Genomic DNA, 54,119 nt, shown 5'->3' on the forward strand with positions numbered 1-54,119 from the left:
GTGTTTTCTTTGACTGTTGAATTTATTTCCTCTACCATATCGTCAACACTAGAGATCTGCTCTTCCATTGCTTGCATTGTGTTGGTTATGCTTGCATCTGTGGTTCCTGTTCGTTTACTCATATTTTCCACTTCCAGCATTACCTCAGTTTGTGTTTTCTTTATTGTCTCGATTTCGATTTCAGATTTCAAATCTTGAGCTGTTTATCTCAATTGTTTAATTGCTTTCTCTTGCTTTTCAAGGGTTTTACTGATTGCTTCCCATTTTTTGTTTGACTTTTCCTTGATTTCTTTAGGGATTTTTTCATTTCCTCTTTTAAGATCTCTATCATCTCCTTAAGGTCATTTTTAAAGTTGATTTCTTCTGTTTCTTCTGTGTTGGGATGTTCAGGTCTTGCTGATATAGGTTCTGATGGAGCCATGGTGGGTTCTTTTGTTGTTGATTGTATTTTTGCACTAGCATCTGCCCATCTCTTTCTCCACTTGGTATAAGCGGTGTCTGTGTCTGAGGGAGGCTCCCTTGGTCTGATGGATACTCTTGGTCCAGTGGGAGCTCTTGATCTAGTCAGTGCTGATGGAGTGTTTGTCTCAGGGAGAAGCTCTTAGTCCAATTGGCCCTTGTGGGCTCTGTCTCAGGGAGTAGTTGTAATCTTGGCACATGGGTGGTTTGGGAGGGGTGGGGTTTGTGGGTTACAAGGTCTGGTGGTGGGGGATGGTGGTAGTCTGACCTGTCTGCAGTAGGTCTGCCTGAAATTGGCCTGAAACTGGGACTGCAATGGGTAGTGGTGTAAGTGTGAAGGGTTGTGCCTCTGGGCCCAAAGCTTAGGGGCTCGAGTGTTCAGGTTTGAGGATAAAGATTTACCTCTTAGTCCAATCAGGTGCTGGAGGTCTCTGTCTCAGGGAACAGTTGCAGTCTCAGAGGGTGGGTATAATTTGGGGGAGGTGGGGTTTGGGTTGCAGGGTCTGATGCAGGGGATGGTGGTAGTCATTTTCCAAATGCTCAACAATTATACATATCTGATGAAATGTATAATTTCATTTTAGACAGGTAATTTGGTCTTAACTAAAATGATTTACATGTAGCACAAATACTCTAAAATAGCATGCTTCATCATTGGGGTAACACATTTTGACAATTACTCATTTATTGACTTACTTCCACACTTCTCTCTCTCTCTCTCTCTCTCTCTCTCTCTCTCTCTCTCTCTCTCTCCCTCCCTCTGTCCCTAGCTCTCTCTCGCTCTTCCTCCTCTCTCTCTCTCCACTGTTGTATCAGTTTCAATATATATATATATATATATATATATATATATATATATCACCATAAATTCATAATATTTACCTTAAAAACAATGAAATTTTTATTTATAGTATGCTACATGTGTTTAATGGGAGGATTTTCACTGCCTCCATGTTGTGAATCACTGCAGTTTTTGCAACTTGCATTAAACTCTTTGTGTCTAAAATGTATCTGATTTTCCTCAGAGTCCATCCTCCATATGCAATAGACCCTGCAAGCCTCAACCCAGAAAATCCCCTCAGGAGGGAGAGGCTGTCTGCTGTTTTGACTGAAATCTCTGTTCAGAAAATGAAATTTCCAACATGATGAGTTAGGATGTGATTCACCAAAATAATCAACAGATTGTTTATTTTCTCTCATATTTAAATAGTTCCCAATTAGTCCTTTGGGGAAATGAAAAGATGAGTTTCATTATGAGTTTGAAACCATCAGTAACAGTACTATTTGAAATACTACATTCTCTTTTTAGTTATTTTTTATTATGAAATTTTTTATTCATTTTACACACCAAAGATCCCCTCTTCCCTCTTTCTGCCACCTCACAGCCACTCCCTCCCAACTCCCAAGCCACCCAACAAAAAGACATGCCTCCCATGGGGAGGCACATCCAGTAGAGGCAAGTCCAAGCTCCTCCCCCAGCTTCAAAGCTTCATGAGGTGTCCCATCATAGGTAGTGTGCTCCAAAAGGCCTGCTCATGAACCAAGGATGGATTCTGATTCTATTGCCAGGGGACCCAACAAGAAGATCAAGCTACACAGCTGTCTCAACATGCAGAGGGCCTAGTCCAGTCTCATGCAGGCTGCACTGCCATTGATCCAAATTTCATGAGTTCCCACTAGTGTGGTTTGTTTGTCTTTCCAGGTTTCCCCATCATGATCCTGATGAATTTGCTCATAGAATCTCTCTTCTCTCTCTTTGACTGGACTCCTGGAGCTAAGCCTGGTGTTTGCCTATGCATCTCTGCTTCTGCTTCCATGAATCACTGGAGAAAAGTTCTGTGATGATAGTTAGGATATTCACCAATCTGATGACTGGGGTAAACCAGTTCAGTTCAGGCACCCTCTCCACTATTTCCAGTAGTCTAAGCTGGGGTCATCCTTGGGGATTCCTGGCAACTTCCCTAGCACCAGGTTTCTCTCTATCCCCTTGAAATCTCCCTCTATCTTTGTATCTCTTTCAGTGCTTTCCTATTCCATCCCTGTCCTAGCTCAACCATCCCATTCCCTTATGTTTCATCCCCTATCACCTACCCTCCATTGCCCACCCCTCATCTTGTTTATTTATGGAGATCTCATCTATTTCCCCTTCCCAGGGCCAACCATGCATCCCTCTTCCGGTCTTCCTTGTTAGCTAGCTTCTTGGAGTTGAGGATTGTTGTATGATTATCCTTTGCTTTGCATCTAGTATCTACCTATGAGTAGGTGCATACCATATGTGTTCTTCTGCATCCGGGTTACCCCACTCAGGATGATATTTTACTAGTTCCATCCATTTGCCTGCAAGTTTCAAGATGTCTTTGTTTTTCTCTGCTGAGTAGTACTCCACTGTGTATATGTCCCATGGCTACACCACTCTTGGGTTTATTCCCAAGAAATGCTCAATCATACCACAGGAACACATGCTCAACTATGTTCATAGCAGCATTATTCATAATAGCCAGAACATGGAAACAATCTAGATGCCCCTCAACTGAAGAATGGATTAAGAAAATGTGGTACACTCTCTGTCTTTTTAACTACATAATGTTGGAACAACCTAGACCCAAGAACATAACATTTTCTCCTGGATATTTTATGAGAGTACTAAACATTACTACTGCAACTCATTTCATCATAACATTCAGTATTTTTAATAAGTTGTATCTACTTTGCAGTTTATTTAAGGCTTATATGCTATGCATCCTAATATTCTCTGTACCACCCAATGTCTCGAAAAAAAGGAAAAATATTCAGTGATGTTCTAACATTTTTTAGAAATGCTCATTTTTGTACTGTGTGCTATGTTAGATTAATGCTATCATTGGTAATTTATATTTCCAGTCCTACTCTATATTTCACAGGTTAGTTTAGATACCATCATATTGAATTCTGAATTAAAGATTTTTCTTATATTGATAAAAAGTAATTCACAGAGAGTTTTTTAATTAAGTAGGTGGTGGACTCAACATTGATATAGAGAAATTTTGGAAACTATATTTTATATAATATACCGGGTTCTGAAGGATGGGATTAATTACTGTCGGAGTGAAGATAAATAGCTAAATAATTAACTGGCAGTTTCATTTAGAACCAGACCAGCATTTAAATATAATTCTATTTAATTTGTCCACTAGGAATGTGAAGAAATAGTATAGATATTTAAAAAGTTACACTAAAATCATAACCATATTTGACTATAAAACCAGAAACTAATGCAAGAAAATTAAACACTTGAATAGACTAATGTATTGATTCAATGATACAATCACATATATAGCAAATCCAAAAGACAAATGTATTGACTTTTGTGTTGGTTGATCACAAGGATACAACACTCAAGTTTACTTAATTACCCTGTTCCTAATTTAAAAGTATGGGTGTGGCCATCTGGACAAGAGGTGAGTGCCTGGGGTCATACCCAGAGAGGCCTGCCCCAAGGTCCCATCCCTGGGCACCAGTCATTCTGGGGAAGACCTGCCCAACTTGGCCCCAGATTCTGGCCATCTGGCAGGACCCCACACACACACCGGGAAGGTTCTCCTTCTCCTAGACCCCCAGCAGACCCTGCAATCTCCATGACCTGCCCCCACACCCATCTGCCCAAGAACCCAGCCACTTCCTGAGACTTAAAGACCAGCCCCCAGCTCCCATCCATCCTTGAACTCCCATCTGGATCAGAAGTGAGTGGCTGGGGTCATACCCAGAGAGGTCTGCCCCTAGGTCCCATCCCAGGCCACCAGCCATTCCGGGGAAGACCTGCCCAACTTGGCCCCAGTTTCTGGCCATTAGGTGGGCAGTGCAGGAAGGTTCCCCCTTTCCAAGTCTCCAGGCAGACATTGCAATCTCCACACCCTGCCTCCACACCCATATTCCAAAAACTCAGCCACTTCCTTAGACTCAGAGTCTAGCCCCCAGATCTCATCCAGCTTGGAACTCCCATCTGTACCAGAGAGCTTCCATCTGGACCAGAGAGAGTCTTCTTGAATCTGTCAGGTCTATCGGGACAAAGAGGACTGATAAGACGAAGAACGAATCCACAAGGAGATGGGTAAACATCAAGGCAGAAGTACATACAACAAAATAAAGAGAAATACAGCATCAACAGGGCCTAGCCCTACTCCAACAGCTGAACCTGAACATCACAATATGAAAGAAGCAGAAGAAAGTCACCTTATGAATAACATCATGAAGATGCTAGAGGCTTATAAATAAGAAATCAAAAATGAAATGAAGGAGCAGACAAACAAAAAATGGGAAGAACGCTATAAAAACCTAGAGGAAAGGACAAATAAAGCAGAAGAAAACAATAAATCCCTGAAAGAAAATCATGAAAAAGCAATGAAAGAGATGAGGGAAACAGTCCAAGACCTGAAAAGGGAAATAGAAAAAATGAAGAAGACACAAACAGAGGGAATGCTGGAAATAGAAAATCTGAATAAATGAATAGGAACTTCAGATGCAAGTATAACAAACAGAATGCAAGAGATGGAAGAGAGGATCTCTGGCATTGAAGATACGGTAGAAGAAATAGATACATCAGTCAAAGAAAACACTAAAGCCAACAAAGTCATGACCCAAAATGTCCAAGAATTTAGAGACACCATGAAAAGACCAAACCTTTGAATAAAAGAGAAAGAGGAAGGAGAAGAATACCAACTCAAAGGCACAGAAAATATATTCAACAAGATCATAGAAGAAAACTTTTCCACTTAAAGAAGGAAATGCCTATGATGATACAAGAAGCCTATAGAACACCAAACAGACTAGACCCCCCCAAAAAAAATCCCCTCGCCACATAATAATTAAACAACTAAACGTACAGAATAAAGAAAGAATATTAGGAGCAGCAAAGGAAAAAGGCCAAGTAACTTATAAAGGCAAACCCATCAGAATAACACCCAATTTCTCAATGGAGACTTTGAAAGCCAGGAGGACCCGGACAGATGTAATGCAGACACTAAGAGACCATGGATGCCAGCCTAGACTAATATACCCAGTAAAACTTTCAGTCATCATAGACGGAGTAAACAAGACATTCCAAGACAAAACCAGATTTAAACAATACTTATCCACAAACCCAGCCCTACAGAAAGCACTAGAAGGAAAATTCTAACCTGAAGAAGTCAGATACACCCTCAAAAACACTGGCAATAGATAACACCACAGCAGTAAACCCCAAAGAAAAAAAAACAAGTACACATACGGTACTGGTCATTAATATTAATATCCCTTAATATCAATGGACATAATTCACCTATAAAAAGACACAGGCTTACAGAATGGATATGAAAGCAGGACCCATCTTTCTGCTGCATACAAGAAAAACACCTCAAATTCAAAGATAGACACTACCTAAGAATAAAAGGCTGGGAAAAGACTTTCCATTCAAATGATATAAGAATAATGCTCAACTGAATCACCAATGGGTTAAGGAAGAAATAAAGAAAGAGATTAAAGACTTCCTAGAGATCAATGAAAATGAGTACAACACATACCCAAACTTATGGAACACTATGAAAGCAATGTTAGGAGGAAAATTCATAGCACTAAATGCCCACATAAAGAAGTTGGAGAAATCTCACACTAGTGACTTAACAGCATGCCTGAAAGCTCTAGAACAAGAAGAAGCAAAGTCTCCCAGGAAGAATAGATGCCAGGAAATTATCGAATTGAGAGCTGAAATCAATAAAATAGAAACAAAGAGAACAATACAAAAAATTAATGAAACAAAAAGTTGATTCTTTGAGAAAATCAACAAGATAGACAAGCCCTTATCCAAACTAACCAAACACATACTGAGAGAGAGTATCTAAATTAACAAAATCAGAAATGAAAAGGGGACATAACAACAGACATTGAGGAAATCCAGAGAATCATCAGGTCATACTTCAAAAACCTCTACTCCACAAAACTGGAAAATCTAAAAGAAATGGATAATTTTCTGGATAGGAATTACATACCTGAGTTAAATCAAGACCAGATAAACTATTTAAATAGTCCAATAACCTCTAAGGAAATAGAATCAGTCATTAAAAGTCTCCCAACCAAAAAAAGCCCAGGACCAGATGGTTTCAGCGCAAAATTTTACCAGATATTCAAAGAAGAGTTAATACCAATACTCTTTAAATTGTTCTACACAATAGGAGCAGAATCAACATTACCAAACTCCTTACCCTGATTCCTAAACCAAACAAAGAACTCATCTTCATATACGATACAATAATTACATTCTTGGTATTTTTCCAAAGTGAAATTAAAATGGAAAACATGAGTGTTCATTGCAGTTGTATTTATTAGTCTCTTAATGAAAACAACTAAGATGGCTGTCCATAGATAGATGGAAGAACTGTTGTGACATAATAACCCGCAGTTCCAGGGAACATCCTACTGTGATATGTGATAGCAGATGGATCTCAAGAACATTCCATGTTAAAAAAGACTAAACACTATGTGACTCATTTATAAGAAATTCTAGAAAACATAGAACTTGCCCATGGCAATAGAGTATCAGTGATTGCTTGGGGAGGAGAGTACTCAGCTCAAAATGTATTTATTTCAAAGGAGTATAGAATCCCAGGGTGCTGGAACATTCTATGTCTTAAAAAGAGTAGTTACTACACAGAGAATCCAATTAAAAAACAAAATGCCCCCCAACTCAGAGGAATAGAAAAGAAAAACAGTTGCATCGCTGAATAAGCATTGACTCAGAGCAAGTGAGAAGCAAAGAAGGGGAGAAGTCCAGGTCTTGTACAAGTCCATCAGATGCAGCCCATTGTGTGTGTTCTCAACATCAACAGTCCCCAGTCACTAAAGAGAGAGGTGCTGCATTTGTCTCACAGGGTTTATCCCAGGTTCCAGGTTCTATTGGTAATTGAGGTGGCCATCTGCATTTGCTAATTGGTTCCATCAAAGGCAAAACAAACATCTCACATGACCATGACAGGAGGCAGTTTTGTAACTTAGAGCTAGGTGATAGATGTGACTTGGATTTGGGTTCTTGCTCTCCTACAGGTAGTGGGAGGTAAGATTGCTGGCTTCCCCTTGTGACCGTGTTTCAAACAGATGGCTCTCATGTCTGTCAGGGACAAGGATGGAATCTCTAATTAGTGGAAAAATACAGACCCCCGATAAGACAGGGAACTAGATCATCTTATAGTCAGGTTGCCTAGCAACAGGACATTGAGTCAGAGCCCTTGACCCTTTCATCCTGTAAACATCTTATAGAAACACCCTGTTAGCTTGCCCCACCCTATGCAGATAACAGCTTTTTGCTCCCCCTACCCTGTAGGAACTATATAAACCCTCCTGGAGAAAAATAAAGTTGCACCTTGATCAGAATATTGACTTGGTGTATTTCCTTTGTATCTCCTCTCCCTATCATTCCATTCTTAGGGTGGTCGAGAACCCGTTGAAGCCCTGCTGGCCGGGGCAATGTCTCAGGGAAAACATCATATGGCAAAGGAGTAGTCAGTTTTTTTTAAGATATACATATATTTCAAAGAGATAGGAAGGACTGAAGATTAGTTGGTCCTCTGTGTCTGCATGTTTCATGTCTACAAATTTAACCAACCATATGGAAAATATTTGGAAAGAAGGTACCTGAATATATACACATTTTTTCTTGCTATGATTCTTTAAATAGTAATGTAGACAGCACTTTGGCAACATGATCATTTAGAAAAATAGCAATATCAAGTTTATCCTAGGGCCCATGGCCTCTCTAGTCAAGGCCTTTCACCAGAATTACAGTACCAGGAGTGAAATTCCTTACTGTGGAGCACAAGTCAAATCCTATCAGAAATCAGTTAGTTACCTATGACAGTCATGCCAGTATTGCACTAGTGAACCAGCTTGTCTGAAAAATTGGTATTGAAGCAATTGAGGGACTAACGATGGATAAGACCATGGATGTCTTCATTCTCTCAGAAGTCCATATTGCACTTCCTGGCACTACAAAAGCATGTAGTTATGATGGGTAACCAAGGGCAACAGGGTAGATAATCTTCACACCTACTGCTTCCTGAGGATCTATTGGTAGTTGATAGTTCCTGGGAAAGGAGAATCTTTCTTTTTTGACGGATGTAGCCAATAATAGGACTCCCATGCTCCAGTGGATGGCTCCACCCCCTTGGACATATGGGTGGCAGTACCTGGGCTTCAGCATGGAGTGTGAAGCTTCTTATTTTTTGTTTGTGATTGCCTTCATAGAAGTTCATATATGAACTCCAAGTTTCTCTGTGCCTCTTCATATATGGATATTATGCCTGAGAAACAGGAGAAGGATGCAAGCAACTTTCAGGAGTCTTGTGAGAGTAGACAGAGACAGCTGGCAGCCTGGACAGTCATCCAAATTTCCTCTGTAAAGTTGGGGCATCTGTCTTCAGCCCACAGGCCTAGAGTTCCTCAATCACTTTTCTCTGTGTCCTGTAGAATGTCTGGTATTTATTCTGCAAAGCAGGAACCTGAAGGATCATTTTGCCAAGCAAAGTTCAGTGATTACCTTCCTATGGGTCCTGCATGTCTAGTCAATACATTTTCTCAAGAAGTCCAGATGAGAACAGTTTCTTCTCCAAATGTATATTTTGCCAAGGAGAAGATAAAGTCCATATGAAGAGTCTTTAGTGCCCATCCTTCTCTCTGAAATAAATCAGTGCTGCCAGGAGCAGACATGTCTCACTGTCCAGAAAGTCTCTTAGTCCAATCAGGTGCTGGTGGGCTCTGCTCAGGGAACAGTTGCAGTCTCCAACAATACTCTTTAAATTGTTCCACACAGTAGAAACAGAAGGAACATTACCAAACTCATTTTATGAGGCTACAGTTACTCTGCTTCCCAAGCCAAACAAAGATGTAACAAAGAAAGAGAATTACAGACCAATCTCCCTCATGAATGTTGATACAAAAATACTCAATAATATATTGGCAAACAGACTCCAAGATCACATCAAAAATATCCACCATGATCAAGTAGGCTTCATCCCAGATATGCAAGGGCATTTCAACGTACAAAAATCTGTCAATGTAATACACCATATAAACAAACTGAAAGAAGAAAAACCACATGATCATCTCACTAGATGCTGAAAATGCCTTTGACAAAATCCAACACCCCTTCATGATAAAAGTCTTGGAGATATCAGGAATACAGGGAACATACCTAAACATAATAAAGGCAATTTACAGCAAGCCAACAGCCACAATCAAATTAAATGCACAGAAACTCAAAGCGATCCCACTAAAATCAGGAACAAGTCAAGGCTGTCTACTCTCCCCACATTTATTCAATATAGTACGTGAAGTTCTAACTAGAGCAATAAGAAAACAAAAGGAAATTAAGGGGATACAAATTGGAAAAGAAGAAATCAAACTTTCACTATTTGCAAGTAATATGATAGTACATATAAGTGACCCCAAAAATTTGACCATGGAACTCTTACAGCTGATAAACACCTTCAGTAATGTGGCATGATACAAGATTAACTCAAAAAAATCAGTAGCCCTCCTGTATACAAATGACTAACAGGCTGAGAAAGAAATAAGAGAAACATCACTCTTTACACTAGCCACAAATGATATAAAACACCTTAGAGTAACTCTAACTAAGCAAGTGAAGGACCTGTATAACAAGTGTTTAAATTTCTGAAGAAAGAAATTGAAGAAGGTATCAGTAAATGAAAAGATCTCCCATGGTCATGGATAGGTAGGATTAACATAATAAAAATGGCAATCTTACCAAAAACAATCTACAAGTTCAGTGCAATCACCATCAAAATCCCAAAGCAGTTTTTCACAGACCTGGTAAGAACAATACTCAACTTCATATGGAAAAACAAAAAACCCAGGATACCTAAAAGAATCTTATACTATACAGCAACCTCTGAAGGCATCACAATCCCTGACTTCAAGCTTTACTATAGAGCTACAGTAATAAAAACAGCTTGGTACTGGCAAAAAGACATGTGGACCAATGGACTCGAATTGAAGACCCTGACATTAATCCACACATGTATGAAAACCTAATTTTTGACAAAGAAGCCAAAATTATACAATAGAAAAAAGAATGCATCTTCAACAAATGGTGCTGGCATAACTGGATGTCAATGTGTAGAATATTGTAAATAGATCCATAGCTGTCACTGTGCACCAAACTGAAATGCAAATGGATAAAAGACCTCAACATAAACCCAGTTACTCTAAACTTGATAGAAGAAAAAGTAGGAAGTAGTCTTGAATACATTGGCACCAGAGCTCACTTCCTAAATATAACACCAGTAGCACAGACACTGAAAGCAACAATTAATAAATGGGACCTCTTGAAACTGAGAAGCTTTTGTAAAGGACATGGTCAATAATACAAAATGACAGCCTACAGAATGCAAAAAGATCCTTACCAGCCCCATATCTGACAGTGGACTGATATCCAGAATACATAAAGAACTCAAGAAACTAGACATCAAAATGCTTAACAGTCCAATTAAAAAATGAGATATAGAGCTAAAAGGAGAATCTTCAACAGAAGAATCTCAAATGGCTGAAAGACATTTAAGGAATTGCTTAAAACTTTAGTCATCAGGGAAATGCAAATCAAAACGACTCTGAGATACCATCTTACAGTTGTCAGAATGGCTAAGATCAAAAACACTGATGACAGCTTATGTTGGAGAGGATGTTGAGCAAGGGGAACATTCCTACACTGTTGGTGGGAATGCAAACTTATACAGCCACTTTGGAAATCAGTATGGCAGTTTCTCAGAAATTTGGGAATCAATCTTATTCAAGACCCAGCTATACCACTCTTGGGCATATACCCAAGGAATCTCAATCATACCACAAGGATACATGCTCTACTTTGTTCATAGCAGCACTATTCATAATAGCCAGAACCTGGAAACAACCTAGATGCCCTTCAACTGAAAAATGGATAAATAAAATGTGGTACATATACACAATGGAGTACTTTTCAGCAGTAAAAAACAATGACATAATGAGGTTTGAAGGTAAATGGAGGGAACTAGAAAATATCATCCTGAGTGACATAACCCAGACTCAGAAAGACAAACATGATATGTACTCACTTATAAGTGGATACTGGAAGTAAAGCAAAGGATAACCAGACTGCAACCCACACCTCCAGAGAGACTAGCTTGTAAGTAGGACCCTAGGATAGACACAGTGATCCCCCTGCGATGGAGAAATGGATGAGATCTACATGAGAAAACTGGGGGCAAGGAAGTAATGAAGGGCAAGGGATGGGGGAATGAGAGCTTAGGGGAGTGGGAGATTCGAACTGGATCAGGAACAGAGTAGGAGAACAAGCAAAGAGATACCATGATAAATAAAGGCACTATGGGACTAGGGAGAAGCAGAGTTCTAGAGAGGTCCCAGGAATCTACAAAGATGACTCCACCATAGACTACTGGCAATGGTTGAGAGGGTGCCTGAGTTGACCTACTCTGGTGATCAGATGGCTGAATACCCTAACTGACATAGAACCATCATACAGTGACTGATGGAAGCAGATGCAGAGATCCACAGCCGATCTCAGGCAGAATTCTAGGAGTCCATTTGAGGAGACAGAGGAGGGATGCTATGAGCAAGAGATACTGAGACCATGATTGGAAAAAGTACAGAGACAACTAGCCAAACTGGTGGAAATGCATAAAGTGTGGACCAATAGCTAAGGAGCCCCCATGGCACTGGACTAGGCCCTCTGGATAACTGAGACAGTTGTTTAGCTTGAACTGTTTAGAGGGACTGGAATCTGTCCCTAGTGCCTAACCCAGGTTTTTGGAAACTAGTGCCTATGGTAAGACACTGTGCAGCCTTGGTGCAGGGTGGAGGGGCTTAGACCTGCCTTAACTGAATGTACCAGGCCTGGTGACTCCCCATGTTAGAACTTGCCTTGGAGGAGGTGAGAATGGGGGGTAGGTTGGTGGGGAAGACTCAAGGGTGGGAGGAGGAAGGACAGGGGAATCTGTGGTTGATATGTAAAATGAATAGAAAATCTCTAAATAAAAATTTTAAAAATTTAAAAAAAGATTTGTGTTATATTGGACAATACAAATCAAGAGAAGGAAAAAAGTCCAAGAGAAAGCACAAGAATCAAAGACCCATTCATTCACCCACTCAGGATTCACACAGAGACACTAAACTGGGAGCCATAATACAAATACAAAGGACCTGGTTCTGATCCATGCAGGTCCTGTGCATGTTATCTCAGTCTCTGAGTTCAAATGATCATTGAACATGTTGATTTAGAGGGGCTAGTATTCTTGTCGTACAACCACTCTGACTCTCACATTCTTTTTGCCCTCCCTGCCCCCATGAAGAGCCCTGAGCTCTGAATGGAGAGATTTATTTAGTGCTGGTTGTTTCAAGATCTCTCACCTTCTTTCTAGTGTCTGGTGGTGGATCTCAATAGTTGTACCCATCTGCTGTAGGAGCAAGCTTCTCTGATGACAAGGGAAGAGACACTGGTTTTTAAGTAGAGCAGAATATAATTAGGAGTCATCTTATCACTACTTTTTTTCTTTTCCTAAATCTGTATTAATTAATTTTATCCTATGTCTCTGTGTTATCTAGACTCAGGGTCTTGAGCATGTAAGCAGTGTACAGTAAGTTCTATCTTGTGGGGTGTGTCTTAAGTCAAATCAGTTATCTGTTGTTACTAGCTTTTTGTCACCATTGCCCCAGCTTATCTTTCAGGCAGTACAGCATTGTGTGTATAAGGTTTGTAGCTGGCCAAGTGTTTACATTTCGCTTTTGGGAACTTACAGATTAGTTCCTATAGCAAATACACTGGAATATGGGAGAAAAGCCTCTATGTAGGAACTGGCTTGATGTTTTCATCTTCAATGAGTTCTGTAGGTGCCCTCTTCAGCAATGGAACATTGCTGTCAGTGTGTGGAGAGCAATCTTTACTCTTAGCAACATCCTGGGTTTTTTTTTTTCTGGATCCCTGTGTGTCACTTTTCGTCAAAAACTCAATTAGATGTAACCCAATCTGGGTACTAAAAAAATTCATTTGGTGAAAAAAGATGAGCAGCTGGGACACTGTATACCATAATATTGACAATTTCATTAAGATACCTTTATGTACATATATATTTGAGGAAGTTTCAACTGTAATAGGGTTCTATACTACCCTTCAAATAGCCCTTGATTTTAGATATTTCTGTCCATATTCTCTCACATAACATCTTCTTCCCTTCCTTTCCTCAACTGATCCTCCCATTCTAGCCCTTCACCCTTAGCCATCAATAACTGTCCATTCAATATCACTTTCCTAATGAGATCTAACTTTTTCCTCCAGTTCCTCATCCTATACATACTCTCTGTGGTTCCATCAATTATAGTTTTGTTATCAATGACTTCACAGCTAATGTCCACATATAAGCAAATATATGCAATATTTATCTCTCTGATTCTAGAGTGCCTCACCTGGTGTGATTTTTTCTCGTTCCACCCATTTTCCTGCAAATTTCATGGTATCGATATTTTATCAGCTGAGTAATACTCCATTGCAGAAATGTTCCACACTTTCTTTATCTATTCCTCTATTTAGGAGAATCTACGTTGGTTTTTAAATTCTGACTATTATTAATGAAGTAAGAAGGAACATAAATGAGCAAATGTCTTAGTGGTAGGATGACATACCCTTTGAATATATGTCCAAACATGGTTTAGCTAGAACTTGAGGTAGATTGATTGCCACACTGATTTTCATAGTGACTCTGTGATTTTGCACTCCTATCTGCAAAGTAGGAGTGTTCTTACTTCACATTCCTGCCAGTTCTACTTTCCCTTGTGTTGTAGATATTTGCCATTTTGACAGGTGTAAGGTGAAATCTCAGTGTAGACTGGATTTGTAATGATATGACTGCTAATGATGTTGAACTTTTCTTTGTTTCTCAGCCATTTGAGTTCTTCTTTCACTTTCTGAAGGCTACTGCATTGTATGAATTATATTGTCCTTTGCCACCCAGAAGATTCTCAGACAGACAGACAAAACAGCATTCAAGTAGGAAAAGAATATCCTCATGCATCAGACAGTAAAGATACTATTTCCTATCATAAACACCACTGCTCATATTTGCTGTATGTTTCTAATAAGCTCTGTCTACAAAGAATTATTTTTGACACAAAACTCATTTGAAATGTCTGAGGTAATCCAAGTCAACTACTACAAATGGTAATCAGAGCTTGTTAGGAAATTTGTCTAAGAGGAATTTTGTCTGAGAACTTTATGTCCAATGACATGGATGTAATTATAAGGGATATTGAGGGGAATGAAATTAGTATCCCTTAATTATCACCTGGACTTAGAAACTCAGATGCAGAGCCCCAGGCCAAAGACTAATTATGAATTCTCCAGAGGCAAACAGCACATTGAAAACAAAGTACTGAGATTCCTAAAATGTATTGCATTCCTTAGCAATGACTTTAATAATAAAAAGAGACACCTGGATGGGTTCATGCATAATTGATACGTGAGTTTCTTCCTGACTCTTAATGCTGCACTTTGCTCAGGCTCTCATCTCAGCTACATTACAAAGATGTTGTCTTTGCTCTTTGTCTTACTGGTCCTGAAGCCTCCCTTACTTCTCTGCAGTTTGACTGACCCTGTGTGCTTTTTGAGAATGAAAGACAAGAAAAACCCAGAAGGAGATAAAGAAAAAGACTGTTTCTTTTCCATTTATACAGAGCACAGAAACATGAAAAATGAATATTTCAGTGGAAATCTAGATAAGCAGTAAGTACCTCTTTCATTTTTAAATCCTTGTTTATCATGGTATATGATGCATTCTAGTGCTGCTGAGAGGTAGAACGTTATTCTGTGTGTCTTCTTTCTGTGTTTTCCTCCTACCTCTAGGACATTACCCAAATATATTTCATGTTTATTTTCCTATTTATGATGGTTTAGGGGTTAGCTTGTTTGTATTTTTCAAGTCACAGATTCCAGTCTGGAAGCTGAATGAATGATCCAAGATATCAAATTTGCTTCTAAAGACCATCCTTAAATATGACAATTCCCAACTGCTGTCATGTGATGTTTCTAACAAACATAATACTAAGCACTGCTTTTAGTTCATTTCATAGAGGCTACAATAAAGTAGTCTTTCTTTTCTCTGCTAATGATTTTTTGCTCATCAGCATAGAATGCCCAATTCCCACACAGAAGTCCATGGTATATCTGCCCAGACGTTTAGTTAGACATATTAAAAAGGTACTGAGATTTTTGTTCAAATAATCTATCTGTCATAATTTCACAACTGTTGTGTTCTTTGATTCCACAGCTGAAATCAGGTGTGGCAAACAACAGTGTGAAATTGAACAGTGTCTGTTCACTATGAGAATTTTATGCCATCCTTATCTTTACATTCAGTTTCATGTGCACAGTCACATTTTTTTGTGGAATAAAAAATAAAAAAACTTTTTTCAAAGTTCTAGATTAGAAACACATGAAGTATCCAATTAGAATACCTCAATAGACAGTTTATCCATTTGTTAGAACAGAGGGTGCTCCTGCAAGCAATGACTTCCTGTTTCCCTTTTAATGTGTTAGAATAAATGTGTTGCCTGTGGTACCTGCTAACAGTCAAGACAGGAGTACTAAGTATCCAACTTGCCCCGGGCTGAAGGCCATTGTCATGTCTCATTTTTACTGTATATGCTTTCATTTATTACATTATTACACTTTTAAATCTCTTTCTCTTCTTTCCCTAATTATATAAACTAAATTTGTTTATTGTGAGGATGAATGCTGTACAGAATCTTTGATTATATGTTTGACCACAATTATCCTATATCATTGAGGATACTGGTTGAGATTTCAGCTGAGGAAATGGTTACAATATCTCTTAGAGGGAAAATGTCAAAAATAACATTCTAAATTTGGGTAAGAACACATAAAGTCATCACAGTGAAGTTTTCAGTTTTAGACAAAGGTTATATTCAGTTTTTAATACCATATCTCAATGGGACATTCAAAACAGAGGTGAAAGTTTATGACTGTCTTATATAAGAGAAATCTCAGAAGAATTGAAAAACTGCAGTAGAAGTGAAACAAAAACCTATGTGTTGAATACGCATCTGTTTATCAAAAATATTCTTAGGTTTGAAGGAGAGTGTGGAACAAAGCACAAGTGATCATATAATAGCTATAAAATTAATATTCATGGTAATATGGAATATGGAGATGACACAGACATCCAAATGATCAGATAAATGAGAAAGAATGAAGGGTTGTTTGAGTAGAATTTGAACAAAAAACTTTCACCAATACATATGTCATGTCCCCCCTAAGCCTATGATTAGCTACAAATTGCAGGTAAGCTGTGCCCTGAATTTAAGGAAAGGACCTTTTTAATTCATCTCATTCACTTTCAAATTTCACCAGCTAATCAATCAATATGCCTCAGTGATGTGATCTCCTATTTTAAGATTATGGGGAATTTTATGTCTAAAAGTCTGGTACTTGTAATCACAGGATCTTTCTATATCTATACTTACATATTTACATGATACAAGATGAGAGAACTCCAGAGAAATGCTTTGATTTCTCCTAACTTATGAGTAATAAAGAAAATGGCAAGGCAACTGTTTCCTCCCTAGACCCCTTTGTTTGCATTTTTACCAATACAAATAATCGATTAGTATAGAACTGTCTCATGGAGGCATAAATGCCTCATTTGAAAAAACAGAGTCCTGATCATTTCCTGAGTTTTCTTCATATACATGTATGTTCGTTCATTACGGATTGGGATTGTATCTAAATTCCTCCTAAGCCTTTTTTATTACATAGCAAACATGTTTCCAAATTAGTGTATGTTTTTCTTCCTGTATTGTGACTAAAGAGCAGTTTTTGTTTCATGGGTATTCATTATTGTTTTCTAAGCAATATATGGATGATTCTAGCATTATTAAAAACATGATATGACAACTGGTAAAGCAAATGAATTTATAGAGAAATAAGCTGGATTATCAATGCAACCATATAGTGTTTTATCTAATTAAATAAAGAAATAATATCATATCATTGTGAATAAATTATGACATCCTGAAACATGGCCATGATGAATGAGATTCAACAAAACTAAACACATATTCATATGTCAAATGAGACTCTTGTGTAAAAATAAGTATGGGCATTATGAAAAGACATTCTGCCTATGTAACTACTAGTAAATTCTTTAAGGTGATTGTTTAGTTATTTTTGAATAGCATGGCTAAGGCAACTGAAACATGAATGTTAAGGGAAAATACAATATAATTTAATATAAACTTACTGTATATGTATTCATTTTAACTTAAAAAGGAATAGTATGTTCCATTTATTCTGCAAATGCTCTGAATCTTCCTATCTATCATCAGATGGAATTTGTCAGAAGGACTGTTTATTTATGCAGTTCCTCCTCATTTTACATTTCTGAGTTGAATGAGCACTTAGGTTTGTCATTTAACAAACAAAATTTCAATTATTCCAACTCCTCTCTTGACATACATAATCAGAATTTCTCTGTGGCTGAGAAAAGGAATCTTCTTGTGGCATTCATTATTCTCCATAAGTTAGAATTTGATTGATAGATGAAAAAAAGTAAGCTTTATATATGTAATTACTCTCTACATTTCCAACATGTTGTAGATTACATGTAAGGGATACTCAAATGCTTGTACTGTATATTGTTGATCTTCATGTCAGCATTGTTGATATATAGTGCAATAAACTGGAAATAAAGTTATTGATATGTGTGCCTTCCATTGGAATTGGGTTCCCAATTTTGCCTATAATTTTCTACTATTTGTCCAAACCATGTTGAAAATATTCTAGTCATGAATGTTTCCCATATGGATGTACAGTGATGAGAGGGAACCAAAGCAATCATTCAATCTCTATTTGGATCGAGTCTAATCTCCAAACTGTGAGCCTACCTGAAGAATGCAGGAAAGATTCACTTATTTTTTTCACATAACTACACCAACTTGTATTGTCTATTTAAAATTTTATTACTCATTTGAAGATTTCATGGAATGCATTATAATATTCACATACTACCAACAACTTCCCCAGATCCATGACCCTCTCCCAATCACACTTCTTTGTTTCATCTTTTTTTAATGCATCAAGGCCAATTTGTACCATCCATATGCTCTTGAATATATTCCCATTCAACTGGACAATGGTTAAATCACCAAAGTGCTAAGTTAAAAATAAGTAAAAATTGGCTCTCCATCTTTCAGTATCTATCAATTGCCAATATTAGTCTAGTTTCTAGTCATCTTCTTTGTTGAGAAAACTTTGTAGTAAGTTTGTTTCTCCTTTCTAAATAGAGTGATTTTACATAGAATGATAAGAGGCTTGTGACTAAATAGAGCCTTCTAATTTGAAAGTTCACAATGCCACCTCACTTTCAAAGATGGAAGCAGAAGATAATGTGCTGCATCCCAGAGATTAACCTCATCTGATAAATTCCAGATTTTCCACAGATTAAAAACAATAACCATGACTGATGAGTAGAGGCTTCCCAAGGACATGAGAAAATGTAGCATCATTGATGATGGCATAAAGTAATAATGGGTACTTTTTGAAATGTAAAGCAGTAAACCATTGAAGATTTTATGTAGAAAACTTTCAACATCTCAAAGAAGAAAAAAAACCCTAAAACAGCTAATTTGTTTTGGTTTCTGTTGTTACATTTTATGGTCCACTTGTTTAAAACGATGAATGTTAACATGACAAATGTGTGTATCTATCACAAAGGTCAAGTTCAAAATATTTAGAACATTTCACTAGAAATCATGATAATGTATCTTCCAGCTCTCATCTTTTATCCCCTTATTCCTGTCTATTCCTAAATCTATGTTCTATCCCATATAGCTCCATTTGGACTTTTCATATGAATGAGATAATCTGCTTTTTGCTCTTTTATGCTTTTAATAACTAATATAATATTTTTCCATGGCCATCTACATTATCAAACATAAAACATGTCCCTTGTATTTTTATTGAAAATTTATTTTTCACACATTATATTTGATTACAGTTTTCACTCCCCCGTTCCTCTGAGATCCTCTGCACCTCCCTTCCTATCTGTACTCAGACAGGAAAACAAAGACTCTTCTAAATAATAGTTAGAAAATATGATAAAACAAAACAAATAAATCAGAATAGGACAACATAATCAAACAAACAGAAGAAATAAAAAGAATGAGATACACATATAGATAATAAGACACACACATTCTTATGCACAGGAATACCACAAAAACACAAATGCGGGCTTAAAATAACTTTTAAAGACCTGAAAAATATTATGATATAATGGACCTCCAAATACCACTGAGTATATATTGGTTTGGCCACCAACTGCCGAGCACCAGGCCGGGCCTAAATTGTGGTACTTGTCCATAGTGAAGCTCTGTTGGAGGGAACTAAATTTGGTTTGCAGTAGATATTGATAGGAGATATCTCCTGAGTTTAGGATAGGAGCTTTTGTCCACTTCTCCACTGAGCAAATGGACTCCATGTGACACAGATGTGTTCAGGTCCTGTGTATACTGCCTCAACCTCTCTGAGTTCATATGTGCACCAGTGCTGTGCATAGATGTCCTTATTTCTTTTGTTCTCTCCATTCACTCTGGATCTTACAAATCTTTGCACCTCTTCTGCCATGGAGTTCCGTGAACCCTGTGTGGAATGGTGGTGCATTTGATGGAGACACCACATTTAAAAATGGTGCAAGGTCTCTCACTGTCTGCACATTGACCAGCTGTGGGTCTCAGTATTTGTCTACATATACTGGAGGAAGAAATTTTTCTGATGATGTCTAAGCAAGGAACAGATCTATGAATATAGAGAATGATTTTAGGAGTAATTTTATGGCTTTGTTCCTTTATCAGAGCAGTAGTCTTTGGTATTCCTCTAGGTCCCAGGCCTATCTATTGTCATGTTCTTGGCCAGCAATGTGGAGTCAAACATGTATTCAATCTCTTGGAATGGACTTTAAACCAAATCATTTATTATTTGGTTACTCCTACCAGCTTCATGCCACTGTTTCACTAGCACATCTTGCAGGCAGTCACCATTGTAGATGTTTAGGTTTGTGTTTACCTTGCTTATTTTTCAGAGAACTTTGAGTACTATGAACAGTAGTTAGCAGGCATAAACGCTCTAGGTAGGTACTAGCTTGATTTCTTCATCATCACTCAGCTGTGTAGGTGTCATCTTCAGACATAGGGCCTTATCCTCCTTTATAGAGAGGATTGTACCTGGAGATTTTTCCAGTCCTGCCCAGCCCCACAGATGCCACAACCACTCACAAAATAATCACTCAGAAGCTTATATTAATTAAAACTGCTTGGCAATTAGCTCAGGCCTGCCATTGACTAGCTTTTACAATTAAACTCAGCCCATTTCTGTTAATCTATGTCGCCATGTTTTCTGTGGCTTTACTTGTATGCCATTACATGCTGCTCCATGGATGATGGGCTTTGGTCTCCTGACTCAGCCTTCCAACCTTCACACAATTCTCTTTGTTTGCTTATCCTGACTATACTTTCTGCGTGGCTCTTGGACAATCAACATTTTATTTATCAACCAATCTGAGCAACACATTCACAGCATACAGAGCAATATCCACAGCAGAGGAGCCTGTGCTTTGGGGGGCATCCCTGTGGTGTCTCTTTCACTAGCTATTGAAAAGATATAATCTATTCATTGTACTGGAAGCTTCCTTTGGTGACAAGAACTATCTGTATGGTTGGGTTTGGTCTTGATAGTTATTTCTCAATTTCATTTAGATTGCCTTCATAAATTCACATGTTTAGGAAGCTTATATAATTTTTGATTGGAATCTAATGAACTTGAGCAAGGAAATGTCTCTATAGTAGTATGTAGAGTCCTTTGGGTATATGACCAAGAGTGGTATGCCGAAGATTTATGTCAATTAGACACAAGCTAAAGTCATCCGAGAAGAGGCACATTCAGTTAAGATAGCATCTCCACGATATTGGCTGTAGGCAGGTCTGTGGGATATTTTCTTAATTAGTGATTGATGGGGAAAGGCCCAGTCCATTATAGGTTGTGTTATCCCTGGACTTGTGGTCCTGGGATCTATAAGAAAGCAGGCTGAACAAACCATGTAAAGAAATCCAGTAAGCACCACTCTTTCATGGCCTCTTCAACACCTTCTTTCTCCAGGTTCTTGCTCTGTTTGAGTTCCTGTCCTGACTTACTTCTATCATGAACAGAGATATATAAGTGTGTGGCAAATATATTCTTTCCCCCTTAACTTGCTTTTGGGGTGTGATGTTTCATTGCAGCATTAGAAGCCCAAACTAAGACAAGTCAGATATCTGGATCTTGAAGTAGATCTATACCAAGCTTCCAAAGGAACCACTGCGCTGATCCTCATGGTGCAAGTTTACAATCTCATAAGCAATGGATGAGTCTTCCCATTAGAGTGCATTCTTGTACCATAAGCTATCATCTTTTTGATTGATGTTGTCCATGCTGAATATAATTGGATAAAATTTCAAAGTACATTTGATTTACAGTACCCTGATGAATTAGGACCTTTTCCCATTTTCCAGTCTGTCACTGTGTCCCAATGATGGTGTTCTTTACCATACAAAAGCTTTTCAGTTTCATGAGGTCTCATTTACTTATTGTTATTTTGGTACAATTCCTATCAGTGTTCTGTTCATCAAAAAAAAATCTTTACTGAAACCATGAGTCCAAGACTATTCCCCAATTTTCTCTTTTAAGAGATCCACCATATCTGTTCTTTCATGGAGGTATTTGATCCACCCAGAGTTGAGGTTTTTTGCTGAGTGATAGATATGGATAAATATGTGTTCTTCTCCATGTAACTATTCAGTTTAGACAGCACCAATTCTTAAAGATGTTTAGCTTTTCCACTGTATATTTCTGGCTTCATTCTCATAAAGTAGATGTCCATAGGTGTGTGGAATTAGTCTGAAGCTCCAATTCTTTCTATTTATCAACATGTCTGCTTTTGTGACAAGTTCATTCTGTTTTTATTACTACAGTTATGTAGTACATTGTGAGGCCATAGTGACATTACCAGTAATTAGTTCATTATTTAGTATTCTTTTAGCTATCCTGGGTATTTCTGTATTCCATATGAAGATTAAAGTCTCCTTTCAAGTTCAAAAATATCTAAATTGTATATTATGGTCTAGTCTATATCATAAGACATACTAACATTTCACAGAAGAGTAATTACAGTGAATGAATGGGAGAGTTCAATTTTAACAATGCATATCCATCTCCAGTATAGAATGGCAAGGGCCTAGACAATGTGGCATAACTTCGGGTCTTTCAGGGAAAGAGATAATTGTAAGAAATAAAAGAATAAGACGCTGCCAAAAAACTGATTCAAACATGAGCATTAAAAATTTATGGGATATGTAAATGTTTCAATCAATTCCATAGCAGCTTCACAACCACAAGTTATGTCCAGTGGTATAAAAATGTATTTAGTCACAAAGCAATACAGAAAATATGGATGAGGCTAACACTGCCTGGAAGTCCAGCTCCTAGCATTGCTCTAGGATTATAAGTAGAAGGCCTTCAGAGTAGTGGGATTTTAGGAATCTTTCTTATTTGTGGATCTTTAGGAATAAGTTTCTATCTAAGGGAATCACACTGACATACAGGATTTGAGGGTCATGCTCTTTATTTCTCTGCAGCTTCAGTTTTCTCTCAAATTCCAATTTTCTTGCTCACATTGTCCTACACAACTACATACACATTTAACAGGAGGGTTTTTGCAATAAAAGAAAAGTTACAAAAGCTGCATCTAAAGGTTATAACACATTCCTTAAGTAAATAATAAGGAGCAGAGCCATTTTCCAAGGCAATGCATAGGCAGGGCATGGTGGCATTGAAAAATTCCTAAACCTAAAAATATATTTTCTTTTCCTGTTTGTAGGCTCAGATCATAAGGAAGGGAACTTGTACCCCTATATTCAAGGTTGTGAGGCCAGACCATCTTCTGTAGCCTGGGCTAATTGTGAAAATTTTCCCACATAAATCTGTTTCTCTCTGGACTTGGTTATTTGATTAATTGTTATTTGGGACCTAAATAATAAACAATTAGTTAACTGATCCTTGAGTATTATATCCTAAATTGAGGTTAGAAGCTTGTAGAGAGTGTTAATTGCAAAAGAATTTAGTAGGGAGTGGCCACTGGTCTCTGTTATCAGATAGGCCTTGCTAGAGAAACTGGCATAGTAATTTAGGTTGTTTTGTAATGAATAACCTTAGTTAGACATGTCCAACTCTGTCCTTGTGCATATCTGTAAAGTTTTGACTTATGATATGGTTACAGAGACATTCAGTCTAGTTTGAATTTGTTCTGAGTCCCCAATTCAGCCAATAGTATATGGCTTGTCTTAGAATTGAGAAGAAATTGCTGTTTTCTTTATGCCAGTATGAACTAGTGATTTAAAAAACAGGGCCTAAATGTCTTACAGTCCTTGTGTAATAATGGAGGTAGTTATTAAGCATATCCTAGTATATCTTCCATATAATAAAATTATAGAGCTTAATGAGGAGTCTTCTTCCTGATCATTCTCATATATATATGAGATCATTCTCATATATATATATATATATATATATATATATATATATATATATATGCCCATAAGATTGAGATGTAATCATGAGATTACATGTACACATCAGATGAAATTACCCATTACAGTTCAGGTATTAGGGAGATAACAAAGCTGTTTATACACATGTGAAATTACAAACAGAAGCAACCATGTCCAGAGTCTGTGGCCCCATAAGTCTTACCTGTAAGAGTTCCTCCATCAGAGAATTATTTAGCTGGTAGGTTGACACCTCACCTATCCATTACCATCTGCTCTATATTCTTGGGCCTCAAGTAAAGCCATTGCTACCAGCAGCTTTCAGCATGAGGCAGTAACTAAAACACTCATAAACAACACACTGAAATAAGATGTTATTGTTAAATAAGATCAAACTCTATAAAAACTATATCAAAACAGTTATATCCAAGCAAAACACCTTAAATGAAAGAGAGATGCTGTAGTAAATCTATTACACAATACATATCAGGACAAATCTCAACCACACCAACTTGAATCCAGGTTTTGTTCTATAATACAAAGCTAAACATATAGGTTGAAAGGCATCGGTACAGCATAAGGGTCCATATGAAGAGAAGGGAGCTCATTCCTCACCGGAAGGTATAATAATATACCTTTTATCACGAAACATTGAACATCATCAAATACAATATGAAAGCAAGAAAATATGTGAAAGGAAAGAGGGAGGATAAGAAGTATTATGCTATTTTAATTACCTATGAATCCCTCAGGCTTTTCAAAGCTTTTGGCACAGGCAGATTTAGCTACCTAGTCTTCATAACCTCAGCAACATCATAACATTGTCCAGTTCTGCCTCTGTATAAAAGAATAGCGCTCTAGGTAGCGGATAATACAAATTTGTTTTTCACATAGGTTAAATGTTAGAAGTATGCAATGAAGGCACAAGCAGATTTCAACATTAGCCAGTACAATCTTTTCTAGTGTCTGAAGCGCATGCATATATTTTACAAAGTTTGCAGATAATAGGATAGAACTGTAGGAAACTGCAAAGTAAAAAGGCAATCTCATTGGTATGAAATCCACTCTCCACAAAGAAAAACCTTTATGAATCTTAATATTCTCCCACAGGCCTCACATTCTTATACATCAAATAAATAGGACTTGTGTCACCATAGCAATGGGTCAAAAAAAATTCAGTGCTATTCTCACATTGAGTGTAATATAAAATTATCATGTTTGGAACCTAATCTCATGAATAGTGTGCTCTGTTTTCAGGTTGACACCTAAGAACATCCACCTGATTTTCTGTCTTTATTTTGCCATGGAAGAAATCAATAGGAATCCTCATATTTTACCAAACATTTCTCTGCTAGTTGACATCAAATGTAATCTGGTGGCTGACAAGAGGAAATCTGATTCTACTGCAAAAAGAAGTGAAAATTTTCCTAACTACTACTGTAAAAATCAGAGAAAATATATAATCGTACTTACAGGACCAATGTGGGAAGTTCCTGCAACCCTTGGACCACTCCTGTACATGTCCAGAACTCCAGAGGTAAGTCAGAGTGGGATATTTTAATGAAATACTGTCTCCTTAAAGTTGATTTTCTGAGAATCATAAAGATTAAGAGGTAGAGACTTGGTTTTTCTCTATTCTGTTCCATCAAGTATAAATGTTCAAGTAATTTCTGAAGGAAGCATAACAACTTTATCACAAATACGCATGAAAGGCAGCAGAAGTGTGAAACACTTTTCCAGAAAAGATAGTTGTAGTTTTGGAACAACCAAAGAAATTGGATATAATTTTAATAATGAGATGTAGAATTCACATTTTCTAACACCCCCAGTATTTACTTACTACACTTAGGTCTTAGACCAATCATTATTCCTTCTATCTTACTCATACTGTGCTTATGTTCTATGTCCTTCAGCTCTACTATGGTCATTTTCAACCTCTCCTGAGTGCCCATGAACAATTTCCTTATCTCCATCAGATGTCTCCCAAGGACACATCTCTACCACTAGCCATGGTGTCCCTACTGGTTCACTTCAGATGGAACTGGGTAGGAGTGATCATTTCAAATGAAGACCGTGGAATTCAATTTCTTTCTGAATTGAGAGAGGAGATGCAAAGGAACATTGTCTGTTTAGCATTTGTGAGTTTTATCACAAATGACAACATTTCATACTTTCAAAAAGCTAACCAGTATAGTAGGCAGATTATGATGTCATCAGCAAAAGTTGTGATTGTTTATGGAGACAAAGACTCTGCTCTACAAATACATTTTATAGTATGGAAATTTTTAAAAATTAATAGACTCTGGGTCAGTGTATCACAATTTGACAGGATCACTGTTGTGGGGGATTTTTTGCTTGACTCCTTCCATGGTACTCTCATTTTTTCACATCAGAATTCTGAGATGTCTGATTTTAAACAATTTATGCAGACAGTGCACCCTTCAAATTACAGTAAGGAAATTTCATTTGCTAAACTATGGTGGATTTATTTTAAGTGTTCTTTGTCATCATCTAACTGTAAGAAACTGAAGAATTGTTCAACTTTATTGAAGTGGTTATTTAGACATCAGTTTGGTATGTCCATGAGTGATTCAAGTTATAACGTATACAATGCTGTGTATGCTGTGGCCCACTCACTCCATGAGATGCTTCTGGGACAAATAGGCACATGGTCAGAGAATCATGGGAAAGTACTGGAATTTGACTCCTGGCAGGTAATTAGCCATTCATTGAATGGCCTGTATGTCATAGAGATGACATTCTAAGGGGAACCGTACTTTTCTAAATCCATGCAAACTGCAAACCTTTCTCTCAGGTGCATATGTTTCTGGACACTTTCACTGCATGTGATGAAGATCATGTTAGTGTCATAAATTATGACAGAGCTGATACTGGCATACAAGTCAGCATTTTAAAATATAAATGAAGAAATTTTTCAGAATATTACAAGCACACACATTAATCTTATGTTTTTAACATTTGGAAGAATAATATTTTTCATGAAATTGTTAAATGACAAGAAAGTGACTTTTCTTTTATATGATCAAAAAGTTGCTTATCAAATTTTAAAACAAAGATTCCAGATCATAATAGTAGTGCTGCCACTTTTTGATCTATTAAGGAAAGCAATTTCCAAGGTCAAAATCAAATAACAATGTTGCCAGGAAGAAATATAGATTGTGTCTCTACTCTATAAGCATATAATTTAGGTGGGGTGTTTTAGAGTATCAATTCCAGTCATAAAATTTTAACTTTAAAGTGTAGTGAAAATTTATTTCTACATATAATTTCTTTTATTTACTACTGAGTACTTTATACAGTTATTTTTTTAGAGGAGGCTAATGAAAATTACTGGCATTATATACTTTATATTTTCTGTCCTACTGTGTAGGCATATTTGAAACTAAAATGACAAATGTGTTTTAGATGTTCTCTTTACTGAAGAACATACAATTTGTAAATCCTGCTGGAGACCTAGTGACCATGAACCAGGAGGCAAAACAGGGTACAGAATATGACATTTTCTATATCACAGATTTTAATCAATCCTGGGGATTTAAAGTGAAAATAGGAAAGTTTTCTGGACATTCTCCTAATGATCAACAATTGTACATATCTGATGAAATGACAGAGTGGGCCACCAATTTTAGACAGGTAATTTGGTCTTAACTCAAATGATTTACATGTAGCACAAATACTCTAAAACAGCATGTTTCATCATTGAAGTAACACATTTTAACAATTACTCATTTATTGACTCACTCCACTCTTCTCTCTCTCTCTCTCTCTCTCTCTCTCTCTCTCTCTCTCTCTCTCTCTCTCTCCTTTCTTCTCCTCTCCTCTTTCCTCTTATGTTGTGTGCCACAATTTATAGATCACCATAAATTTATAATATTAATATTAAAGACAATGAAATTTTACTTTATGACTCATGAGGTTTTTATAATGAAATTTTTTATTGTTATTAATAGCTTCCTGTGGATTGGAAATCCTTCCCAAATTTCATGTGCTACAGACTTATAGTAATGTCATAGGAGAGATGGGAAATTGGGAAGGTGATTGGGACAGGAGAGCTCTGTCCTTATAAATGGACAAATTCACATGTGTTAATGGGGTATCTAAGGAGTAGCAGGTTTTTTATTTTTATTTATTTATTTATTAAGAAATTTTCTACTCACTCTACATACTACCAACACATCCCACCTCCTCCCTACTCCCACTGCCCAGCCTTCCCTGCCAAGCCACCCCCATCCCTACATCCTCCAAATCAACGTCACCCATGGGGAGTCAGAAGAGCCCAGCACAACAAGCCAAGGCAGGTCCAAGCCTCTTCCTGCTGTACCAAGGCTGCCCAAGGTGCCACACCGCAGACACCAGGCTACCAAAAGCCTGCCCATGCACCAGGGATGGATCCTGATCCCCCAGCCCGGGTGTCCCACAAACAGTTCAAGCTAAACAACTGTCTCCCATATCCAGAGGGCCTAGTTCAGTCCAATCGGGGCTCCACAGCCACTAGTTCACAGTGATACATGAGTTTAATAGAATTTTCAGTGGCTCCTTTGAATCACTGTAGCTTTTGCAACTATTAAACTCTTTGTGTCTAAAATGTATCTGGTTTCCTCAGACTCTACCCTCCATATGCAGTAGGCCCTGCAGTCCTGGACACAGAAAATCCCCTCAGGAGGGAAAGGCCGTCTGCTGTTTTGATTGTAACCCCTGTCCAGAGAATGAAATTTCCAACATGACAAGTAAGAATATAATTTACCAAAATAATCAACAGATTGTTTATTTTCTCTCATATTTATATAGTTCAGAAAGAGTCCTTTCAGGAAAAGGAAAAGATAAATTTTTTATGAAGTTGAAACCGTAAATAATATTGCTATTTGAAATACTACACTCTGTGTCTTTTTAGCTACATTTTATCTGATCAGTCTTGACCCCATGAACATAATATTTTTTCCTGGATATGACTTTAGAGTAATAAAGATTACTACTCCAACTTATCATCACCCTAATATTCAGAATTTTTAATAGTCATATCTTTTTTTCAGTTTATTTAAGCCTTATGTGATATGCACCCTTTTATTCCCAGTAACCCCAAATTTCTAACAAGGAGTGAATGTTCAGGGATGTTCTATCATATTTTAGAAATGTTCATTTTTGTACTATGTGCTATAGTAGATCAATTCTATCTTTGGTAGTTTGTATTTCAAGTCTTACTCTGTTTCACAGCTTAGTTTGGATTCAATCATATTGAACTCTGTATTAAATATTTTATTATAATGTTCACAACAAGTAATTCACAGAGAGTTTTTTTAAATAAGTAGTGGAATCTACATTGATGTACAGAAACTTTGAAAACTATACTTTCATAGTATATCAGGTACTGAAAGATGGAATTAATTACTGTTGTAGTGAGAAGAAATAGCTAAAAAATTAACTAGCATTTTCATTTAGAGTCTGTCAAATGGGTAAACATAACTGTATATGATTTGAACATTAGATTGTGAAGAAAAAGTACAGATTTTTAAAAAATTATACTAAAACTATAAGTGTATTTGATTATGAAACACAGTGACTAATGTGAGAAAATAAACCACTGTAATAGGATAATGCACAAAAATTGTATTGATTCAAATGAGACCATCACATATATATTAAATCAAAAGTCAAATTTATTGACTTTTGTGCCAGTTGAACACAGAGATAATACACTCAATTTATTAAATTTCCCTTGCTCCTACTTAAAAAAGCATGGGAGGAATGGAGGAAAGAGAAGCTGTGGTCAGGGTGTATTGTATCAGAAAAGAATATATTTTTGATAAAAATAAAAAATTCAACACATTTATACCTAATTTTAAATAAATATTAAAAATCGAAGCACTTCAATACTTCTACTCACCAGTTTAGATGAATTTGCTTAGCAAAATCAGAGAGGATTGAACAACTAAAATGGAATGTAAACTTTCTGATGGATAGACTCAATCCTGGAATGGCATCATCATCATCACTTTTCAGTTTTGTCTGTTGGGTCAATTCAATAGAAAGAAAAGTGAATATACTGTGGTATAAATTACAAAGATACAAATGGAAAGAAATTCTCAGCCTCATCCAGTACCATCTTTTGTAATTATGCCCTTGAGGTATGGGTTTGATTTTTGGTGTTTTAACAGTAAATACCGCAACCTTGGGAGCATTGAACAATCAAATCTTATACAAATTAGTAAAATTTGCAGATAATGTGCCAAAACAAAGATCAAACAGTGAAACATAAAAATAGACGTGATGTTTTTACATGTAGAGAATTTGGATGATAATTTGTTCATGTTGTTTCTGCTTTCCTAGGCATTATCAGTGCTGGATGTTAATTTTGCTTCCTTTCTTTTTTCTTATTTTTAGATTATAATACCATTACATCATTCCTCCTTTTGAAACCATTCCTCCAAATCCTCCCACATTTCCCTTCTTGCTCTCTTTCAAATACATGGCCACATTTTTTCTTTAACTGTTGGCATGTGCATATATTTTATGTATATACACATATACTTCTAAATACAAACTGTTCAGTCTTCACACTATTACTTGTATATTTTAAGATGGGCCATTTTGTTATTCAAAGATAATCAGTTGGTGTGCCACACTCTGGGAAAGACAATTTCTCCCAATATCAATATTCTTTAGGTGTCTGCAGTTCTCCATGTAGGGTTGAGGTCTGATTGCTGTGAGACTTTATGGCTGTAGCTTATGAAATTTCTCTGAGACATCTACTTACATCATCTGCCTGATGCCCTAGTTCTTACAATATTTTCATCTCCCTTTTCTGCAACTTTTCCTGAGGGAGTATTTTTATAAATGTATTTCAGGGAGTATTATTATAAATGTATCCATTAGACTGAGCTCCACAACTCTAAATTTTCACTGGTTGTGATTTTTCTCTAGTGGTCTCTGTCTCAAAGACAAGTTTCCTTGATGAGGAGAGACTACTTTACTAATATGCATTAGCAAATATTTTGAACATTGTTAGGAATTGTACTGGTTTAATAATTTGGTGGAATAGGTTCTTTCCATGACATCAAGTGGGTAAGGCTTCTATGTCAAAGGAAACACATGAGAACATTTTTATGTGAGACCTAATTTCTGCTGATACACAGATCATAATATAGAGAGAAATAGCTCATTCTCAGTTACAGTTTGGCATTCTATGCAAAACTATGAGTAACTACTGTGTTTCCATGAATAACCCAATCCAAGGTAGGGTTTTGTGGCTACCTGAACATCATGTGGAAGTATATCATTATTTTTGAAAAATACTAACAAGTTTTTGGGTAAGTAAGATAAATATAAACAAAACCTTTTCATTATGATGAAACACAAAGGAAGTTAGAATTAAATCCTGTTCATCAAACATATTTAATTTCCAAATACCACAAGAGGTAAATAAAATTTAGCTATGACTTCCTAATACATTGCTGTAGCTATCACATTTCATGAATACTAGGAAAAAATTAAATCTGAAAATGCTGCCCTTCCTATACTAGACATGGATCATTGTATGAAGTGTCCAGATGACCAGTATGCCAACACAAAACGAACTCACTGCCTCAAAAAGGTTGTCACCTTTCTGGCTTTTGAGGATTCCCTGGGAATGTCTCTGGCTGGCTTGGCTCTGTGTTTCTCTTCTCTTACAGCTGTTGTACTCGCTATCTTTTTGAAGTATCAAGACACTCCCATAGTCAAGGCCAATAACCAAGTTCTCAGCTATGTACTACTCATTTCCCTCATATTTTGTTTTCTCTGTCCCTTGCTCTATATTGGCCATCCCCATATGGCCACCTGTATCTTGCAGCAGACAACATTTGCAATTTTCTTCACCATGGCAGCATCTTCTGTCTTGGCTAAGACAATTACTGTGGTACTAGCATTCAAGATGACTGTTCCAAATAGAAGAAAGAGATGGCTGCTGGCATCAGGTGCACCTAACATCATCATTCCCATCTGCACTGTATTCCAACTGATTATCTGTGGAATCTGGCTGGGAACTTCTCCTCCATTTGTTGATGCTGATGTACACACTGAACATGGCCATATTTTGATTGTCTGCAACAAAGGTTCAGTTATTGCCTTCTACTCTGTCCTGGGATACTTGGGCTCCCTTTCCCTGGCAAGCTTCACTGTAGCTTTCCTGGCCAGAAATCTGCCTGACACATTCAATGAAGCCAAGTACCTGACATTCAGCATGATGGTGTTCTGCAGTGTCTGGATCACCTTCCTCCCTGTCTACCAAAGCACCAAGGGCAAGGCTACAGTAGCTGTGGAGATTTTCTGTATCTTGGCCTCAAGTGCAGGGCTACTTTTTTGCATCTTTGCCCCAAAGTGCTACATTATTTTGTTCAAACCACAGATAAATTCTTTTCATAAGGTCAGGAAAAGACATTCTAAAACTGAAAATATCCATTAAACATAACAAACATTTCCTATGCCAGACATCCCTACAATATCACAAGGATCCTTTCTGCAAACCAAATATTATGTCAAAGTAAGAAGTCTGATCTTATGGAAAAATGTACAAAATAAACTGCATAATAAAGTTTGAACACAAATTCTGGATTTCAGTTCTCTTGGATGAGACATTATAATAAGCAATTTCTACAAATGTAATTCTGCTTTTTGTTATTGTTTATGATTGAATTGTGAGGAATCTGGCTATTGGCATGGAAAATTTTACCTTATTTCATTTGACTGCAATTTTCCACTAAAAATTATGTATTATTTTTACATTCCAAAAAAATATGGGCATGTAGAGTGTATATTCATCAGGATTTAATTATGAAACCCTTCATTTTGATCTAGGATTGTCAAGAAGCTATAAAAAAGTAATTAAATTATGTTCTATGTAAGGATATAGACCAAAACATGGGATAATGCAAATAACGATGTCAGGATGTACATGAGTCTAAGTGTTTTCTGATTTAATTTGAAGTTTGAACAATAGGAAGATATTTCATGTTTTAACTTGTATGGCTGTTGAATATCTCATAGCTGGGAATGGAAAAGGGCCAATAGTGTAACACTCTATTTTTAGTTTGCTAAATTATCACAGTATCAAATGCCTTTTCAAATATTTATGTTTATATCTAGAGACATAATCTGCCCTTATGCTTAGCCATAAAAGCTTATTTATGTAATAGAAAGAAGTAAAGTGAGAAATGCATAATAGTTTGAAGTTCTGAGAAATACATATTAAGTGCTCTGACCTAAATAGGACATCTAACCAAATCCTCCCATCATCATGGCTTTGGGACCATCTTGGAATCGGTGGCAGAACGATTAAAGAGCCAACAGGTAAGGAGTTCTGGAAATGTCATCTTTATAGCAAGATGTTTCTATTGTACTTCTGGTTACTTGACAAAATCTCCACAAGAACAAACAAGTGAAAATACTGGCAAAGACTCAGTAGATCTTCTTTAGGAACCCACCCCTACATATTGATGAGCTATAGGCAGTTGATAGTGCCTATGGGAGGAAAAGATCTGTTACAAATATAATAAATGGCCCTAAAGTCATGCACATGTTACCATCACTAATTGAGCTTACTGTGTTATAAAAATCAACAGCCAAAAATATGGGAGAAGGGTATCTTTTGATGAGTCGAATGTTGTATGGAGAACCAAGGAGTAGATATGATTCTGTTACATTGATTAATGACAATATCAAAAAGAAATAAATTTAAAAATTTTCTCTATGAGACTCTTCATTGTACTTCTATTAACTGAAGCTGACTGTTCCCAGTAATAAACTTAAGGCTCCATGGGACTGAAATTAACCTGTGACCTAAAATATTCTTGGGCTTTATAGGAATTCCTAACCTCAGATGTCCTAGGGCCTACATGGTCTAGTAAGTGAACTAAATAGTTTCTACTACTTGAATGTTAACAGAATCTGGAAATAGACATAGAGAAAAACAAAGGAATGCTGATTACAACTTGAAAATTGGTGGTGCTTTTTGTCATCTTTAAACACCTGGAGTTCTTAGAACTACAGTATAGGCTGGGACCACATATCCTTTATAACCCTCTAGCTCTGGATTGTTCTGTAAGATTTTCTGACATTTTCATGGACAAGAAATAGCTTGGTCATAAAGTGGTCCGGGTGCATAGTGGCTAATAGCCAGTAATTTAGAAACTGATTACTAATCTTTCCTTAATTCATGATTTTAAGGTTATTGGCCTTTTCAAGAAAGTCATTTGTTTCTTTAAAGGACATTGTGACAGGAATATATCCTAGGCAAATTCCAGATCTGGTGACATCCTCTTGAAAATAACACTTTGAGGTAACATGTTGGATAATGTATGTCTATATTAGAAGATATAAGAAATACTGATGTGTCTCCTGGGATCTATCCATATAGAATGTATAATGATAAGAATTTGAGTGGGAATTGAAGGCCCAAAAACTTTTACATGGCCTGAGTTTTGTTCTGTGACAGGATCTGGTCTGTTCTCAGAGTCTTCCTTGTGGCTTTGATCCTCTGAGGGAATTCTTTATAGCTTGGCTTAATTTTATCTGAGAAAGACTCTCATCTTTCATTGCTTACAGTGTCAGGGAGGGATCCAGTGAACCTTGTAAGTATCAAGGATTCCATGAAGCCATTTTAAGTTGTTTATCTTCCTTCTTAGGAGCTCCAGGAATGTTGGAAGTTTTAATTGCAGAGGAAACTGTTACCCAGCACTCCATTCCCTGCTATGTCTCTTACCCTCTTTCTGTACCCTCTTCTGCAGTGATCCATGAGCTTTAGCATCAGTGACTACAGATGTCCACAGATAATTAATAGCCTACCATGTCCCAATAACAGGCCATTGTTCTCAGAAGATTCACCCATAGTTATGAGTTGGGGCTGACAATAACAGTGATCTATGGGTAAAAGCACACCTGTTCAGAAGGTAATTTGCCAGGCCCATAATGTCTTTCAAATACAACTATAAAAATTGTTTCTTCAACCACAGATTTTTGCTTTGACTTACATTACCAGGCTTGACTTTTCTCTTGTCTAGTTGGCATTAAATCTAATTGGAAGACTGTTGTTCTTACCTCCTGATAATTGAGCAACTATGCCCAAGAAATCATATTTTTCCTGGAATGTTGTTGGTGTAGCTTGCAGGGTCCATAGACAAACAAGAATGTTTTTGACAATTCTCTGCTTCACATTGCCCCACTGACATCCCATAAGGCAGCTAACATGGTGATAGATTCCATTTTAGCCCCAGCTTAATTCCTCAGTGTCCTACAGTCAAAGTATGTATATTCGGTGTCTTTAGCCATAGATAATACCATACATTCCTGGCATAAATTCAAGAACATAAACAATGACTTTTATAATTTGTGGGCCTCAAGGTCTTTCCTAGACTAAAACACATAGGGACACATCCACTGCTAGCATTCTGTTTTCATTTAATAACTTTATGGCCACTTGTGGTATTCTTTCACAACCATGTGGCATATCTTTGGCATTTGTTTTGTTTTGTTTTTATTACCCCAACCCAGGTAAGGTTGCAAAATAGTTCAAAGTATCATTGTAACAGGATGTTTCACCAACAATTTTCCATATCTACAAAGCACTTATTGCTTAGAATTTATCACCTAAATAATAAATCATTATACAGAGGATATATAGTACAGAGAAATATTCCAAAACACATAGTGTGTTTATAAAGACAACCTTGGTGAGGCACTCTGAAAGCCTGTTGTTATCCATTTAAGTGTCAAGTTATTCCAGATGTTCACAATTAAGAAGATACTAACAGTGAATGTAAGTATGGTCTAATACAGCATGGAAAGTTTTCATCAATTTGTGTCAGTTACTTCCTCAAAGATCAAAGATCGTTACAAAGCATGGGTAGGAAGTGCTAACATGATTGATTCTTTTTAATCCTGTTTCTCTTCAAGCCATTTTATTGCATATCCAAGAGCCCTTCCATAGTCCCCACACATTTCTCTAACCAGGATGAAATATTTGAGCCTCCATTAACCAAATTCAAAATAAAGCATTAAACAAAGAAAGAAAATGCGGGAACATAGATTCAACATAAATATTTCAGATATATGAATAATGAGTATAGAAAGAAAGGAGACCTAGCTCAAAGGTATAGAGAATATTTTCAACAATGTTGTAAAAGAAATATTTCCTAATTTGAATAAAAACATGTCCATCAAATCCTAGAGGCATGAAGAACACCAAATAAATAGGTCTTAAAAATAAACTTCCCATGCCATATAGTAGTCAAAACAGTAAACGTACACAGCAAACAAAGGATGTTGAAAATAGAAGAAAGATTGATTTATAAACGAAATCAGATCCATATCAAATATATCATTCAATGGAGACCACAAAAAGCCAAAGTCATTGGATTGATGTTGTAAAAATTATTGAAAGGCAGCAAATCCCAGCCCTGTGCTCTACACCAAACAAAACTATTAATCATAGTGGAAGAAAAATGGAAAATTTTCCCAAAGAAATGCAAATTTATGGATATATGGCATCTTAAGAGGATCCACAGAAAATAATGAAATGCAAATTTAGATATGAATTGAAAGGTAAATATGCCCAATAAGACATAGGGGACAAATGATCAAATATAGAACATTAATCAATAGATGACTAATAGATAAAAACAACAACAAAATGACAAGAATTAAAAAACATTTTCAATTAGCTTTATAAAAAAAAGATGTCAAATCAGCAATAAAGACAGAGAGATTAACAGACAGACTGGATTAGATAAAAGAATGCATCTTTTCACAGGCTATAAGACAATAACCTAACAGCCAGTGACATGTATCACCACAGGGTAAAAGGAGGAAAAATATGTATTTCAGGAAAATGAAACCAAAAAACAAATATAATTCACTTCAAGCCAATGCTAATCAGACAAATAAGTAGACTCTTAATATATGTATAGGAAAAGACTAACAACAGGTTAATACCACAATAAACATACAAGGACCAAATATAAGAGCATTCAATTTTATAAAAGAAACACTACGGAACTAATAAGGACAAATTGACACCAATACAATAATAGTGGGTGATTTCAATGACCCATTATCAACAACAGACAGGTTAACTGATTATCAAAAAGTTGCTCATCATTGTAATAAATAGATTCCATATAATACTAGTAATACTGCCACTTTTTGAACTATTAATGAATCCAATTCCCTAGGTAACAATTAAATAGTAATGTTGTCAGGAAGAAATACAGCACGTGTCTCTACTCTATAAGCATATAATTCTGGTGTGTGTGTGTTTTAGAGTATCAACTCCAGTGAAAAAATTTTAAAGTGTACTGAAACCTTATGTCTGTATACAATTTCTTTTATTTACTATTGACTACATCTAATAAAGTTACATTTTAGACCAGGCTAATGAAAATTATAGGCATTATATACTTTATATTTTTCTGTCCTATTGTGTAGGAATAGTTAAACTTAAAATGACAAATGTGTTTTAGATATTACCTTTTCTGAAGAACATACAATTTGTCAATCCCACTGAAAATGAACCAGAAGGCAAAACATGATACAGAGTATGACATTTTCTATGTCACAGATTTTAAACAGCACTTTCAACTCAAAGTGATAATAGGAAAGTTTCCTGGATATTTTCCAAATGATCAACAATTGTACATATCTGATGAAATGATAGAGTGGGCCACCGATTTTAGTCAGGTTATTTGGTTTTAACTCAAATGATTTACATGTAGCACAAATACTCTAAAATAGCATGCTTCATCATTGGGATAAAAGGTTTTGACATTTTGACAATTACTCATTTCTTGACTCACTTACACTCTTCTATATTTCTCTCTCTCTCTCTCTCTCTCTCTCTCTCTCTCTCTCTCTCTCTCTCTCTCTCTCTCCCTGTCTCCCTCCTTCCCTTGCTCTCTCACTCTCCCTCCTCTCTCTCTCCCTTTGTACATGTGTCAATATATAAATCACCATAAATTCATAATATTTAGCTTACAAACAGTGAGATTTTAATTTATAATACGCTACATATATTTAATAGTAGGATTTTGACTGGTCCCATGTTGTGAATCACTGCAGCTTTTGCAACTTACATTAAACTTCCTGTGTCTAAAACATACATGATTTTACTCAGTGTCCACCCTCCATGTGCAGTAGACCCTGCAAGCCTCAACACAGAAAATCCCCCTCAGGAGGGAAAGGCTGTCTGCTGTTTTGACTGTAATCCCTGTCCAGAAAACGAAATTTCCAACATGATGAGTAAGGATGTGATTCACCAAAATAATCAACAGATTGTTCATTTTCGTTCATATTTAAATAGTTCCCAATTAGTCCTTTGGGGAAATGAAAAGATGAGTTTCATTATGAGTTTGAAACCATCAGTAACAGTACTATTTTAAATACTACATTCTCTTTTTAGTTATTTTTTATTAAGAATTTTTTTCATTCATTTTACACACCAAAGATCCCCTCTTCCCTCTTCCTGCCACCTCCCAACCACTCCCTCCCAACCCCCACCCCACCCAACAAAAAGACATTCCTCCCATGGGGAGGCACATCCAGTAGAGGTAAGTCCAAGTCCTTCCCCCAGCCTCAAAGCTGCACGAGTGTCCCATCATAGGTAGTGTGCTCCAAAAGGCCAGCTCATGCACCAGGGATGGATTCTGATTCTACTGCCAGGGGACCCAACAAGAAGATCAAGCTACACAGCTGTCTCAACATGCAGAGGGCCTAGTCCATTCTCATGCAGGCTGCACTGCCATTGATCCAAATTTCATGAGTTCCCACTGGTTTGGTTTGGTTTTCTTTTCAGGTTTCCCCATCATGATTCTGATGAAGTTGCTCATTGAATCTCTCTTCTCTCTCTTTGACTGGACTCCTGGAGCTCAGCCTGGTGTTTGCCTATGGATCTCTGCTTCTGCTTCCATGAATCACTGGAGAAAATTTCTACGATGACATTAGGGTATTCACCGATCTGATGACTGGGGTAAACCAGTTCAGTTCAGGCACCCCTCCACTATTTCTAGTAGTCTAAGCTGGGGTCATCCTTGGGGATTTCTGGCAACTTCCCTAGCACCAGGTTTCTTTTTATCCCCTTGAAATCTCCCTCTATCATTGTATCTCTTTCATTGCTTTCCTATTCCATCCCTGTCCCTGCTTGATCATTCCATTCCCTCATGCTCTCATCCTCTATCACCTACCCTCCATTGCCCACCCCTCATCTTGGTTATTTATGAAGATTTCATCTATTTCCCCACCCCAGGGTTATTCATGCATCCCTCTTTGGGTCTTCCTCATTAGCTAGCTTTTCTGGAGTTGTGGGTTGTTGTATGGTTATCCTTTGCTTTACATATAGTATCCACTTATAAGTCAGTACATACCATATGTGTTCTTCTGAGTCTGGGTGATATTTTCTAGTTCCATCCATTTGCCTGAAAGTTTCATGATGTCTTTGTTTTTCTCTGCTGATTAGTACTCCATTGTGTATATGTACCACAGCTACACCACTCTTTGGCATATACCCAAGAAATGCTCAATCATACCACAGGAACACATGCTCAACTATGTTCATAGCAGCATTATTCATAATAGACAGAACCTGGAAACAACCTAGATGCCCCTCAACTGAAGAATGGATTAAGAAAATGTGGTACACTCTCTGTCTTTTTAACTATATAATGCTGGAAAAGTCTAGAGCCAAGAACATAACATTTTCTCCTGGATATTTTATGAGAGTACTAAACATTACTACTGCAACTCATTTCATCATAACATTCAGCATTTTTAATAAGTTGTATCTACTTTGCAGTTTATTTAAGGCTCATATGCTATGCATCCTAATATTCCCTGTACCACCCAATGTCTCCAAAAAGGAGAAAATATTCAGTGATGTTCTAACCGGGTCCTGTGCTCATTGCATGAGTTGGCTGTTTGAAACCTGGGGCCTATGCAGGATCGCTTAGCTCGGCCTGGGAGGAGGGGACTGGACCTTCCTCGACTGAGTCTACCAGGATGATCTCAGTCCTCGGGGGAGGCTTAGACCTGGAGGAGGTGGGAATGGGGGGTGGGCTGGGGGGAAGGTGAGGGGGCCAGAGGGAGGAGAACAAGGGAATCCATGTTGATATGTAGAACTGAATTGTATTGCAAAATAAAAATAAAAAATTTAAAAAAAAAAAGAAATGCTCATTTTTGTACTGTGTGCTATGTTAGATTAATGCTATCTTTGGTAATTTATATTTCTAGTCCTACTCTATTTCACAGGTTATTTTACATGCCATCATATTGAACTCTGAATTAAAGATTTTCTTATATTGATAAAAAGTAATTCACAGAGAGTTTTTTAATTAAGTAAGTGGTGGAATTAACATTGATGTACAGAAATTTTGGAAACTATATTTTATATAATATACCTGGTTCTGAAGGATGGAATTAATTACTGTTGTAGTGAAGATAAATAGCTACATAATTAACTGACAGTTTCATTTAGAGCCAGGCCAGCATTTAAATATAATTCTATTTGATTTGTCCACTAGGAATGTGAAGAACTAGTACAGATATTTAAAAAGTTACACTAAAATTATAAGCAATTTGACTATAAAACCAGAAACTAATGCAAGAAAATTAAACACTTGAATAGACTCATGTATAAAAATTGTATTGATTCAATGGTACAATCACATATATAACAAATCCAAAAGACAAATATATTGACTTTTGTGTTGGTTGAACACAAGGATACTGTACTCAAGTTTACTTAATTACCCTGTTCCTACTTAAAAAGCATGAGTGCAGTGGAGGGAATGGGAAACTGTGGTCAGAGTATGTTGTTATCAGATAAGAATATATAATCAATAAAAACAAATAAATACAACATTTTCTACTTAATTTTAAATATATATTAAAATTGAAGCATTTGAATACTTCTACTTATCAGTTTAAATGACATTGCTTAGCAAAATCAGAGAGGATTGAACAACTGAAATGTAAAGTGAACATTCTAATGGTTAGACTCAGTATTGGAATGGCATCATCACTTTTCCGTTTGATCTGTTTGGTCAATGCAATTAAAAGAAAAGTGAATATATTGTGATATAAAATACAAAGATACAAAAGGAAGGAAGTTCTCAGCCTTATTCAGTACTATCTTTCAAAATGATGCCCTTGAGGAATGGAAAGCTGTCTACTTCTTGATGTTTTCACAATAAATACAGCAATATTGGGAGCACTGAACTATCAAATCTTATAGAAATTACTAAAATTTATAGATAATGTGCACAAGCAAATATCAAACAGTGAAACATAAGAAAAGACGTGATTTTTTTTTACATGTGGAGAATTTGGGTGAAATTTTGTTCATGCTGTCTCTGCTTTCCTAGGCATTATCAGTGCTGGCTTTTATTTCTTTTTTTGCTTCCTTTCTTTTTTCTTATTTTTAGATTATAATACCTTTACATCATTTCTCCATTTGACACCATTCCTACAAATCCTCCCACATATCCCTTTTTGCTCTCTTTCAAATTTATTTTCACTTTTCTCATTAACTGTTGCCATGTGCATATATTTTATGTATATACATACATATTTCAAAATACAAACTCTTCAGACTATACAACATTACTTGTATGTTTTCAGGATTGACCATTTTGTTATCCAAAGGTAATCAATTAGTGTGATTACTCTGGAAAAGACAGTTTCCCCAGTGCTCAATATTCCTTATGTGCCTATAGTTCTCTTTGTACAGTTGAAGCCTGATTGTCTTTTCCCCATCCACTTCACCACATCTATTATTTTTGTACTTGCTCAACTCATGTTTAAGCAGTCATGTTTATGAGACTTTATGTTTGTGGCTTGTGACAATTCTATGAGACACCTACTCACATCAAACTCCCTGATCTCCTAGCTCTTACAATGTTTCCATCCTCCTCTTCTGCAATTTTTTTCTGAGACTTAATTGAGGGAGTATTATTACATATCCAACTATTAGATTGTGCTCCAACACTCTACATTTTCACTGGTTGTGCATTTTCTATAGTGGTCTCTGTCTCAAACATAAGTTCCCTTGGTGTGGGGAGAGTACTTTACTAATATGTGTGTAAGTAAATATATTGAACATTGTTAGGAATTGTACTAGTTCTACATTATTTTGTTCAAACCACAGATAAATTCATAAGGTCAAGAAAAGACATTCTAAAGCTGAAAATATCCATTAAATTTAACTAACTTAAACCCTATAGTAGACATGCCCACAAAATAACAAGGTTCCTTTCTGTAAACCAAATACTTTTTCAAAATATGAAGTGTGATCTTATGGAGATGTAGAAAATAAGCTACATAATACAGTTCCAACAAAAACCCTGGACCTCAGTTCGATTGGATAATATTAAAATAAGCCATTCCTATACCTGTAATACTATTCTATATTATTTATTATTGACTTCAGTGTTATCTGTCAATTGGAGCTGAACTTTATACACTAATTCATTTGCTGGCAGTTTTTTATTACAAATTGTATGCTACAATTAAAAAGTATTGCCATGCAGTTTCTCTGAAAAGTGAGAATCAATCTCCTTCAAAACCCAGCTATACCACTCTTGGGCATATATCCAAGGAATGCACAAGCTTACCACATGGACACATGCTCTACTTGGTAATGGAAGAATTATTCTTAATAGCCAGAATGTGTAAACAACTTAGATGACACTCAACTGAAGAATGGATAAAGAAAATGTGGCACATATACACAATAGAATACTACGCATCAGTAAAAAAAAAAAAAAAAAAAAAAAAAAAAACAAAAAAAAAACCAATGACATCATGAAATCATCAGGCAAATGGATGGAACTAGAAAATATCATCCTGAGTGTAGTGACCCAGACTCAGAAAGACAAACATGGTATGTACTCACTCATAAGTGGATACTAGATGTAAAGCAAAATACAACTAGATTACAACCCACAGATCTGGAGAAGCTAACTAACAAGGAGGACTCTAAGAGAGACACATAAATACCCAGTGAAGGAGAAATAAATGAGATCTACATGAGTAAACTGGAAGTGAGGGGGTAATAGAGGGCAAAAATGGGGTTGAGAACATAAGGAAATGGGAGGTTCGAGCTGGAACAGGGACAGAGTGGAAGAGCAAGGAAAGTGATACCATGATAAATGAAGACATCATGGGATTAGGAAGAAACAGGATGTGAGGGAAGTTGCCAGGAATCCACAAGTCTACCTTAGACTACTAGCAATAGTTGAGAGGTTGCCTGAACTGGTCTACTCAGGTAACCAGACTAGTGAATAACCTAACTGTCATCATAGAGCCTTCATCCAGTTACTGATGGAAGCAGTTGCAGAGATCCATGGCCGGGCACCAGAAACACCTGCAGGAATCCAATTGACGGTAGAGAGGAGAGATTCTATAAGCAAAGGACATTGAGATCATGATGGGAAAATGTAAAGAGATGGCCATCCACACTAGTGGAAACCCATGAACTGTGGACCATAGCTGTGGAGCCCCCATGAGACTGGACTAGGCATTCTGGAGATGTGAGATAGTTGTTTAGCTTGAACTGTTTGAGGGAGCCACCAGGCATGGCGATCAGGATCTGTCCCTGGTGCATGAGAGGCCTTTTTGGAGCCCAGTGCCTAAGGTGTGACACCTATCACAGCCTTGGTGTACTGCGGAGGAGCTTCAATCTGCCTCAACTGAATGCAACAGACTCTGCTGACTCTCTGGGAAACCTTGAATTGGATGAGGTAGGATAGGAGGGTGTGTTAGAGGGTAGAATGGGAGGCAGGAAAAAGTGAGCTGGGCGGGATCTGTGGTTGGTATGTAAAATGAAAAGAAATTTTCATAATAATAAAAAAATTACCATGTAGGGAGTATATACAAATAGGATTTAATAAGGAAACACTTCATATTGATCTAGAAAAAAGCTTCAAAAAGATAATTAAATCATGTTCTGTGTGAGGTTATAGGCCATAACATGGGATAATACAAATAATGGTGTTAGGAGGTAACTAAATGTTTTCTGATTTAATTTGAAGCCTAGTCAATGGGAAGATATTTCATGTTTGATATTGTAATGTTGTTGAAAATCTGATGCCTGAGGATCAAAAAGGGCCCATAGTATAATACTCTGTTGATAGTTCGCAAAGTGACCATAGAATCAAATGTCTTCCTAAATATTTATACTTATGTCTAGAGACATAGGCTACAGTCATCTTTAGTCATATAATTTTATTTATATAATTGAGGAAGGCAAAGGAGAAAGACACAATTGTTTAAATTCCTGAGAATAACAGACTAAGTGCCCTGATGTAAAAAGGACATCTGTACAAATTCACTCTTCTTCATGGATTAGGGAACATCTTGGCATAGGTGTCAGAAGGATTTAAGAGCTAACATGTTAGTGCTGTGAAGTACCATCTTTATAACATGATGCTGATATTGTATTTCAGGTTACTTGGGAAAATCATCTCAAGAACAAACAAGTAAAAATACTGGCATAGATTCAATAGATCTTATTTCGCAACCCGCCACAACACACTTACGAGATATAGGCAGTAGATAGTGCCTGTGGGAAGGAAAAATGTTTTGAGACTGTGGTTTATATTAGGATTCTCACTCTCTAGTAAATGTCCCTACCATGCACATGTTAACATCACTAACAGAGCATGCTGTGATATCAAAACCAAAAGCCAAGAAGCTGGGAGAAGAGTGTGTTTTATGTGTGGAAAGTTGTATGGAGAAGCAAGGAGTAGAAATGTTTCTGTTACATTGATGAAGTATGACATTTGCAAAAAAAACACAATTTAAAAATATTGTCAAGGTGATTGTTCATCTGTCATCTATGAACTGAAGCTGATTATTCCTGGTGTTAAAATTTAAGGGTCCATGGTACTGATATTAAACTCTGTGATAAATGTTTGGGCTTTATAGGAATTCCTAAGGTCACATGCTTTAGGGGCTAGATGATCTACTATGTGACCCAAATGGAGACATCTTACTAAATGAATGTTAATAGGACATGGAAATAGAGGTAGTGAAAAGGCAAAAGGATGCTAAATAAAGGTTTATGAATTTTGGTTGTGAGTCTAGCCTTTAACAGCTGAGCCATCTCAAGGAAGACCCAAAGAGAGAGGCATAGATTGCCCTGGGAAGGGGAAATAGATGTGATCTCCATGAGTAAACTGGGGATGAGGAGTGGTAAGTGGAGGGTAAGGGATGGGGGATGAGAACATAGGGAATGAGATGGTCGAGCTGGAACAGGGATGTATGAAAGAGATACTTCATCTGGGTATTGCACTAGAGCTGAGCCTGTAGTCAAAGACACTGGTGAGCCAACCCTGAGGGCTTGAGAACAGAAGAGCTGACCTCACCCCCTCTCCTTCGCCATGTGTTGGCATGAGTTGAGAGAAATGATGTCACCTCTTCCTCATCCATTGCCTCCTGTGGCAGACCAGAGGGCTGGTCCCTGGTCACAAGAGTCAGAGGACTAACCCTATTCATAACCTGTTGCAGAATGTGAGAGAGTAGGCTCTGCTTCCCATCTTGGAGCACACTAGAACTGACCCTGTTGTTTGGGGTGGAAGTGAGCCAGCTCTGAGGGTGTGAGAGAAAGAGCAGACACTGTTCTACCTCTTATGCACCCTACAGCAATCAGGAGAGAGGGCCCTGCACTCTCCCTGGGCAAAACAGTAGAGCAGTTCCTGCTAGTGTGAGTGTGGGTAAACCAAATATGAGGACCTGAGAGCAGGAGACCTGGTCTCATTCCTTGCTTCAGGCTGCATTGGTTGAACTAGCCAAGGCAGTGCTGGAGAGCTCACCTAGGTAGTGATGATGAGGGAAAGCTGGCAGGCTGATCAACCCAGCTACCACCCAGGCCCAGAAGTAGCACTATGAGATGGCCCACTCCAACACCCAGTGAATCTATGAACTGTTGGAGTATTTGAACAGGATGAACCTATAGATTCAAAACAGGAAGATCTCAATGACCCAGGAAAACAGCAGGACATCCTAGAGGAGTCCAAGTGATAGCCCATTATCAGTGGTGAGGCAGAAACAAGAGACCTCTAGCCAAACCAATGACCCCAGGCAATGAACACTTGCAAGTAAAGACGAATGAACTAAAGGGGTAACTGTGACTCAATGGACTATACTACAGCATCCACAGCAACATTCTTCTCCTTATTTTGTTGTTTGTTTTTGTTTTTTTGTTTATGGTTTTTGCAATTTTCTAGTTTTTTTTTTTCATTTATTTTACATACCAATCACAGTTCCTCCTGCCTCCCCTTCTCCTGGACCCCACCTTTCCCCATCCTCACCCCATACACTCCTCAGAGAGGGTAAGGCCTCCCTTGGGGAGTCAACAAAGTCTAGCATACAAAGTTGAGGCAGTACCAAGCCCCTTCCACCCTGTGTCAAGGTGGAACAAAGTATCCTACCCTAGGGAGTATGTTCAAAAAGCCATTTCATGCAGAAGGGATAAGTTCTGGTCTTACTGTTAGGGGCTAAACAGATCAAGTCACAAAACTGTCACTCACATTCAGAGGGCCAAGTTCGATCCAGTCCAGGTTCCTCAGCTGACAGGCCAGAGTCCATGAGCTTCCACCAGCTTGGGTCAGCTGTCTCTGTGGTTTTCCCCATCATGATCTTGCTATCACTTACTCCTGTGATCCCTCCTAACTCTCTTCAAATGCATTCTAGGAGTTCACACCAGTGCTTGGATGTGTATCACTGTATCTGCTTCCATCAGTTACTGAATGTAAGTTTTATGATGACAATTAGGGTAGTCATTAATCTGATTATAGTAGAAGATAAATTCAGTATAATATTTGTGTTATGACTCAAACTCTGTGCCAGTTGCCAGCCAGCAACAAAACTCCTCTGGGAATCCTCCCCAAACCAAAACACCCCTTTGAACCCTGCAATCTACAAGTTCTACACCCTCCCCTGATACCCACCCACCTCTTACCCAGTAACTTCCTGAGTCATGGAAACCAAACCACCAACTCTCATTGGACCAAGAACTCTCATTGGACCAAGAGAGGCTTCCTGAGACAGAATCTATTAGCTCTGACTGGACCAAGAGCCCCGATAAGACCAAGAGCAGTTCTATGAGTTATAGAATCAACTAGCTTGGGTTAGGCAAATAGCAGCTCCCTGAGACACAGTATCTGCCAGCTCCAATTAGACCAAGAGCCAAGATTGGACCCAGAGGGGCACCCTGAGACACAGACACAACAGGCACAGAGTGGACCAATAGCAACTTGCTAGGATACAGGCATCTCTTATACCTATTAGAGGAGGAGATGAGCAGACGTCAAGGCAAAAATACATACAACAACATGAAGAGCAATATGGCATCACCAGAACCTAGCCCTCCTCCCACAGCAAGACCTGAACATCACAATGTGGAACAAGCAGAAGTAATTGACCTTCAAAATAGCTTCATGAAGATCCTAGAGGCCTTGCAAGAAAAATGAAAAATGAAATTGAGGAAAAGACAAACAAAAAATTAGAAGAAATCAATAAAGAAATTGAGGAAAAGACAAATAAAAATGGAAGAAAGCAATAAATCCCTTCAAGAAAGCTAAGAAAACCATGAAAAAGCAATTAAACAAGTGAGGGGAACAGTTCAAGACCTGAAAAGGGAAATAGAAACAATGAAGAAGACACAAACAGAGGGAATGCTGGAAATAGAAATTCTGAGTAAATAAACGGGAAACACAGATACAAGCAAAGCAACAGAATTCAAAGATGGAAGAGAGAATCTCTGGTGTAAAGGATACAATAGAGGAAATAGTTTCGTCAGTCAAAGAAAATACTGAAGCCAAAAAAGGTATAACACAAAATGTCCAGGGAATCTGGGACACCATAAAAAGACCAAACCAAAGAATAATAGGGATAGAAAAAGGAGAAGAATACCAACTCAAAGGCACAGAAAATATATTCAACAAGATCATAGAAGAAAAGTTTCCCAACTTAAAGAAGGAAATATCTATGAAGATACAAGAAGCCTATAGAACACAAAACAGACTAAACCCACAAATAAGTCCCCTCACCACATAATAAATGAACAACTAAAAATACAGAATAAAGACAGATTTTTAAGAGCAGCAAAGGAAAAATGCCAAGTGACTTATAAAGGCAGACCCATCAAAATAACACCTGACTTCTCAATGGAGACTTTGAAAGCCAGAAGGACCTGGACAGATGTAATTCAGACACTAAGAGACCAGGGATGCCAGCCTAGACTAATATACCCAGCAAAACTTTCAATCAATATAGATGTAGTGAACAAGACATTCCAAGACAAAACCAGATTTAAACAATACTTATCCACAAACCCAGCCCTACAGAAAGCACTAGAAGGAAAATTCCAACCTAAGGAAGTCAGATACACCCATGAAAATACAGGCAATAGATAACCCCACAGAGGGATATCCCAAAGAAGAGAAATACACACACACACACACACACACACACACACACACACACACACACACGCATGCACGCACACACACACATACACTACCATGAAAAAAATAACAGGAATGAACAATCACTTGTGGTGGTATTTTACTTGTACTGAAATGTGATTTTAATTGTATGTTAATAAATAAAGTTGCCCGGGGGTCAGAGCTATTAGAGCCATACCAAGTGTGTGGCGGCGGTGGCGCACGCCTTTAAGGACCTGGAGGGCGGTACGTACAGGCAGTGACAAGGCAGTCATGTGTTTGGGTTTACAACCAATGAGAAGGCAGAACAGCTAGACTATATAAAGACATACACACAGGAAGTAGGTCCCTTTCAGAGAGCTCTCTTGACTGAAGAGGATCGCTGAAGCAGGAAGGGTGAGGCTCTTAGCTCTGACCTCTTGGCTTTCTTCTCTGAATTGGCTCTGTGTTTCTTATTTAATAAGATGGTTGGTTACATCTATAATCACTGGTCATTACTCTCGCATAATATCAATGAAATTAATTCACCTATAAAAAGACACAGGCTAACAAAATGGATATGAAAGCAGGACCAGTCTTTCTGCTGCATACAAGAAACACACCTCAATTTCAAAGACAGACACTACCTCAGGGTAAAATGTTGGGAAAAGTCTTTCCAATCAAATGGTCTTAAGAAGCAAGCTGGTGTAGCTATAATAATATCCAACAAAATAGACTTCAAACTAAAATCAATCAAAAGAGGTTGAGAAGGACATTACATACTCATCATAGGAAAGACCACCAAGATGAAGTTTCAATTTGAACATTTATGCTCCAAATACAAGGGCACCCACTTACATTAAAGAAACATTGCTAAAGCTTAAATCACACATCAGACCCCACACATTAATAGTGGGAGACTTCAATACCCCACTCTCACCACTGGACAGATCTGCCAGATCGAAACTTAACAGAGAAATAAGGGACTTAACAGATGTAATGAATTAAATGAACTTAATCAATATCTACAGTACATTCCACCCTAACAAAAAAGAATATACCGCCGGGCGGTGGTGGCGCACGCCTTTAATCCCAGCACTCGGGAGGCAGAGCCAGGCGGATCTCTGTGAGTTCGAGGCCAGCCTGGGCTACCAAGTGAGTCCCAGAAAAGGCACAAAGCTACACAGAGAAACCCTGTCTCGAAAAACCAAAAAAAAAAAAAAAAGAATATACCTTCTTCTCAGAACCCATGGAACCTTCTCTAAAATCGACCACATACTGGGTCACAAACAAATCTCAACAGATACAAAAACATTGAAATAACTTCCTGTATTCTATCAGACCACCACGAATTAAAGTTAGATTTCAACAACAAAAATTACAGACAGCCTACAATCCCATGGAAGCTGAACTGAGTCACAAATGGTTCAAGAAAGAAATAAAGAAAGAAATTAAAGACTTCCTAGAGATCAATGAAAATGAATGTACTGTATACCCAAACTTATGGGACACTGTGAAAGCAGTGCTAAGAGGAAAATTTATAGCACTAAATGCCCACAAAAAGAAGTTGGAGAAATCTCACGCTAGTGACTTAACAGCACAACTGAAAGCTCTAGAACAAGAAGAAGCAAACTCACCCAGGAGAAATAGACGCCAGGAAATAATCAAATTGAGGGCTGAAATCAATAAAATAAAAACAAAGAGAACAGTACAAAGATTCAATGATACAAAGAGTTGGTTCTTTGGGAAAATCAACAAGATAGCCAAGCCCTTATCCAGACTAACCAAAAGGCAGAGAGAGAGAGCATCCAAATCAACAAAATCAGAGATGAAAAGGGAGATTTAACAACTGACAATGAGGAAATCCAGAAAATCATCAGGTCATACTTCCAAAACCTGTACTCCACAAAATTGGAAAATCTAAAAGAAATGGACAATTTTCTGGATAGGTTCCACATTCCTACGTTAAATCAAGACCATATAAACTATTTAAATAGACCAATATCCCTAAGGAAATAGAAACAGTCATTAAAAGACTCAGCCTGCCAAAATAAAAAAAAAAAAACAAGACCAGATAGTTTCAAGGCAGGATTCTAGCAGATCTTCAAAGAAGAGTTAATACCAATAGTCTTTTTTTTCCAGGAGGATTTTTTTATTTCAAAGTCAACCTGGGCTGCATAACATGACTCACAGTGCAAAACATACAACACATTAAAGTTTGAAGATTATGTAGACACACTGGAACTTTCCAAGGGTAGCATATAATGATACAATCATTTTGGAAAAGTATGTCAGTTAAAATTGTTAAACACATCTACTTATATGATACAGTAATTCCATTCTTGGTATTTTTCGAAAGTGAAATTAAAATGGGAAAACATGAGTGTTCACAGCAGCTGTATTTATTAGTCTCTTACTGAAAACAACTAAGACAGCTGTTCATAGATGGATGGAAGAACATTTGTGACATAATAACCCGCAGTTCCAGGGAACATCCTACTGTGATATGTGATAGCAGATGGATCTCAAGAACATTCCATGTTAAAAAAGAATAAACACTATGTGACTCATTTAAAAGAAATTCTAGAAAACATAGAACTTGCCCATGGCAATAGAGTATCAGTGATTGCTTGGGGTGGAGTGTACTTACCTCAAAATGTACTCATTTCAAAGGAGTACAGAATTCCAGGGTGCTGGAACATTCTATGTCTTAAAGAGGGCAGTTACTACACAGAGAATCCAATTGAAAAACAAAATGCCCCCCAACTCAGAGGAATAGAAAAGAAAAACAGTTGCATTGCAAGTGAGAAGCAAAGAAGGGGAGAATTCCAGGTCTTGTACAAGTCCATCAGATGCCACCCATTGTGTGTGTTCTCAACATCAACAGTCCCCAGTCACTAAAGAGAGAGGTGCTGCATTTGTCTCACAGGGTTTATCCCAGGTTCCAGGTTCCATTGGAAATTGAGGTGGCCATCTGCATTTGCTAATTGGTTCCATCAAAGGCAAAACAAACATCTCACATGACCATGACAGGAGGCAGTTTTGTAACTTAGAGCTAAGTGATAGATGCGACCTGGATTCGGTTCTTGCTCTCTCACAGGTAGTGGGAGGTAAGATTGCTGGCTTCCCCTTGTGACTGTGTTTCAAAGAGATGGCTCTCATGTCTCAGAGGAAATATCACTGAGCCCTCACATGGCAAAGGTATAATCAGTTTTTTTTAAGATATACATATATTTCAGAGAGATAGGAAGGACTGAAGCTTAGTTGGTCCTCTGTGTCTGTATGTTTCATGTCTACAAATTTAACCAAACACATGAAAAATATTTGGAAAGAAGGTACCTGAATATATACATATTTTTTCTTGCTATGATTCTTTAAATAGTAATGTAGACAGCACTTTGGCAGCAAGACCATATAGAAAAATAGCAATAGCAAGTTTATCCTAGGACCCATGGCCTCTCTAGCCAAGGCCTTTCACCAGAATTACAGTACCAGGAGTGAAATTCCTTACTGTGGAGCACAAGTCAAATCCTATCAGAAATCAGTTAGTTACCTATGACAGTCATGCCAGTATTGCACTAGTGGACCAGCTTGTCTAGAAAACTGGTATTGTGGCATTTGGGGGTCTAGCGCTGGATAAGACAATGGATGTTTTCATTCTCTCAGCAGTCCATATTGTACTTCCTGGCACTAAAAAAGCATGTAGTTATGATGGGTAACCAAGGGCAACAGGGTAGATAATCTTCACACCTACTGCTTCCTGAGGATCTATTGGTAGTTGATAGTTCCTGGAAAAGGAGAATCATTTTTTTTTGGAAGATGTAGCCAATATTAGGACTCCCATGCTCCAGTGGATGGCTCCACCCCCTTGGATATATGGGTGGCAGTACCTGGGCTTCAGCAGGGATTGTGAAGCTTCTTATTGTTTGTTTGTGTTTGCCTTCATAGAAGTTCATATATGAAGTCCAAGTTTCTCTGTGCCTCTTCATATATGGATATTATGCCTGAGAAACAGGAGAAGGATGCAAACAACTTTCAGGAGACTTGTTAAAGTAGACAGAGACAGCTGGCAGCCTAGACAGTCATCCAAATTTCCTCTGTAAAGTTGGGGCATCTGTCTTCATCCCACAGGCCTAGAGTCTCTCAATCACTTCTCTCTGTGTCCTGTAGAATGTCTGGTAGTTTCCTCTGCAAAGCAGGAAAATGAAGGATCATTTTGCCAAGCAAAGTTCAGTGATTACCTTCCTATGGGTCCTGCATGTCCAGTCAATACATTTTTTCAAGCAGTCCAAGTAAGAACAGTTTCTTGCCCAAATAGCTATTTTGCCAAGAAGAAGATAAACTCCATATGGAGAGTCTTTGATGCCCATCCTTCTCTCTGAAGTAAATCGGTGCTGCCAGGAGCAGACATGTCTCACTGTCCAGAAAGTCTCTTAGTCCAATTGAGTGCTGGTGGGCTCTGCTCAGGGAATAGTTGCAGTCTCCAACAATACTCTTTAAATTGTTCCACACAATAGAAACAGAAGGAACATTACCAAACTCATTTTATGAGGCTACAGTTACTCTACTTCCCAAGCCAAACAAAGATGCAACAAAGAAAGAGAATTACAGGCCCATCTTCCTCTTAAATGTTGATGTAAAAATACTCAATAAAAAATTGGCAAACAGACTTTAAGAACACATCAAAAATATCCACCATGATCAAGTAAGCTTCATCCCAGAGACACAAGGTTGGTTCAACATATAAAAGTCTGTCAATGTAATACACTATACAAACAAACTGAAAGAAAAAAACCAATGATCATTTCATTAGATGCTGAAAATACCTTTGACAAAATCCAACACCGCTTCATGATAAAGATCTTGTAGATATCAGGAATACAGAGAACATACCTAAACATAATAAAGGCAGCTTACAGCAAGCCAACAGCCACAATCAAATTAAATGCACAGAAACTCAAAGCGATTCTACTAAAATCTGGAACAAGACAAGGCTGTCCAGTTTCCCCATATTTATTCAATATAGTACTTGAAGTTCTAGCTAGAGCAATAAGGAGATCAAGGGGATACAAATTGGAAAGGAAGAAATCAAGCTTTCACTATTTGCAGATGATATAATAGTATACATAAGTGACCCCAAAAATTTGATCAAGGATTGCTTACAGCTGATAAACACCTTCAGTAATGTGGCAGGATAACAAGTTAACTCAAAAAAATCAGTAGCCCTCCTATATAAAAATGACAAATGAGCTGACTTTCAGGCAGTAAAAGCATAGTGTGTATAAGGTTTGTAGCTGGCCAATTGTTTACATTTCTCTTTTGGGAGTTTACCTTGTTGTTCCTCTACAAAATACACTGGATTATGGGAGAAAAGAATCTATGTAGGAACTGGCTTGATGTCTCCATCTTCAATGAGTTCTGTTTGTGCCTCTTCAGCAGTGGAACCTTGCTGTCAGTGTGTGGAGAGCTATCTTTACTCTTACCAACCTCCTGGTTTTTTTCTGGATCCCTGTGTGTCACTTTTGGCCAAAAACTCAATGA

The 54,119-nt window shown here is 37.4% G+C and overlaps 1 protein-coding gene across 1 annotated transcript; it reads left to right on the plus strand.

Annotated features, from left to right (window-relative positions):
* The first annotated feature begins 15,047 nt into the window (after positions 1-15,047).
* On the plus strand, positions 15,048-32,575 carry LOC128094480 (vomeronasal type-2 receptor 116-like). Its single transcript, XM_052712889.1, has 6 exons — positions 15,048-15,247; positions 25,375-25,654; positions 26,031-26,831; positions 27,544-27,771; positions 28,742-28,865; positions 31,656-32,575. Exons 1-6 carry the CDS (start codon positions 15,051-15,053, stop codon positions 32,573-32,575), a joined length of 2,550 nt encoding a protein of 849 aa, XP_052568849.1. The 5' UTR covers positions 15,048-15,050.
* The last annotated feature ends 21,544 nt before the right edge of the window (positions 32,576-54,119 follow it).

Source organism: Peromyscus californicus, unplaced genomic scaffold (assembly GCF_007827085.1).
Source record: "Peromyscus californicus insignis strain IS unplaced genomic scaffold, ASM782708v3 Scaffold_4__1_contigs__length_199733344, whole genome shotgun sequence".
NCBI lineage: Eukaryota > Metazoa > Chordata > Mammalia > Rodentia > Cricetidae > Peromyscus > Peromyscus californicus.

Coding starts and splice junctions, on each gene's coding strand:
- LOC128094480 (XM_052712889.1), top strand. CDS start 15,051: ATGTTGTCTTTGCTCTTTGTCTTACTGGTCCTGAAGCCTCCCTTACTT. Junction 15,248..25,374: donor AGTGGAAATCTAGATAAGCA/GTAAGTACCTCT, acceptor CTCTGTTTTCAG/GTTGACACCTAAGAACATCC. Junction 26,832..27,543: donor TGGAATTTGACTCCTGGCAG/GTAATTAGCCAT, acceptor AATGTGTTTTAG/ATGTTCTCTTTACTGAAGAA.